This window comes from Somniosus microcephalus, unplaced genomic scaffold, assembly GCF_052327205.1.
Source record: "Somniosus microcephalus isolate GS21.2 unplaced genomic scaffold, FLI_Smic_1.0 scaffold84, whole genome shotgun sequence".
NCBI lineage: Eukaryota > Metazoa > Chordata > Chondrichthyes > Squaliformes > Somniosidae > Somniosus > Somniosus microcephalus.
The window spans coordinates 100,322-172,410 of record NW_028225271.1 but is presented as its reverse complement, the minus strand read 5'-3'; the positions used below and the strand labels follow the sequence as shown (position 1 = coordinate 172,410).

Here is a 72,089-nt window from a genome sequence, read left to right as displayed (position 1 = left end):
TGAGCCACTACTCCCTCACTGTCCGGCCAACGCGCAACCAGATCTCGATGGCATCGAGGTCCCACGCCACAGACATCAGCGGCTACTGTGTCGTGACCCTGTCGGTTAAGGGCACGGAGTATAAAAATTTTAAACTCCTCGTCCTCCCCCAGCTCTGCACTGCCGTCCTACTAGGGCTGGACTTCCAATCCCACCTCCAAAGCATCACTATAGCATACGGCGGACCTCTCCCCGCACTCACAGTCGACAACCAGCAGCCTTTAAACCGCCCACCGCGTAACACCTGCGGCCTATCCACCCTCAAGGTCCCGCCACCTTCCCTGTTCGCTAACCTCACCCCCGACTGCAAACCCGTCGCTACCAAGAGCAGGCGGTACAGCGCCGGGGACAGAGCCTTCATTAGCTCTGAGGTGCAGCGTCTCCTGAAGGAGGGCATCATCGAGGGGAGCAGCAGCCCCTGGCGTGCCCAGGTCGTGGTCGTTAAGACCGGCAATAAAAACCGTCTGGTCATCGACTACAGCCAGACCATAAACCGGTACACCCAGCTGGACGCATACCCCCTTCCCCGCATATCTGATATGGTCAATCAGATTGCACAATACCGAGTATTCTCTACCATCGACCTTAAGTCGGCCTACCACCAACTCCCTATCCGCCCTGAGGACCGCCAGTATACCGCCTTCGAGGCGAATGGCCGCCTCTACCACTTCCTTAGGGTTCCCTTCGGCGTCACCAACGGGGTTTCGGTCTTCCAAAGGGAGATGGACCGGATGGTTGACCAGAATGGGCTGCAAGCCACGTTCCCCTATCTAGATAACGTCACCATCTGTGGCCGCGACCAGCAGGACCACGATGCTAATCTGGAGAGATTCCTCCGTACGGCCCAACGGCTGAACCTCACCTACAATAAGGAGAAATGTGTGTTTAACACCTCACGCCTTGCCATCCTCGGCTGCGTAGTAGAGGACGGACTCATCGGCCCCGACCCCGAAAGAATGCGCCCCCTCATGGAGTTACCCCTCCCCCACTGCCCAAAGGCGCTGAAGAGAACCCTGGGGCTCTTCGCCTACTATGCCCAATGGGTGCCCAATTATGCGGACAAAGCCAGACCCCTCATGAAGTCCACATCCTTCCCCCTTACGGAGGAAGCGTGCGCTGCCTTCTCCCTCATTAAGGGAGACATTGCTAAGGCCACAATGCACGCGGTGGATGAGTCCATCCCCTTCCAAGTGGAGAATGATGCATCCGACTTCGCCCTAGCCGCTACCCTTAACCAGGAGGGGAGACCGGTGGCCTTCTTCTCAAAGACCCTACAGGGCCCTGAGATCCGACACTCGTCGGTCGAGAAGGAGGCCCAGGCGATTGTGGAGGCTGTACGACGCTGGAGGCACTACCTGGCAGGCAAACGATTTACCCTCCTCACCGACCAGCGTTCGGTCGCTTTTATGTTTAATAACAAGCTGAGGGGCAAAATCAAGAACGACAAGATCTTGAGGTGGAGAATCGAACTCTCCACCTATGATTATGATATCTTGTACCGGCCAGGTAAGCTGAACGAACCCCCTGATGCTCTATCACGAATTACATGCGCCAACGCGCAAATTGATAGACTTCAGACCCTCCACAACGACCTCTGCCACCCCGGAGTCACCAGACTTTACCACTTCATTAAGGCCCACAACCTGCCCTACTCCATCGAGGAGGTCAGGACCATGACCAGGAACTGCCAGACCTGTGCCGAGTGCAAACCGCATTTCTTTAGGCCGGACAGAGCAAGCCTGATCAAGGCCACCCGCCCCTTCGAGCACTTGAGCATCGATTTTAAGGGGCCCCTCCCGTCCTCTGACCGTAATGTGTACTTCCTCAACATTGTTGATGAGTACTCCCGTTTCCCCTTCCCCTGCCCAGACATGACCAGTACCACGGTCATTAAATGCCTGAACGACCTCTTCGCCTTGTTCGGGTTCCCAAACTATATACATAGTGACCGGGGCTCCTCCTTCATGAGCGAGGAACTCCGCCAGTTCCTACTAGCAAGAGGTATTGCTGCAAGCAGGACCACCAGCTACAACCCTCGAGGGAACGGCCAGGTGGAAAGAGAGAATGCGACTGTATGGAAGGCCGTCCTCTTAGCCTTAAAGCCTAAGGGCCTCCCAACCTCCCGCTGGCAGGAAGTCCTCCCGGCAGCGCTGCATTCCATCCGGTCACTACTTTGCACTGCCATTAACGCCACCCCCCATGAACGAATGTTTGTTTTCCCCAGGAAGTCGACTACGGGAACCACACTACCAACCTGGCTGACCTCTCCGGGGCCCGTCCTGCTGCGAAAGCACGTGAGGGCCCATAAAACGGACCCCCTGGTCGAGAGGGTGAACCTCCTGCACGCCAACCCTCAGTACGCCTATGTGGCATACACAGACGGGCGGGAGGACACAGTCTCCTTGCGAGACCTCGCACCCTCGGGCATTCCGGAGACACCACCTTTACCCCTCCCACCCCCCCCCGATTCCAGCTCAGGTAGACGGCATGCCGGAACCCCACGAGCCCTCGCCGACCACGCAGACACCAGCATCACCACCGGAGAATGCAACACCGCCGCTGCGACGATCGGAAAGGCTTACGAGGCCTCCGGACAGACTGACATACCAGAACTGGTAGTACACTTCACCCCGCCGGACTCAAATCTAAACAAGGGGTGAATGTGGTAAACCACTTTTGTCGTTCACTATCGTTACACTATAGTTATCACTGTTATATCGTTACTCTATGGTTATCACTGTTCACACTGTTGTATCACTATACGAGGTCGCCTCTTGTCACGCTGTTATACCTGGGCTGACCACTGCTGACTCCGCCCATGGCTCCACCTACCTGCCCAGGTATAAAGGTGGTCGATTGGCTGGTATTCCTCCTTGTTGGATCCGATCACCCACGAGGGTGGGCTCTGTTATTTAGCCAATAAAAACCTATAGTTACTTTCTTAACTCATCGCTTTTCATTGGATGAATTGATAGGTATATCATATATCCAACTCTTTCTTGAATATATTTAATGAACTGGCCTCCACCGCCCTCTGTGGCAGAGAATTCCACAGGTTCACTGTGGTGTATGTGCCTTTAAGAGCCCCTGTGTACTGTAATGCCGGTAGTGGCCACTCGGGCTATATAAGCCTGTATAATGTCTTGTATCTGTTAGTTCACCTCCAGACTTTGTCCAGTAAAACACCTGTAAACCAACTCCTGCATTCAGTGTCTTCATTAACACACGGATACAACAGTGGCGACGAATTGGAAACGGACTTACCTGCAATTCGGCAGCACCTCAAGGAGATCGATTCCTGGTGGCAGGTACTGCAATAATCCTTCCTGGGCGGCGGGCTGGGGCTCGATCGGCTGGCTCTACAGCGGGGCCAAGCAGTGAAGGCGCAGGCAAACAGAGACGAAGGGTGGAGCACTCGGGAGACGTCCAGCTCTGCAAAACAGGTCGGCGTTCGGACCACGCAGAGGGAGGGGGAAGTCCCAGAGAGTCCGGCGGGAACAAGTCTCCGACTATTAAAAATATTTGTATAATTAAAAACCGCGGAGAACAGCGTTGTCAGCAGCAACAGCAGCGGGAAAGCGCGGGAGGCGCCATTTTTTTTCAGCGAGGAAGAAAGGAAAGCGCGGGAGGCGCCATTTTTTTTTCAGGATGCCTAAGACTGGCAATATTACTGCTTTCGATGGTGATGTAGAGGATTGGACCACATATGTAGAAAGAGTAGAGGTATATTGCACAGCAAATGAAATAGAGGATGATAAAAAAGCATCGATACTCCTAAATCTAATGGGCGCAAAGACATACCAGCTGTTATGAAACTTAATCACTCCAGCCAAACCGATGGACAAGAATTTTAAGGAAATTGTTGATACCCGACAGGAGCACTTAAACCCAACACCGCTGCTGATAGCGGAACGGTTCAAATTCTTCAGGAGGAATCAGCACAAGAATGAAAGTAACGCTGATTACCTCACCGAATTAAGGAAGCTATCAAAGCACTGCCAATTCGGGGCAGGACTGGCAGATTCTCTTCGAGACAAATTCGTCTGCGGTCTCCTAAGTGAAGGAACACAGAAAAGGCTACTTTCTGAGAAAGATTTAACACTGGACAAGGCTTTCAGTATGGCTGTATCATACGAAGCAGCAGCGAGAGGAGCTGCAGAGATACAGCACAAGCCACAGGATTTCGGCACCCATGAAATGACACAGGGTTTCAAGAGATGTTATCGGTGTGGCAGATCCACCCATGACCAGAGGGACTGCTGGTACAAGGACAAAGCATGCAGGCAATGCGGAAAGATGGGACACATTGCACGTGTATGCCGATCTGGAAACAAAAAATCCACTGACAAAAAAAAAATCAATAAAGTACAAAAAGGTACAAATGATGACGGACAGTAGCTCCGAAGACCAGAAGAGCAATAGCGACTCCGGAAACAAGAGACTAAGCTATCTCAAATTACATAATGTAATTGCCAAAGAAGATTACCAGACCATTTGGGTTACCCTCACGATAGCAGGGTCCCCAGTTAAAATGGAGCTAGATACAGGATCAGCTCTGACCATCATAAGTCGACAGGATTACGAGTGGCTATTTCCGCATATACCCTTGAAAGACACATCCATGATCTTAAAAACATATACGGGGCAGAAAGTATACCCCAGAGGGAAAATAAGGGTGCCTGTTGTATACAATGGCAAGGAAATACAGAAGGTGTATTTATACGTTCTGCAACATGGTGGTCCACCGCTGTTGGGACGTGAATGGATCAGAAAGATACGTTTAGACTGGCACTCCATTCAGGCACTGACGGTGACCAGTAAGAAAAAGAAATGATGACGTCATACCTGAACGATTGAAAGACATCTTGGCCAACGCCAAAGAAGTGTTCCACAGGAACTAGGAACCTTGAAAGGCATCACCGCCTCAATAAAGGTGGAAGATGCGGCAATTCCCAAGTATTTTAAGGCAAGGCCGGTGCCATACGCAATTCGTCCAGCAGTCGAGGCAGAGCTGGAGAATTTGGAAAGGACAGGCGTGTTATCCAAGATAGATTGGAGCGAGTGGGCAACACCCATCGTCCCGGCCATGAAGAAAACTTTGAATAATGATAAATCTGAAGAACAGAGAAAAATTCGCATCTGTGGGGACTTCAAGGTGACTGTAAACCCGGTCCTTCACACGGTACAGTATCCTCTTCCGAGGATAGAAGATATTTTCGCCTCACTATCCGGAGGGAAACGTTTCACCAAAATTGACTTGGCACAGGCATACCTACAGATGGAGGTTGAGGAGGCCTCTAAAAAGTATCTCACAATAAACACACACAAAGGCCTGTACCAGTACAATCGACTGGTTTTCGGAGGAGCATCCGCTCCAGCTATCTGGCAAAGGGCTATGGAACAAGTCCTGCAAGGGATTCCTGGGACTCAATGCTACCTAGACGACATCCTTGTAACAGGAGAAAACGACAACGAGCACCTTGCCAACTTGGAGCAGGTGCTCACTAGGCTGAGAGAACGGGGCCTACGAGCAAACCGCCCCAAGTGTGAATTTTTCCAGAAACAAATATCATATTGTGGCCACATAATTAACGAAGAAGGGTTGCATAAGTCCCCAGAAAAAATTGAAGCAGTCATAAAAGCCCCAGCACCTGAAAATGTCTCACAATTAAGGTCGTTCCTGGGATTGATAAATTACTATCATAAATTTTTACCGAACTTGTCAACTGTTCTGCACCCTCTTAACAAACTGCTACAAACGGGAGTAATTTGGGAATGGAGCGAGGACTGTAAACGTGCCTTCCATAAATGTAAAGGCTTGATCACGTCCAAGGAAGTTTTGGCTCATTACAACCCATCACTGCCAATCAGACTGGCGTAGTAGCGGTATTATCGCATAGATTCCCTGATGGCTCGGAGCGGCCGATAGCTTTTGCGTCACGCTCATTGAACTCAGCTGAGCGTAACTATGCCCAGATCGACAGGGAAGCACTCAGCCTGGTGTGGGGGGTGAAGAAATTCAACCATTACCTACACGGACAAAAATTTACCTTGTTGACTGACCATCAACCCCTCGTCTCCATATTCAACCCTAAAAAGGGCGTTCCAATTATGACAGCGCAAAGGCTACAGAGGTGGTCCCTTTTCCTAGGGGCACACCAATATGACATAGAATACAAAGGAACAAAACAGCATGGGAATGCTGATGGGTTATCGCGCCTACCGTTGCCAACGGTAGAAGAGGCGCCTACAGTGGACCCAGTGGAGATGTTCCACTCGACCATAGTGGAATGTCTACCGGTGACAAATTCTACCATTGAAAAGGAAACGAGAAATGACCCGACTCTCTCACGAGTCTACGATTTAATGGTGAAGGGATGTCCAGCACATGGCGAACCACTGTTGCCAGCATTCTCGCAAAGAAGAGAACAGCTGTCAGTGTGCCGAGGAACCTTGATGTGTGGATCCAGAGTGGTGATTCCACCCAAACTCAAGGATAAAGTGCTAAAGGAGCTTCACGAGGGGCATCTGGGTGGAGTGAAAATGAAGAACTTAGCCAGAGCGTTTGTGTGGTGGCCAGGTATCGATGGAGACATCGAAGAAATGACCAAGAGCTGTCTAGGATGCCAGAAGGTCCAAAACGCCCCACCACAAGCCCCTCTACATCCATGGGAGTGGCCATCATCTCCATGGCAAAGGGTACATATCGACTTTGCTGGTCCATTTATGGACTCAATGTTCTTAATCGCGGTGGATGCACACTCCAAGTGGCCGGAGGTAATAAAGATGTCCTCCACCACCACGGAAAAAACCATCACAGTATTAAGGACCATATTCACCAGGAATGGGCTGCCTGAACAGATCTGTTCTGATAATGGACCACAATTTGTATCCGAAGAATTCAGGAAGTTCTTGAAAAACAATGGGGTTAAGCACTACACGTCCGCCCCATACCATCCCGCCACCAATGGATTAGCTGAAAGGTTTGTCCAGACCTTCAAGAAGGCCATAAAGGCCATGGGTAATGAAGACATAAATCTACAACATAAGGTAGATAACTTCTTGTTTGCGTACAGGAATGCAACACATGTGGTTACAAACCAAACCCCCGCCATGATGTTTTTCAATAGAAGACTAAGATGCCGGCTGGATTTGGTCAAGCCAAACGTCAGAAGGGACGTAGAGAACCGGCAATTTCAAAGCATGAATGAAAGGCCAACTAGAACCTTCCAGATAGGTCAACCAGTTTTGGCCCGGGACTACCGTACCGAGGAATGGCAGTCTGGAACTATTTGCACACGACTAGGACCGCTGATGTATACCGTGGACATTGGAGAAAACATAATAAGGCGCCATGCTGACCAGATCATAGAGTCATCCGAAAAAGGACAACCTACACCACAACTCTATACGCCTAGTGATGAAGCAGAGATACCCATAGTATCTACCTCCGATCCGGTGATACTGGAACCAGATGAACCTGACACTGGCATTGAATCCGAATCGACCTTGCCAAAAGAACCTACTACACCACCGAAACCTACTACACCACCGAGGCGTTATCCGGACCGAGTCAGGAAGCCTTCAGAGAGACTGAATTTGTAATTGAGTAACTTCAGCAAATGTGTAGATTATTGTTCTTGCAATAATGTTATTTAATGATTACTTAAAATGTTATGTACTAATAATTATCTAAAAGGGGAGGAATTGTAGTGTATGTACCTTAAAGAGGAACTATGTTTTTGAAGCCCTTGTGTGCTGTAGTACCAGTAGTGACCACTCGGGTATATAAGCCTGTATAGCGTCTTGTGTAGTTCGTTCACCTCCAGACTTTGTTCAGTAAACACTTGTTAAATCAACTCCTGCATTCTGTGCCTCCATTAACACACGGATCTAACACATAACATGGTTGAATTCCAAATTCAGTTGGCGGGTGAGAGAGTTGGATCGCAAACCAGTGTACTAAGCTTAAATAAAGGAGACTATGGAGGTATGAGAGCAGAGTTGACTAAAGTGGACTGGGAAAATAGATTAAGGTGTAAGACGGTACATGAGCAGTGGTGTACATTCAAGGAGATATTTCACAACTTTCAAGAAAAATATATTCCACAGAGGAAAAAGGGGCGTAAAAGAAAAGACAGCCATCCGTGGCTAAGTAAAGTAATAAAGGATAGTATCCGACTGAAAACAAGGGCATATAAAGTAGCCAAATCTAGTGGGAGGATAGAAGATTGGGAAACATTTAACAGCCAGCAAAGAATAACTAAAAGATTAATTAAGAAAGGGAAGATAGATTATGAAAGTAAACTAGCAAAAAACATAAAAACAGACAGCAAGAGTTTCTACAGTTACATAAAAAGAAAAAGGGTGGCTAAAGTGAATGTTGGCCCCTTAGAGGACGAGACTGGGAAATTAATAGTGGGGAACATGGAGATGGCAAAAACGCTGAACAAATATTTTGTATCAGTCTTTACAGTAGAGGACACTAAAAATATCCCAACACTGGACAAACAGGGGGCAATAGGGGGGGGGGGGGGAGGAGCTAAACACGATTAAAATCACTAAGGAGATGATACTCGGTAAGATAATGGGACTTAAGGCGGATAAATCCCCTGGTCTTGATGGCTTACATCCTAGGGTCTTGAGAGAGGTAGCGGTGGGGATTGCGGATGCATTGGTGGTAATTATCCAAAACTCCCTGGATTCAGGCAAGGTCCCAGCAGATTGGAAAACTGCTAATGTAACGCCCTTATTTAAAAAGGGAGGTAGACAAAAGGTTGGAAACTATAGACCAGTTCGCCTAACATCTGTGGTTGGTAAAATGTTGGAGTCCATTATTAAGGAAGCAGTAACAGGACATTTGGATAAGCATAATTTAATCGGACAGAGTCAGCATGGTTTTATAAAGGGGAAGTTATGTTTGACAAATTGCTCGAATTGTATGAGGTTGTAACAAACAGGGTGGATAAAGGGGAACCAGTGGATGTGGTGTATTTGGACTTCCAAAAGGCATTTGACAAGGTGCCACACAAAAGATTATTGTACAAGATAAAAAATCACGGGATTGGGGGTAATATACTGGCATGGGTGGAAGACTGGCTATCTAACAGAAAACAGAGAGTTGGGATAAATGGTTCATTCTCGGGTTGGCAATCAGTAACTAGTGGTGTTCCGCAGGGGTCAGTGCTGGGACCCCAACTCTTTACAATCTATATTAACGATTTGGAGGAGGGGACCGAGTGCAACATATCCAAGTTTGCCGATGATACAAAGATGGGAGGGAAAGCAGTGAGTGAGGAGGACATAAAAAACCTGCAAAAGGACATAGACAGGCTAAGTGAGTGGGCAGAAATTTGGCAGATGGAATATAATATTGGAAAGTGTGAGGTTATGCACTTTGGCAGAAAAAATCAAAGAGCAAGTTATTATCTAAATGGAGAGAAACTGCAAAGTGCTACAGTACAAAGGGATCTGGGGGTCCTGGTGCATAAAACGCAGAAGGTTAGTATGCAGGTACAGCAGATGATCAGGAAGGCCAATGGAATCTTGGCTTTTATTGCAAGGGGGATGGAGTATAAAAGCAGGGAAGTCTTGCTTCAGTTATACAGGGTACTGGTGAGGCCACACCTGGAATATTGCGTGCAGTTTTGGCTTCCATATTTAAGAAAAGATATACTTGCTCTCGAGGCGGTTCAGAGAAGGTTCACTCGGTTGATTCCAGAGATGAGGGGGTTGACTTATGAGGAAAGGTTGAGTAGGTTGGGCCTCTACTCATTGGAATTCAGAAGAATGAGAGGCGATCTTATCGAAACATATAAGATTGTGAGGGGGCTTGATCGGGTGGATGCGGGGAGAATGTTTCCACTGATGGGTGAGACTAGAACTAGGGGGCATAATCTTAGAATAAGGGGCTGCCGTTTCAAAACTGAGATGAGGAGAAACTTCTTCACTCAGAGGGTGGTAAATCCAGGGAATTTGCTACCTCAGATAGCTGTGGAAGCTGCGACATTAAATAAATTTAAAATGGAGATAGACAGTTTCCTAGCTGATAAGGGAATTAAGGGTTATGGGGAGCGGGCAGGGAAGTGGACGTGAGTCTAGGTTCGGATCAGCCATGATCCTATTGAATGGCGGAGCAGGCCCGAGGGGCCATATGGCCTACTTCTGCTCCAACTTATTATGTTCTTATGTGCTTTTTCTCTTCACATATCTACAAAAGCTTTTACAGTCAGTTTTTATGTTCCCTGCAAGCGTACTCTCATATTCTATTTTCCCCTTCTTAATTAATCCCTTTGTCCTCCTTTGTTGAATCCTAAACTGCTCCCAATCCTCAGGTTTACTGCTTTTTCTGGCCAATTTATATGTCCTCTCCTTGGATCTGATGCTATCCCTAATTTGCCTTGTTAGCCACGGTTGAGTCACCTTATTTGTTTTATTATTATGCCAAACTGGGATGAACAAATTCTGTAGTTCATCCATGCGGTCTTTGAATGTTTGCCATTGCCTATCCACCATCAACCCTTTGAGTGACATTCCCCAATCAATCCTACACAACTCGCTCCTCAGACCATCGTAGTTCCCTTTATTTAAATTTAGGACCCTAGTCTCTGAGTCAACAACTTCATTTTCCATCTTAATGAAGAATTCGATCATATTATGATCACTCTGACCTAAGGGGCCTCGTACAACAAGATTGCTAATTAATCCTTTCTCGTTACATAATACCCAGTCTAAGATGGCCTGATCTCTGGTTGGTTCCTCAACATATTGGTCCAGGAAACCATCCCGTAAACACACCAGGAATTCCTGCTCCACAGCAGAGGACATGAGACGGGGGGAGGGAGTTCCTTTAAATGTGGAGGAGGTAGGTGTCCCTTTAAATGTGGCGGGGGTGGGTGCCCCTTTAAATGTGGAGGGGGTGGGTGTCCCTTTAAATGTGGAGGGAGTGGGTGTCGCTTTAAATGTGGAGGGGGTGGGTGTCCCTTTAAATGTGGAGGGGGTGGGTGTCCCTTTAAATGTGCAGGGGGCGGGTGTCCCTTTAAATGTGGAGGGGGTGGGTGTCCCTTTAAATGTGGAGGGGGTGGGCGTCCCTTTAAATGTGCAGGGGGTGGGTGACCCTTTAAATGTGGAGAGGCGGGGCCGCGCATACTCATTCGGCCCCACCACAAAACGAGGCTGCCAGTGCGCCTGCGCGGGGCCTGTGCAGCGAAGACGGAAGGCCGAGCCCGGGAAAGAGGCGGAATCAGTGGCCGGGGTAAAGTCAAGTGTTGGGGAATCGATTTAAATCGAGGTGACCGGGGGGAGCGGAGAGCGAGGTTATAAAGTAAAAAATACGAGAAAAACCAAACCTGAGAGTCGGGCGGGCGGGACTTCCGCGGACGCCGAAAGGAGCGGATTGACCCGCGGGGGCTGGCGGAGTGAACCGGAGCAATGTGATTCTGACTGACGGGAGCGCTGACCAATAGGAAGAGGGCTGAGCTGGGAGGACTGAACTGGGCGGCCTGGTCCTCCAACCAATGGCGGCGCGGCAAGGGGGCGGGACCTTCCTCCCCGGCGCTGAGGCTGGGGCCCGATTGTGACGTCATCACAGGAAGAGGCCAAACAGGTCGATTGAGGCCTGACCCGGGCTTGTGACTGACGGGACCTCTGACCAATAGGAAGAGGGCTAAGGTGGGAGGACTGATCTGGGCGGCCTGGTCCTCCAACCAATGGCGGCGCGGCAAGGGGGCGGGGCCTCCTCTCCAGCTCCGGCGCGCTGGGGCCGATTGTGACGCGCTGTCCCCAGGTGAGAGCAGCTCAGTCAGCACAGAGCTGGGGCTGGAATCTGGGAGAGGGGCCGCAGGCAGCGGGCCTGGCAAAGGGGCACAAGCTTCACAATACAAGCTGCTTTCAAATGCACAATACAGACAGCCTTGGTCACTCTGCAAAAAAAACTGTTTAACAATTCATCATAACTCCCCTGCTTTAGGAGAGGCTGAGAGTGCAAAAGCAAGGAAGTTATGATGAAACTGTGTAAAAGACTGGAGTCAGCTGTGGCTCAGTGGATAGCAGAGTCAGAAGGTTGTGGGTTCAAATCCTGCTCCAGGGACTTGAGCATATAAAGCGAGGCTGACACTCCAGTGCGGGGCAGTGCTGAGGGAGCGCTGTTCTGTCGGAGGGGCAGTGCTGAGGGAGTGCCACACTGTCGGAGTGGCAGTGCTGAGGGAGTGCCACACTGTCAGAGGGTCAGTACTGAGGGAGCTCTCCGCTGCTCCATCGGAGGGGCAGTACTGAGGGAGCGCTGCTCCATCGGAGGGGCAGTACTGCGGGAGCGCCGCACTGTCAGGGGAAGCAATGTTGTGGGAGAGCCGCACTGTCGGAGGGGCAGTAATGAAGGAGCGCTGCAGTGTCGGAGGTGCCGTCCAACGGATGAGACGTTAAACCGAGGCCCCCGTCGGCCCCCTCAGGTGGATGTAAAAGATCCCGTGGTGCTATTTCGAAGAAGTTATTCCCGGTGTTTTGAGCCCAATATTTATCCCTCAATCAACATGACGAAAAAACAGATTATCTGGTCATTATCACATTGCTGGTTGTGGGAGCTTGCTGTGCACAAATTGGCTGCCGCGTTTCCCACATTACAACAGTGACTACACTTCAAAAATACTTCATTGGCTGTAAAGCGCTTTGGGACGTCCGGTGGTCATGAAAGGTAGTTAAGAAGGCAAATGGTATGCTGGCCTTCATTACAAGAGGATTTGAATACAGGAGTAAAGAAGTCTTACTCCAATTATATCTTCTTCTTCTTCTTAGGCAGTCGCTCGGAACCGAGGATGACTTGCTTCCACATTAAAAATGAGTTCTCAGGTGTAAGGGTAAACCAGGAGAGCTTCTTCTCCCCGAGACGGACCCTCTGATATAAAGGGTCGACTGGATCCATGTTTATCTGTAATTTAAACAGAGGTCTGGTTGTCTTCCGAGCTCTTTCCCCTAGAGGAGAGGGTAGAATGGGGGTCTTTAGTGTTAAATGGTTTCACCTGGGTCCATTGCTTCCATCGCATACCCATCGGTTCCTGTAGACAAACACACGTATCACTTGTCATTAATACAGTACATGGCCCCATCCAACGGGCCCCATTCCCTTTCTTCCGATAACTTGCGTCATTACTTGTTGACCTATTCTGGGCAACTCGTCTGGTTTAAGTCCAGCATTCTGCCTTTCTAGATCTTTAATCTGTTGTTGGTTCCTTACTTCTTTATTTAGTGCTTGTACCTCCTGATTTAGTTGTACTAAGTATCTCCTTAATCTATCTTGCACTGGTCCTGGTTCTCCCACCCCTCCAGCCAAATCCTCTGGTAGTCTCATAGCTCGTCCTGTCATTAGTTCATAGGGGGTCAGTCCGGTCATTCGTCCTGGGGTGGACCATGTGTTACACCATGGTATAGCGCCATCAGTTGTTGTCTACAACATTCCGGTGCCACCACCTGGTTACGTGAGGCCCATTTCCAAATTCCATCTTGTAATTGCGCGCCAGCTTGTCTCCATTTCTCCTTTTGCTCTTTACTAGTATTTTCTTGTAGCTCCATTATATTCACTTCCTGTACCCCACTGACTATCATGACCATATTTATTTCATTTTTGAACGCGTCCTCTGGTTGCATTTCTTCCGCAGCTAGTTTTGCGCCTAGATCTGCATACCTATTCCCCACAGGGGCCTGGTCCTGGGGTTCATAGAAACATAGAAGATAGGAGCAGGAGTAGGCCATTCGGCCCCTCGAGCCTGCTCCGCCATTCAATGCGATCATGGCTCATCATCCAAATTCAGTACCCGGTCCCTGCCTTCTCCCCATATCCCTTGATCCCTTCAGCCTTAAGAAATATATCCAACTCCTTCTTGAATATATTTAATGTATTGGCCTCTACTGCCTTCTGTTGTAGAGAATTCCACAGGTTCACCACTCTCTGGGTGAAGAAATTCCTCCTCATTTCTCTCCTAAATGGCTTACCCCTTATCTTTAGACTGTGACCCCTGTTTCTGGACTCCCCGACCATCGGGAACATCCTTCCTGCATCTAGTCTATCCAGTCCTGTCAGAATTTTATAAGTTTCAATATTCAATACTCAAGGTGTGGTCTCACCAAGGCCCTGTACAACTGCAGCAAGACATCCTTGTTCCTGTACTCGAACCCTCTCGCTATGAAGGCCAACATACCATTTGCCTTCTCAACCGCCTGCTGCACCTGCATGCTTCCCTTCAGCGACTGGTGCACAAGGACACTCAGGTCTCGTTGCACTTCCCCTTCTCCCAATCTATTGCCATTCAGATAATAATCTGCCTTCCTGTTTTTGCCACCAAAGTGGATAACCTCGCATTTATCCACATTATACTGCATCTGCCATGCTTCTGCCCAATCACCCAACCTGTCCAAATCATACTGGAGTTTCTCGGCATCCTCCTCACAGCACACACGCCCACCCAGCTTTGTGTCGTCTGCAAACTTGGAGATATTACATCTAGTTCTCTCGTCTAGATCATTTATATATATTGTGAATAGCTGGGGTCCTCGGACCGATCCCTGCGGTACCCCACTAGTCACTGCCTGCCGCTCGGAAAAACAGCCATTTATTCCAACTCTTTGCTTCCTGTCTGCCAACCAGTTCTTTATCCAAGTCAGTACCTTGCCCCCAATCCCATGTGCCTTAACTTTACACGCTAATCTCTTCTGCGTGACCTTATCGAAAGCCTTCTGAAATTCCAAATACACCACATCCACTGGTTCTCCCTTATCTATGCCCCAGAACTGGTCCCTCCTGCCCCAGGAATCTGAAGCCCTGCAATATTTCTCTTTCAGGTACTTATCCAATTCCCTTTTGAAAGAGGTGATTGAATCTGCCTCCACCACCCTTTCAGGCAGTGCATTCCAGATCCTAACCACTCGCTGCGTCAAAAAGTTTTTCCTCATGTCGCCTTTGGTTCTTTTGTCAATCACCTTAAATCTGTGTCCTCTGGTTCTCGACCCCTCTGCCAATTGGAAGAGTTTCTCTCTATCTACTCTGTCCAGTCCCCTCTTGATTTTGAACACCTCTATCAAATCTCCTCTCAATCTTCTCTGCTCCAAGGAGAACAACCCCAACTTCTCCAGTCTATCAATGTAACTGAAGTCCCTCATCCCCGGAATCATTCTCGTAAATCTTTTCTGCACCCTCTCTAAGGCCTTCACATCCTTCCTAAAGTGCGGTGCCCAGAATTGGACACAATACTCCAGTTGAGGCTGAACTAGTGTTTTATAAAGGTTCATCATAATTTCACACTTTTGTACTCTATACCTCTATTCATGAAGCCCAGGTTCCCATAAGCTTTTTTAACTGCTTTCTCAACCTGCCCTGCCACCTTCAATGATTTGTGCACATATACCCCCAGGTCTCTCTGTTCATGCACCCACTTTAGGATTGTACCCTTTAGTTTAGATTTCCTCTCCTCATTCTTTCTACCAAAATGTATCACTTCACATTTTTCTGCATTAAATTTAATCTGTCACGTGTCCGCCCATTCCACCAGCCTGTCTATGTCCACTTGAAGTCTATCACTATCTTCCTCACTGTTCACTATACTTCCAAGTTCTGTGTCATCTGCAAATTTTGAAATTATGCCCTGTACATAGAAACATAGAAACATAGAAGATAGGAGCAGGAGTAGGCCATTCAGCCCTTTGAGCCCGCTCCGCCATTCAATGAGATCATGGCTGATCATCCAAATTCAGTACCCTGTCCCTGCCTTCTCCCCATATCCCTTGATCCCTTTAGCCTTAAGAAATATATCCAACTCTTTCTTGAATATATTTAATGAACTGGCCTCCACCGCCCTCTGTGGCAGAGAATTCCACAGGTTCACCACTCTCTGGGTGAAGAAATTCCTCCTCATTTCAGTCCTAAATGCCTTACCCCTTATCCTTAGACTATGACCCCTGGTTCTGGACTCCCCGGCCATCATAAACATCCTTCCTGCATCTAGTCTGTCCAGGCCTGACAGAATTTTATAGGTTTCAATGAGATCCCCTCTCAATCTTCTAAACTCCAGTGAGTATAAGCCCAATCAACACAATCTCTCCTCATACGTCATTCCTGCCATCCCAGGTATCAGCCTGGTGAATCTTCGCTGCACTCCCTCCATGGCAAGAACGTCCTTCCTCAGGTAAGGCGACCAAAACTGCACACAATATTCAAGGTGTAGTCTCACCAAGGCCCTGTACAACTGCAGCAAGACATCCTTGTTCTTGTACTCGAACCCTCTTGCTGCGAAGGCCAACACACCATTTGCCTTCTTAACCGCCTGCTGCACCTGCATGCTTACCTTCAGCGACTGGTGCACAAGAACACCCAGGTCTCTTTGCACTTCCCCTTCTCCCAATCTATTGCCATTCAAATAATAATCTGCCTTCCTGTTTTTGCCACCAAAGTGGATAACCTCACATTTATCCACATTATCGTGCATTTGCCATGTTTCTGCCCAATCACCCAACCTGTCCAAATCATACTGGAGTTTCACGACATCCTCCTCACAGTATACCCTCCCACCCAGCTTTGTGTCGTCTGCAAATTTGGAGATATTACATCCAATTCCCTCGTCCAGATCATTAATATATATTGTGAACAGCTGGGGTCCAAGGACCGATCCTTGCGGTACCCCACTAGTCACTGCCTGCCACTCGGAAAATGACCCGTTTATTCCAACTCTTTGTTTTCTGTCCGCCAACCAGTTCTCTATCCAAGTCAATACCTTGCCCCCAATCCCATGTGCCTTAACTTTGCACGCTAATCTCTTAATTAATCCACACTGTTAATTTTGTCCCTGATTTTTGTTTCTAAAAGCTTCCCCACTACCGAGGTCAAACTGACTGGCCCGTGGTTGCTGGGTTTGTCCTTACACCCTTTTTTGAACAAGGGTGTGACATTTGCAATTCTCCAGTCCTCTGGCACCAACCCCAGTTTCTAATGAGGATTTGGAAGGTTATGGCCAGTACCTCTGCAATTTCTTCCTTCACTTCGCTCACCGTACTAGGATGCTTCCCATCCGGTCCTGGTGACTTATCTACTTTAAGTACAGCCAGCCTTTCTAGTACCTTGTCTTTATTAATTTTATCCCATCCAGTATCTCCTCTACCTCCTCCTTCACTATGTCTATGGCAGCATCTTCTTCCTTGGTGAAGACAGATGCAAAGTACTGATTTAGTACCTCGGCCATACCCTCTGCCTCCGTGCGTAGGTCTCCTTTTTGGTCCCTAATCGGCCCCACCTCTCCTCTTACTACCCGTTTACTATTTATATGCCTATAGAAGACTTTTGGATTACCTTTTATGTTAGCTGCCATTCTATTCTCATACCCTCTCTTTGCCCCTCGTATTTTCTTTTTCACTTCTCCTCTGAACTTTCTATATTTAGCCTGATTCTCAGATGTATTCTCGACCTGACATCTGTCATACGTGCTCTTTTTCTGCTTCATCTTACTCTCTATCTCTTTCGTCATCCAGGGAGCTCTGACTTTAGTTGCCCGACATTTCCCCTTAGTGGGAATGTACCTCGACTGTACCCGAATTATTTCCTCTTTAAAGGCAGCCCATTGTTCCTCTACAGTTTTTCCTGCCAATCTTTGATTCCAATTTACCCGGGCCAGATCCATTCTCACCCCACTGAAATTGGCCTTGCCCCACAGTGCAGTGGATGGGCTCTAGACTGCACTCTCCCCCTGAGGTGTCGTCACCCTTACCGGGATTCAGCAGTGAAAACCGGTTTGAGAGCGCCGCACTCCCGGGGGATTCCTGCACTGCCTTGCCTCCTCAAATCCTGCTGGCTGGCCACCCAGTTACAATTCCCACAAACTCTCTGTGGCTGCGGGGTGACCACCTCCTGGAACGTGCGCTCCAGGAAACTCTCAGCCTCCCGTCTGCCCAGCAGTGACTCCAGCCGCTCCCCAAGCTCAGAGACCCTGAGCTCGAGTTCCTGCCATGGGAGGTGCTTCCTGCACACGTGGTTCACCAGGACACGTGAAGCGTCCCGGAGTTCCCGCATGGCACAGGAATTGCAGCCATCGGTCCCATTGTTTGGCTTAAAATCTGTCTACTTAAGCTATAGATATATATCATGTGAGGCGAGTGTCCCCTTACCCCTGTTTATTATTCAATCAGTGATTGCCCCTTTGCCAGGCCCGCTGCCTGTGGCCCCTCTCCCAGATTCCAGCCCCAGCTCTCTGCTGACTGAGCTGCTCTCACCTGGGGACAGCGCGTCACAATCGGCCCCAGCGCGCCTGAGCTGGAGAGGAGGCCCCGCCCCCTTGCCACGCCGCCATTGGTTGGAGGACCCGCCACCAGTCAGCTCTGCCCGTGCTCTTCCTATTGGTCAGAGCTCCCGTCAGTCACAGGCCCTGCGATCACGTGCTGCAGTTCACTCCGCCCCCTCGCAAAACTCACTTTCCCTCACTGATTGCGGCTCTTCACCAACACCGACTTTACAAAGAAAGTCCCGCGCGGCAGCCTGGAGCTCAGGGGCCCAGTGCACAGGCGCGGGGGAGGATGATTGACAGGGGCCCAGGGTGTGTGCTGAGCATGCGCGGTGCGGGCCGGGCGCCTGTGGAGCACGAGAGGGCGGGGCCATGGGGCGCATGCGCGGGGTCAGCCACAACTCAGCACGGCGGCCGGAGCGCTTTCTGGAGCATGGGGGCTTGTGGGGATTGCAGCCGCCATTACTGTTGATACATTCAACCAACCTGTGCAGCAGCTGGGGCCTGAAAATCAGCTTCACTGCCCCTGGGCGGGGATAGGGGGACATGAGATGACATTCTCCCTCTTACCCCCTTTCTACACTCCTTTTACAGGGTTTTAGAAGTGGAGCATTTACAGACAGGAAGCTCAGACCATGATCTGACCGAGTCGCTCTATTCATCGGGACCTGAACATCATCAGCTTCTGCACGTGGAAGGAGAGAGCAGCGATCACAGCACAGCCGGTGTGTGTCCTGTGCAGGCGCAGTGTGGGCCGCCGGATAAATCCCCCTCAGAATCTTATATGTTTCAATCAGATCACCTCCCATTCTTCTAAACTCCAATGAGTATAGGCCCAACCTGTTCAACCTTTCCTCATACGTCAACCCCTTCATCCCAGGAATCAACCCAGTGAACCTTCTCTGAACTGCCTCCAATCCAAGTACATCCTTCCTTAAATATGGAGCCCACAACTGTGCGCAGTACTCCAGGTGTGGTCTCACCAGCGCCCTGTACAGTTGTAGCAAGACTTCCCTACTGTTATACTCCATCCCCCTTGCAATAAAGGCCAACATTCCATGAGCCTCCCTAATTCCTTGCTGTACCTACATGCTAACTTTTTGTGTTACTGTTGAATCTGTGTTGACTGCCCTATCAGGCAGTGCATTCCAAATCTGAACCACCCGTTGCAGAAGAAAAGTTTTTCCTCCCGTCGCCTCTGGCTCTTTGACCAATCACCTTCAATCTGAGCCCTCTTGTGATTGGACCTTCCGCCATTGGAAACAGTTTCTCTTTATTTACTATTTAAACCCTTCATGATTTTTACCGCCTATCAAATCTCATCTTGGCCTTCTCTGCTCTCAGGAGAACAACCCCAGCTTCTCCAGTCTATCCACAGAACTGTCATCCCTCATCCCTGGAACCATTCTAGTAAATATCTCTGCACCCTCTCCAAAGCCTTCACATCCTTCCTAAAGTGTGCTGCCCAGAATTGGACACAATATTGCCCTGGGGCTGAACTCGTGTTTTATAAAGGTTTAGCATAACTTCCTGGCTTTTGTACTCTCTGCCTCTATTTATAAAGCCCAGGACCCCATGAGCTTTATTAACTGCTTTGTTAACCTGTCCCGCCGCCTTTAAAGAATTGAGCACAAGCTCCCTTGTAGCACCCACTTTAAAATTGTACCATTTAGCAGGTATTTTCTCTCCTCATCCGAGCAAAATGTATCAGCTCACACTTTTCTGTATTGAATTTTACCTACACTCCTTTTACAGGGTTTTAGAAGTGGAGCATTTACAGACAGGAAGCTCAGACCAAACATCACGTCAAGAACAGACAGAGTCGCTCGATTCATCAGGACCTGATTCAGTCGCTCCTCCAATCTGCTGGCACCCCAGCGAGTTCACACTGATGAGAGGCCTTTTAAATGTTCTGAGTGTGGGAAGAGCTTCAAAATCTACAAGTACCCAAAGAGACACCAGTGGCTACACACTGGGGAGAGGCCGTTCACCGGCCCCGTGTGTGGAAGGGATTCACTCAGTCATCCGCTCCGATGATACACCAGCAAATTCACACTGGGGAGAGGCCGGTGAAACAGTCCGACTGTGGGAAAAGCTTTCAAATGTCCCAGGAGCTGAAGGGACACCAGCTGGAGAGAGCAGGAAAGAGGCCGTTCACCTGCTCTGTGTGTGGGAAGGGATTCGCTCAGTCATCCCACCTACTGACACACCAGCAAGTTCACACTGATGAGAGACCGTTTACATGTTCTGTCTGTGGGATGAGCTTTAAAAGCTCCAGGAATCTGAGCGGACACCAGCGAGTTCACACTGATGAGAGACCATTTAACTGTTCTGCCTGTGGGAAGAGCTTTAAAACCTCTGAGGATCTGAAGCAACACCAGCGAGTCCACTCCGATCAGAGGTCATTTACATGTTCTGTCTGTGGGATGAGCTTTAAAAGCTCCAGGAATCTGAGTGGACACCAGCAAGTTCACACTGGGGAGAGGCCATTCACCTGCTCTGTGTGTGGGAAGAGATTCACTCAGTCATCAAGCCTGGTGAGACACCAGGGAGTTCACACTGGGGAGAGGCCATTCACCTGCTCTGTGTGTGGGAAGGGATTCACTCAGTCATCAAGCCTGGTGAGACACCAGCGAGTTCACACTGGGGCGAGGCCATGCACCTGCTCCGTGTGTGGGAAGGGATTCACTCAGTCATCCCACCTACTGAAACACCAGCGATATCACACTGATGAGAGACTATTTAAATGTTCTGTCTGTGGGATGAGCTTTAAAACCTCTGAAGATCTGAAGCAACACCAGCGAGTTCACTCCGCTCAGAGACCATTTACATGTTCTGTCTGTGGGATGAGCTTTAAAAGCTCCAGTAATCTGAACGGACACCAGCGAGTTCACACTGGGGAGAGACCATTCACCTGCTGTGTGTGTGGGAAGGGATTCACTCGGTCCTTGAATCTGCGGAAACACCAGCGAGTTCACATTGTTCTGTAGCGCAGGGCCCTGGAGACAGCTGGGGTGACATGAACATGGAATGGATGAATGTTTTATCAATTCTTGTACTGCTGTTTAATCTTTAAGATTGTTGTGCTGATGATTCCCTTTGTTTCACTGTTCATAGAAACATAGAAGATAGGAGCAGGAGTAGGCCATTCGGCCCCTCGAGACTGCTCCGCCATTCAATGAGATCGTGACTGATCATCCAAATTCAGTACCCTGTCCCTGCTTTCTCCCCATATCCCTTGATCCCTTTAGCCTTAAGAAATATATCTAACTCCTTCTTGAATATATTTAATGAATTGACCTCTACTGCCTTCTGTGGTAGAGAATTCCACAGGTTCACCACTCTCTGGGTGAAGAAATTCCTCCTCATTTCAGTCCTAAATGGCTTACCCCTTATCCTTAGATGGTGTTACATAGAATGTACAGCACAGAAACAGGCCACTCGGCCCAACTGGTCCATGCCAGTGTTTATGCCCCACACCCACCCTATTTCAATTAACCCGATCAACATCTCCTCCCATTCCTTTCTCCCTTGTGTGACTTCCCCATAAATCCATCTATGCTGTTCACCTCAACTACTCCCTGTGGTAGTGAGTTCCCCATTCTCACCATTCTCTGGGTAAAAAAGTTTCTCCTGAATTCCCTCCTGGATTTATTAGTGACCTTTATATTTATAGCCCCATAAATATGATGAGATTCTGTTAAGCTGACCAGTATGTTGTTGCACTTTGTCTTTTTCTGATGAATGAAACATTACTGAGCCCCTGTACCCGTGTTATGGGATGAAGTGCCAGACAAGTGAAGGCACAACGTCTGGGTGTGATAACCAGACGGACTTGTGGTTATAGTCTGGTCACAGATGGACTAAATTCCCTGAATTAGCAGGAGTTCAGGAGGCGGTCAACAGACGGGTCCAAACAATCCCATTTCCTGAGCGGTAACCAAGCTTGTGTATAAGAACAGGCCACTTAAGCCGTTGTCAGTTGGAACAGACTCGAGAAGATCGTGCGCGAATCCACTGTACTTCTATTCTCCAGATTGAGGGAATTATCACCCGATCTGTGTTATGCAGCGCTCTTAATAAAGCCTGGAGAGACAATTTGTGTTCCTGTGAGCTTGATTATCTGGTATCCGAAACCCTGGGACTCCCGATCATTAGAGTCAACCTCAGTGTGTGGAAAGGGATTCCCTGGTGTATCCCACCCACTGACACACCAGAGTGTCCACAGTGTGACTGCGGTGGGTCGATTCCACTGTTTCCGATGCCTTTAATCACATCCAGGACTGAACCATGTTAATTCAGGCAACTGGGGCTTGTTAATGTTAAGAGCCCCCAATAACTGGGCTGGATGTAAAGATTATTCCCTGTTCTCTCAGTACTAGTGAGCAGAGTGAAGCTGATGTTATAGAATCATAGAGCACAGTAGGATGCCTTTCGGCCCATCGTGCTGCTGCTGACTCTCTGAAAGAGCGATGCAATTAGTCCCACTGCCCTGCTCTTTCCCCACAGCCCTGCAAATTTCTGCCTTTAGTATATATCCAATTCCCTTTTGAAAGTTACTATTGAATCTGCTTCCACCTCCCATTCAGGCAGTGCATTCCAGATCATCACAATTCGCTGTGTAAAAAAAGTCTCCTCATTTCCTCTCTAGATTCTTTTGCCAATGATCTGAAATCTGTCCTCTCGTTACCGACCCTCCTGCCAGTGACAACAGCTTCTCCTTGTTTGCTCAATCAAAACCCCTCATAATTTTGAGCACCTCGATCACAGCTCCACTTAACCGTCTGTGCTCCAAGTTATATTGCCATTGTTTTGTGAATTTTTGCTGTGATCGAGGTGCTGGATGTCCGTGCCTGGGGAATGGGACATTCTATCCTCGTGAGTACCGAGTGTCAGCATCCAGCAATCTCTGGTGAGGAACTGTCTTTTTAAACTGCCTCACCTGAGCTTTTTGACTCCCTGATTTCATTATTAAACATTTCAGAGTTTTTGCAGACTGACCAAGGCTGAACAGATAAACGTGAGATATTACATTTTGGTAGGAAGAATGGGGAGGTCACTTATCACTTGGAGGGTGCGAGTCTAGGTGGGGTAGAGGAACAAAGGGATCTCGGAGTACAAATACACAAATCACTAAAAGTTGCGACACAGGTTAGCAAGGCCATAAAAAAAGCAAACCAAGCACTAGGGTTTATTTCTAGAGGTATAGAATTGAAAAGTAGTGAAGTTATGCTAAACCTGTATCGGACCTTGGTTAGACCACACTTAGAGCACTGCGTACAGTTCTGGTCGCCATATTATAAAAAGGATATAGAGGCACTGGAGAGGGTGCAGAGAAGATTTACAAGGGTGATACCAGAAATGCGAGGGTATACATATCAGGAAAGGATGAACAGGCTGGGTCTCTTTTCTCTTGAAAACAGAAGGCTGAGGGGTGACCTAATAGAGGTCTTTAAAATTATGAAAAATGTTGATAGAGTGGATACAGAGAGAATGTTTCCACTTGTGGGGAAGAGCATAACTAGAGGCCTCAATATAAGATAGTCACCAAGAAATCCAATAGGGAATTCAGAAGAAACTTCTTTACCCAGAGAGTGGTGAGAATGTGGAACTCGCTGCCACAGGGAGTGGTTGAAGCGAATAGTATCGATGCATTTAAGGGGAGGCTAGACAAGCATATGAGGGAGAAGGGAATCGAGGGTTATGCTGATAGATTTAGATGAGGAAAGACGGGAGGAGGCTCGAGTGGAGCATAAACACCGGCATGGACTGGTTGAGCCGAATGGCCTGTTTCTGTGCCGTATATCCGATGTAATCCTATGTCAAGTATCCCAGCTGGCTTAGCTCCAGGCACTTTAGCTCAGTGGGCAGCACTCTCACCTCTGAGTCAGAAGGTCGTGGGTTCAAGTCCCAGTCCAGAGACTTGAGCATAAAAATCTACGCTGACACTCCAGTACTGAGAGAGTGCTGCGCTGTCAGAGGTGCCGTCTTTCGGATGAGATGTTAAACCGAGGCCCCCGTCTGCTCTTTCAGGTGGATGTAAAAGATCCCATGGCACTACATTGAAGAAGAGCAGGGGAGTTCTCCCCGGTGTCCTGGGGCCAATATTTATCCCTCAATCAACATCACTGAAATAGATTATCTGGTCATTGTCACATTGCTGTTTGTGGGAGCTTGCTGTGCACCAATTGGCTGCCACGTTTCCTACATTACAACAGTGACTACACTTCAGAAGTACTTCATTGGCTGTAAAGCGCTCTGGGACATCCTGAGGTTGTGAAAGGCGCTATATAAATGCAAGTCTTTCTTTCTCAGCAAGAGGGCGAGTGTCAGTGGTTGGAGGGAGGAGCTCAGTGTTGTCACTGGGTGGACACAGACAGATTGAAGCTAAAAGACAGAGAATGCTGAAGTTTGGAATGATAACACCCAAAGTCAGGAGATGAGCCCTTTGCCTAGATAAGGGAGGTGGTTGCTAAGAGACCCACAGACCTGATAACACTGCAAACTGCTCAGGCAGCAGACTTGTTGCAACATGTGAGGTCACGAGTGAGTTGGTGCCCAGACAACAGAGCCTTGGGCATTCCTGAGAGAGACAAACTGGTTCTGTAACCGGGAGAACAGGTTGAGGGATTCACTCTACGTGGGACGGCCCGTCTGAGGTGTTAACACAGAGTCAGCTTGGGAATGGGATGATCAATGAATCATAGAATCATAGAAATTTACAGCACAGAAGGAGGCCATTCGGCCCATCTTGTCCGTGCCGGCCGACAAAGAGCTATCCTCCCTAATCCCACTTTCCAGCACTTGGTCCGTAGCCTTGTAGGTTACGGCACTTCAAGTGCATATCCAAGTACTTTTTAAATGTGATGAGGGTTTCTGCCTCTACCACCCTTTCAGGCAGTGAGTTCCAGACCCCCACCACCCTCTGGGTGAAAGAATTTCTCCTCAATTCCCCTCTAAACTTCTGACCAATTACTTTAAATCTATGCCCTCTGGTTATTGACCTCTCTGCTAAGGGAAATACGTCCTTCCTATCCACTCTATCTAGGCCCCACATCATTTTATACACCTCATTTAGGTCTCCCCTCAGCCTCCTCTGTTCCAAAGAAAACAACCCCAGCCTATCCAATCTTTCCTCATAGCTAAAATTCCCCAGCCCAGGCAACATCCTCGTAAATCTCCTCTGCACCCCCTCTAGTGCAATCACATCCTTCCTGTAATGTGGTGACCAGAACTGCACGCAGTGTTCTAGCTGTGACCTAACTAGTGTTTTATACAGTTCAAGCATAACCTCCCTGCTCTTATATTCTATGCCTCGGCTAATAAAGGCAAGTATCCCGTGTGCCTTCTTAACCACCTTATCTACCTGTCCTGCTACCTTCAGGGATCTGTGGACATGCACTCCAAGGTCCCTCTGATCCTCTGCACTTCTCAGTGTCCTACCATTTATAGTCTATTCCCTTGCCTTGTTAGCCCTCCCCAAATGCATTACCTCACACTTCTCCAGATTGAATTCCATTTGCCACTGTTCTGCCCACCTGACCAGTCCATTGATATCTTCCTGCAGTCTGCAGCTTTCTTCTTCATTATCAACCACACGGCCAACTTTTGCATCATCTGCAAACTTCTTAATCATACTTCCTACATTCAAGTCCAAATCATTGATTTATACCACAGAAAGCAAAGGACCCAGTACTGAGCCCTGCGGAACCCCACTGGAAACAGCCTTCCAGTCACACAAACCCCCTTCGACCTTTACCCTTTGTTTCCTGCCTCTGAGCCAATTTTGGATCCAACTTGTCCCTTTGTCTTGGATCCCACGGGCTTTTACTTTCGTGACCAGTCTGTCATGTGGGACCTTATCAAAAGCCTTGCTAAAATCCATATAGACTACATCAAACACACTACCCTCATCGACCCTCCTTCTTACCTCCTCAAAAATGCAACCAGGTTAGTCAGACACAACCTTCCCTTAACAAATCTATGCTGACTGTCCCTGATTAATCTGCATCTTTCTAAATGAAGATTTATCCTGTCCCTCAGAATTTTTCCCAATAATTTTCCCACCACCGAGGTTAGGCTGACTGGCCTGTAATTACTCAGTCTATCCCTTTCTCCCTTTTTAATCAACGGTACCCCGTTAGCAGTCCTCCAGTCCTCCGGCACCACCCCTGTAGCCAGAGAGGATTGGAAAATGATGGTCAGAGCCTCTGCTATTTCCTCTCTTACTTCTCTTAACAGTCTGGGATACATTTCATCCGGGCCTGGGGATTTATCCACTTTCAAAGATGCTAAACCCCTTAATACTTCCTCTTACACTATGTTTATTTCATCTAATATTTCACAGTCCTCCCTGATTGCGATGTCTGCATCATCCCTCTCTTTTGTGAAAACAGATGTAAAGTATTCATTAATATATATATGATGTGAGGTTAGTGTGCCCTTACCCCTGTTTATTATTCAATCAGTAACTGTCCCTTTGCCAGGCCCACTGCCTGTGGCCCCTCTCCCAGATTCCAGCCCCAGCTCTGTGCTGCTTGCGGCCCCTCTCCCAGATTCCAGCCCCAGCTCTGTGCTGACTGAGCTGCTCTCACCTGGGGACAGCACGTCACAATCGGCCCCAGTGCACCTGAGCTGGAGAGGAGGTCCCGCCCCCTTGCCGTGCCGCCATTGGTTGGAGGACCCGCCGCCAGTCAGCTCCGCCCGCGCTCTTCCTTTTGGTCAGAGCTCCCGTCAGTCACAGGCCCCGCGATCACGTGCTGTGGTTCACTCCGCCCCCTTGCAAAACTCACTTTCCCTCATTGATTGCGGCTCTTCACCAACACCGTCTTTACAAAGAAAGCCCCGTGCGGCAGCCTGGTGCTCAGGGGCCCAGCGCGCAGGCGCGGGGGAGGATGATTGACAGGGGCCCAGGGTGTGTGCTGAGCATGCGCGGTGCGGGCCGGGCACCTGTGGAGCAGGAGAGGGCGGGGCCATGGGACGCATGCGCGGTGTCAGACACAACTCAGCGGCTGGAGCTGATGAGAGACACAAGAACATAAGGCGTAGGAGCAGGAGTAGGTCATTTGGCCCCTCGAGCCTGCTCCGCCATTCAATAAAATCATGGCTGATCTGATCTTGGCCTCAACTCCACTTCCCTGCCCGCTCCCCATAACCCTTGACTCCCTTATCGTTCAAAAATCTGTCTATCTCCACCTTAAACACACTCAATGACCCAGCCTCCACAGCTCTCTGGGGAAGAGAATTCCAAAGGTCAGAGGCTGGGTATCCTGTGGCAAGTGTCTCACCTCCTGACTCCCCAAAGCCTTTCCACCATTTACAAGGCACAAGTCAGGAGTGCGATGGAATACTCTCCACTTGCCTGGATGAGTGCAGCTCCAACAACACTCAAGAAGCTCGACACCATCCAGGACAAAGCAGCCCGCTTGATTGGCACCCCATCCACCACCTTAAACATTCACCCCATCCACCACCTTAAATAGTGACTCGCTGCACCACCAGTGCACTGTGGCTGCAGTGTGTTCCATCTACAAGATGCACTGCAGCAACTCACCAATACTTCTTCAGCAGCACCTCCCAAACCCACTTGGCTCCTGCAGAGATACCTGTACATCGAGAATCCTCCTCGATGGTGTGCGCTGGCGACGTATTTCTTCTGTCAGCTGCATGGCCTCAATTACGACACGCAGCTCCTGTTTGTGGAATTGGGTGGTACACATGCCTACCTGCGGGAGCTGCCTGTCTTCTACCAGGAACTGCTATGGGTCTGGAACAGCGTCGCCTCCAGGCGGAGTTCTCCCCCATCAGGAGTGGCGGTTCTCCTTCGGGAGCCGCTGCTCAGGAATCCGCACCTCCGTGACTGCTGGATCGGGTGGCTGGCGGAGAGCAGGGCTGTGCCTGGCAAGGTGACTAGAATCAGGGACCTGCTATGTGGTGGAGGAGTGGGCTGGATGGTGCCAGAAGAGCTGGCACAGCGCCTGTCCTTGGCCAACGTCTGGCGCACGGCCAAAGCCATCGAGTTGCTGAAAGCGGCAGTGGGCCCCGACTCCACTAGGTGTATCGAGGAGGCTCAAGCACATGGGGTGATCCCGTCCGAACTGACCCCCGTTCGGACAGAATTCCTCATTGGCGCACGACCCTGAAACCCCTCTCAGGAAATGGCGCCTCACAACTTGAGCCGCCTCGGGGAAATGTCCTCCGTGCCCTTGAGCTCTGCATGGAGGGGTTTCCTGTACGGGCTGCTGCTGCACACTCTCCACTTTGCCATCATCGTCTGCCATCCGTACATGCCTTGGCGTGCCATCTTGCCATCTGGTGGAGGCAGAGGTCCCCAATGGAGGGCTCTCTATGCGGGAGTCCTCCCTTGTTCTATTGGGGACTTGGCCTGGAGGGTGTTGCACGGAGCCGTCCCTTGCAATAAAATGTTAAGTAGGTTCACAGACTCCCAGGCCGCCTGCCTTTTCTGCAGCCTAGAGGAGTCCATGTTCCATGTTTATGTGGAATGTGAGAGGTTGCAGCCCCTGTTCCATTTTTTGAAGGGGCTGCTCCTCGATTTTTGGTTGCAATTCAGTCCCACGCTCCTGATCTATGGCCACCCGGTGCGAAGGGGAGCAGGCAGATCGGAGGACCTCCTTGTAGGACTGCTCCTGAGCCTGGCCAAAATGGCAATAAACAGGTCCAGGCAGCGGGCAGTCGAGGGGGTCGTTCGGCCCGATTGCCTGCCTCTCTTCCGCGGCCATGTTCATGCCCGGATGGCCCTGGAGATGGAGCACGCGGTGTCTGCCGGCACACTTGAGACCTTCCGAGACCGGTGGGTGCCGCGAGGACTGGAGTGCATTGTCACCCCGGCTGGGGTGAATTTAATTTAATTTGATAAGTTTCAAAAATGAATTTAAGTTTTTAAGTTTCATTACAGTCCACTTGTTCGGCCGGGAGAGCGAGAGGCTCCGCTCGGCGATGCAGAGAGCCCTGCAGATGGAGAAGAATGTCAACCAGAGTCTGCTGGATCTGCACAAACTCTCCACTGGGAGCACCGACCCTCAACTGTGTGAATTCCTGGAGACCCATTATCCAGATGAACAAGTGAAGATGACCAAGAAGCTTGTAGAGACTGGGACCCCTGCCTTGTAGGCATGAGGGCTTGTGACTTTGTACAAAGAGCTGAGACCTGAGCTCTGTAAATGTCATTCACTGTCAATAAAATGTTCAATTTTATATTAAATAATCTTTTTAAAAAAAATTTTAAAGACAAATTTCCTCCAGTTTCACAGACAGCCTTTGTCACTGCAATAATTTCTTAAATGTTTAATCATTAAATCAAAAGCATCAAAAAGGAAGAGAGTAGCAAAAGTAAAGAAAGACTTGCATTTCTATAGCGCCATTCACGACCACTGGACGTCTCAAAGCACTTTACTTTTTGAAGTGTAGTCACTGTTGTAATGTGGGAAGTGCAGCAGCCAATTTTCACTCAGCAAGCTCCCACAAACAGCAATGTGATAATGACCAGATAATCGGTTTTTGTTATGTTGGTTGCAGGATAAATATTGGCCAGGACAACGGGGATAACTCCCCTGCTCCTCTTCAAAATACTGCCATGGGATCTTTTACATCCACCCGAGAGAGCAGACGGGGCCTCGGTTTAACGTCTCATCCGAAAGACGGCCCCTCCGACAGTGCCGCACTCCCTCAGCACTGCACTGGAGTGTCAGCCTAGCTTTATGTGCTCGAGTCTCTGGAGTGGGACTTGAACCCACCACCCTTTGACCCAGAGGCGAGTGAGCTGCCCACTGAGCCACAGCTGACAACGTTGGTCCCTTAGCGGTAGACAGGAGAAATTATTATGGGGAATAAGGAAATAGCAGAAACGTTAAAACAAATATTTTGTATCTGTCTTCACAGTAGAAGACACAAAAGCGTACCAAAGATGGTGGGGAACTGAGGGTTTAATGAGGGTGAGGAACTTAATGTAAAGTACTAGAGAAACTAATGGGACTAAAAGCCGACAAATCCCCTGGACCTGACGGCCTACATCCTAGGGTTCTAAAAGAGGTGGCTGAAGAGATAGTGGATGCATTGGTTTTGATCTTCCAAAATTCCCGAGGTTCTAGAACGGTCCCAGCGGATTGGAAGGTCGCAAATGTAACACCGCTATTCAAGGAAGGAGGGAGAGAAAAAACAGGAAACGACAGGCCAGTTAGCCTGACATCAGTCGTTGGGAAAATGCTGGAATCCATTGTTACGGAAGTTGTATCAGGGCACTTAGAAAATCGTAACATGGGTAGGCAGAGTCAACATGGTTTTATGGAAGGGAAATCGTGTTTGACAAATTTATTAGAGTTATCTGAGGATGTAACTAGCAGGGTAGATAAAGGGGAACCAGTGGATGTAGTATATTTAGATTTCCAAAGGGCATTCGACAAGGTGCCACATAAAAGATTATTACACAAGGTTAGGGCTGACGGGGTTGGGGGTAATATAGTAACATGGATAGAGGATTGGTTAACAGACAGAAAACAGAGAGTAGGGATAAACGGATCTTTTTCAGGTTGGCAGGCTGTAACTAGTGGGGTGCCACAAGGATCAGTGTTGGGGCCTCAGCTATTTACAATCTATATTAATGACCCAGATGAAGGGACCGAGTGTCATGTATCCAAGTTTGCTGATGATACAAAGCTAGGTGGGACAGTAAGCTGTGAGGAGAACACAGAGAGTCTGCAAGGGGATATAGATAGACTGAGTGAGTGGGCAGTAAGGTGGCAGATGGAGTATAATGTGGGGAAATGTGAGGTTATTCACTTTGGTAGGAAGAATAGAAAAACAGAATATATTTTAAATGGTGAGAAACTTTCAAATGTTGGTGTTCAGAGAGATTTGGGTGTCCTCGTGCAAGAAACACAGAAAGCTAGCCTGCAGGTACAGCAAGTAATAAGGAAGGCAAATGGCATGTTGGCCTTTATTGCAAGGGGGTTGGAGTATAAGAGTAAGGAAGTCTTGCTCCAATTGTACAGGGCCTTGGTGAGACCACACCTGGAGTACTGTGCACAGTTTTGGTCTCCTTATCTAAGGAAGGATATACTTGCCTTGGAGGCGGTGCAACGAAGGTTCACTAGATTGATTCCTGGGATGAGAGGGCTGTCCGATGATGAGAGATTGTGTAGAATGGGCCGATACTCTCTGGAGTTTAGAAGAATGAGAGGTGATTGATATGCCTATCAATTAGTCCAATAAAAGGCGACGAGTTAAGAACGTAACTGAAGGTTTTTATTGGCTAAATAACAGAGCCCACCCTCGTGGGTGATCCGATCCAACAGGGAGGAATACTAGCCAGTCAGCTACCTTTATACCTGGGCAGGTAATGGGCGGAGTCGGAGGTGGTCAGCCCAGGTATAACAGTGCGACAAGAGGCGACCTCGTGTAGTGATGTGACAGTGAGAACAGTGAGAACAATATACAGTGATAACTATAACAGTGGTTTACCACATTCACCCCTTGTTTAGATTAGAGTCCGGCGGGGTGAAGTGTATTACCAGCTCTGGTATGTCAGTCTGTCCGGAGGCTTCGTTAGCCTCTCCGATCGTCGCAGCGGCGGTGTTACATTATCCGGTGTTAAAGCTGGTGTCTGCGTAGTCGGCAAAGGCTCGTGGGGTTCCGGCATGCCGTCTACCTCGGCTGGACTCGGGGGGTTGGGAGGGGGGGGTGAGGGTGCGAGGTCTCGTAAGGAGACAGTGTCCTCCCGTCCGTCTGGGTAAGCCACATAGGCGTACTGGGGGTTGGCGTGCAGGAGGTTCACCTTCTCGACCAGGGGGTCCGTTTTATGGGCCCTCACGTGCTTTCGCAGCAAGACGGGTCCCGGAGAGGTCAGCCAGGTTGGTAGGGTGGTTCCCGTAGTCGACTTCCTGGGGAAGACAAACATTCGGGCATGGGGGGTGGTGTTAATGGCAGTGCAAAGTAGTGACCGGATGGAGTGCAGCGCAATCGGGAGGACCTCTTGCCAGCGGGAGGTTGGGAGGCCCTTAGACTTTAAGGCTAAGAGGGTGGCCTTCCATACCGTCGCGTTCTCTCTTTCCACCTGGCCGTTCCCTCGGGGGTTGTAGCTGGTGGTCCTGCTTGCTGCAATACCCCTCTCCAATAGGAACTGACGGAGTTCCTCGCTCATGAAGGAGGCGCCCCGGTCACTATGTATATAGTTCGGGAACCCGAACAAGGCGAAGAGTTTGTTCAGGCATTTAATGACCGTGTTACTGGTCATGTCTGGGCAGGGGAAGGCAAAGGGGAAACGGGAGTACTCATCAACGATGTTGAGGAAGTACACATTACGGTCGGATGACGGTAGGGGCCCCTTGAAGTCGATGCTCAGACGCTCGAAGGGGCGGGTGGCCTTGATCAGGCTTGCTCTGTCCGGCTTATAGAAGTGCGGTTTGCACTCAGCACAGATCTGGCAGTTCCTGGTCATGGTCCTGACCTCCTCGATGGAGTATGGCAGGTTGCGGGCCTTAATGAAATGGTAGAGTCTGGTGACTCCGGGGTGGCAGAGGTCATTGTGGAGGGTCTGAAGTCTATCACTTTGCGCGCTGGCGCATGTAATGCGTGAAAGAGCATCAGGGGGGTCGTTCAGTTTACCGGGCCGGTACAAGATCTCATAATCATAGGTGGAAAGCTCGATTCTCCACCTCAAGATTTTGTCGTTCTTGATCTTGCCCCTCAGCTTGTTATTAAACATGAAGGCAACCGAGCGTTGGTCGGTGAGGAGGGTAAATCGTTTGCCTGCCAAGTAGTGCCTCCAGCGCCGTACTGCCTCCACAATTGCCTGGGCTTCCTTCTCGACCGACGAGTGTCGGGTCTCGGGGCCCTGTAGGAAGAAGGCTACCGGCCTACCCTCCTGGTTAAGGGTAGCGGCTAGGGCGAAGTCGGATGCATCGCTCTCCACTTGGAAGGGGATTGACTCATCCACTGCGTGCATTGTGGCCTTGGCTATGTCTCCCTTAATGAGGGAGAAGGCCGCGCACGCCTCTTCCGTGAGGGGGAAGGATGTGGTTTTCAGGAGGGGTCTGGCTTTGTCCGCATAATTGGGTACCCATTGGGCATAGTAGGCGAAAAGCCCCAGGGTTCTCCTAAGTGCTTTTGGACAGTGGGGGAGGGGTAGCTCCATGAGGGGGCGCATTCTTTCGGGGTCGGGGCCGATGACTCCGTTCTCTACTACACAGCCAAGGATGGCAAGGCGCGCTGTGTTAAACACGCATTTCTCCTTATTGTAGGTGAGGTTCAGCCGTTGGGCCGTACGGAGGAATTTCTCCAGATTCACGTCGTGGTCCTGCCGGTCGCGGCCGCAGATGGTGACGTTATCTAGGTAGGGGAATGTGGCCTGCAGTCCGTTCTGGTCAACCATCCGGTCCATCTCCCTTTGGAAGACCGAGACCCCGTTGGTGACACCGAAGGGGACCCTAAGGAAGTGGTATAGGCGCCCATTCGCCTCGAAGGCGGTGTACTGGCGGTCCTCGGGGTGGATAGGGAGTTGGTGGTAGGCCGACTTAAGGTCGATGGTCGAGAATACGCGGTATTGTGCAATCTGATTGACCATGTCAGATATGCGGGGAAGGGGGTATGCGTCCAGCTGGGTGTATCTGTTTATGGTCTGGCTGTAGTCGATGACCAGGCGATTTTTATCGCCGGTCTTAACGACCACGACCTGGGCACGCCAGGGGCTGTTGCTCCCCTCGATGATGCCCTCCTTCAGGAGACGCTGCACCTCAGAGCTAATGAAAGCTCTGTCCCCAGCGCTGTACCGCCTGCTCTTGGTAGCGACGGGTTTGCAGTCGGGGGTGAGGTTAGCGAACAGGGAAGGTGGCGGCACCTTGAGGGTGGATAGGCTGCAGGTGTTACGCGGTGGGCGGTTTAACCTTCGCTGGTTGTCGACTGTGAGTGGGGGGAGGGGTCCACCGTATGCTAGGGTTACACTTTGGAGGTGGGATTGGAAGTCCAGCCCTAGTAGGACGGCAGCGCAGAGCTGGGGGAGGACGAGGAGTTTAAAGTTTTTATACTCTGTACCCTTAACCGACAAGGTCACAGCACAGTAGCCGCTAATGTCCGTGGCGTGGGACCTCGATGCCATCGAGATTCGGTTGCGCGTTGGCAGGACAGGGAGGGAGTAGTGGCTCACCGTGTCTGGGTGGATGAAGCTCTCCGTGCTTCCGCTGTCGAACAGGCAGGTCGTGGCGTGGCCGTTTACTTTGATGTCCATCATCGACTTGGACAGGTGGTGTGGGCGGGCTTGATCCAGAGTGACGGAGGCTAGCGTGTAGGTAAGCGAGTCGTTGTCGTCTGCGGGCGAGGCGGTCGTCGGGTCCGGGGGCCCGGTGGCAGTCGGGCGTGGTGTGTAAAATGGCGTCTCCCACGAGGTAGGACAAAATGGCGGAGAAGATGGCTGCCCCCATAACTCACATGAGGCACTATTGGGGTCGGTTGCCTTGATCAAAGATGGCCGCCCCCATGACTCACGTGTGGGGATACTGGCCTCAGTTGCCGTGAAAGAAGATGGCCGCCCCCACAGTTCGCATGAGGCACTGCTGGCCTCTGAAGATCCGCTCCTGCAGGCCTTAGAGAAATGGCCTTTCTTCCTGCAGGTTGTGCAGGTAGAGTTCCTGGCTGGGCAGCGCGACCTCGGGTGCTTCTCCTGGCCGCAAAAGAAGCAGCCGGCGGCCCGATCGCGGGTGCCCGATGTCGGAGCCGGTACCGGGGGTGGCGGGCCCGGTCGGGTCCGGGACGCCGACGCTGAGGTAGGTCCCGGGGGCGGCGCTGCGAAGGGTATTGCGGTAGGGGTCGGGCCCGAGTCCCAGGGTCGCGAGCAGTACCTGGAAAACGCCTCCTGGTCCTGATGGGCCACCTCCAGGGAGAGAGCGAGGGCTTCAGCTTTGTCCAGGTCGAGGTCTTTAGCTTCAAGCAGTCTTTGCCGTGAGTAGTCGGACCGTAGGCCTTTCACAAAAGCATCGCGGATATTATCTTCCGTATTTTCAACAGCCGTCACCGCTTTAAAGTCACAGTTCCTGCCGAGTGCTCTTAGCGCCCGTAAAAATTCAGCTACAGACTCTCCTGGCTGTTGCGGGCGGGATCTTAGGAGGTGCCTGGTGTACATGTAATTTACCGGGCTGCGGTACTGCTGTTTCAGTAGGTTGATAGCGGCCTCGTACGTAGTCGTGTCCTGTATGAGTGCGTATACTCTCGGGCTCGCTTGGGCGTTCAGAAGTCTTAGTTTGGATCTCTGCGGGGCGCCGGATTCTTCCAGGTAGGATTCGAAGCAGTCCAGCCAGTGTTTGAAGTTGAGGGCTGCGTTTGGTGCCTGTGGGTTTAGATCCAGGTATGGTGGTTTCAAGGCTTGCAGCCAAGCCGGCTGGTGTGGCCCGTTGTCTGGAGGCTGCTGTTGCTGTGCTGCTGGGTGAGCTCCTTGCTGTTGCTGTTCATTATCAGACATCTTTAAAATTTAGCCAATAAAATTGATATGCCTATCAATTAGTCCAATAAAAGGCGACGAGTTAAGAACGTAACTGAAGGTTTTTATTGGCTAAATAACAGAGCCCACCCTCGTGGGTGATCCGATCCAACAGGGAGGAATACTAGCCAGTCAGCTACCTTTATACCTGGGCAGGTAATGGGCGGAGTCGGAGGTGGTCAGCCCAGGTATAACAGTGCGACAAGAGGCGACCTCGTGTAGTGATGTGACAGTGAGAACAGTGAGAACAATATACAGTGATAACTATAACAGTGGTTTACCACAGTGATCTCATTGAAACATACAAGATTCTGAAGGGGATTGACAGGGTAGATGCTGAGAGGTTGTTTCCCCTGGCTGGAGAGTCTAGAACTAGGGGGCATAGTCTCAGGATAAGGGGTCGGCCATTTAAGACCGAGATGAGGAGGAATTTCTTCACTCAGAGGGTTGTGAATCTTTGGAATTCTCTACCCCAGGGGGCTGTGAATGCTGAGTCTTTGAGTATATTCAAGGCTGAGATCGATAGATTGTTGGACTCTCGGGGAATCAAGGGATATGGGGATCGGGCGGGAAAGTGGAGTTGAGGTCGATGATCAGCCATGATCTTATTGAATGGCGGAGCAGGCTCGAGGGGCCGTATGGCCCACTCCTGCTCCTATTTCTTATGTTCTTATGGACTTTCAAAAGGCATTTGATAAAGTACCACACAAGAGACCTACTTGGAGAATAGAAGCACATGGTATTAAAGGGCTGATGGTAATTTGGGTATATAATTGGCTGAGGGATAGGAGACAGTGAGCAGTGCTGAGGGATGTTTTTCTGACTGGAGGGAAGTATGCAGTGGGTTCCCCAGGGGTCGGGATTAGGACCATTGCTTTTCTTGTTATATATAACTGACCTGGACTTGGGTATAGGTGAACAAGTTTGAAGTTTACAGATGATACAAAACTTGGCAACGTAGTAAATAGTGAGCATAGTAGTAGCAGACTTCAGGAGGACAGAGACAGACTGTGAAATGAGCAGACACAAGGCAGATGAAATTAAATGAGGATAAGTGTGAAGTGATGCACTTTGGGAGAAACAACAGGGAGAGGCCGTATAATCTAACTGGGACTATTTTGAGGGGGTGCAAGAGCAGAGGGACCTGGGGGTCCATATTCACAAATCTTTGAAAGTGCCACGGCAAGTTGGTGAGGCGGTTCAGAAAGTGTGTGGGATACTTGGCTTTGTAAATAGGGCCATTGAATACAAAAACAAGGAAGTTACACTAAACCTTTACAAAACACTAGTTAGGCCTCGGCTGGAGTATTGTGTACAGTTCTGGGCACCACACATTAGGAAGGATGTCAAGGCCTTGGACAGAGGAGGTTGACCAGGATGGTACCAGGGATGAGGGACTTCAGTTATGTGGAGAGATTGGAGAAGCTGGGGTTGTTCTCCTTGGAGCAGAAGGTTAAGAGGAGACCTAATAGAGGTGTTCAAAATTACGAGGGGTTTTGATCGAGCATCATAGGAACAAACTGTTCACTCTGGCAAGTGGGTCGGTAACCAGAGGTCTCAGATTTAAAATAGTTGCAAAAAGAACTAGAGGGGAATGAGGAGAATTGTTTTCACACAGAGGGTCGTTCAGATCTGGAACGCACCATCTGAAAGGATGCTGGAATCAGGTTGCACAGGAACTTTCAAACAGTGATTGGACATGTCCTTGAAGAGGACTAGTTTGCAGAGTTCTGGGGATAAAGCTAGGGTTTGGGACTAAATTGGACAGCTCTTTCAAAGAGCCGGCACAGACAGGATGGGCCGAATCACCTCCTCCTGTGCTGTTAGATTCGATGATCAGTGTGAACACGCTGGTGTCTCTTAAGGCTCGTAGAGCTTTTAAAGCTCTTCCCACAGTCAGAACATTTAAAGGGTCTCTCGTCAGTGTGAACTCGCTGGTGTGCCAGCAGGTTGGATGACTGAGTGAATCCCTTCCCACACACGGAGCAGGTGAATGGTCTCTCTCCAGTGTGTAGGTGTTGGTGTCTCTTCAGCTCCCTGGAGCTTTTAAAGATCTTCCCACAGTCAGAACATTTAAAGGGTCTCTCATCAGTGTGAGCTCGCTGGTGTTGCTTCAGATCCCCGGAGCTTTTAAAGCTCTTCCCACAGTCAGAACATTTAAACGGCCTCTCATCAGTGTGAGCTCGCTGGTGTTGCTTCAGATACTGGGGGCTTTTAAAGCTCTTCCCACAGTTAGGACACTGAAATGGTCTCTCATCTTTGTGAACAAACTGGTGTTCCTTCAGTTCCCTGGCACTTTTAAAGCTCTTCCCACAGTCAGAGCATTGACATGGTCTCTCATCTTTGTGAACAAACTGGTGTTCCTTCAGTTCCCCGGGGCTTTTAAAGCTCTTCCCACAGTCAGAACACTGAAATGGTCTCTCATCTTTGTGAACAAACTGGTGTCTCTTCAGTTCCCCGGGGCTTTTAAAGCTCTTCCCACAGTCAGAACATTGAAATGGTCTCTCATCAGTGTGAACAAGCTGGTGTTCCTTCAGCTCCCCGGAGCTTTTAAAGCTCTTCCCACAGTCAGAACATTGAAATGGTCTCTCATCAGTGTGAACAAGCTGGTGTCTCTTCAGCTCCCCGGGGCTTTTAAAGCTCTTCCCACAGTCAGAACACTGAAATGGTCTCTCCCCAGTGTGAACTCGCTGGTGTATTTGCAGGTGGGATGAACAAACAAATCCCTTTCCACACACGGAGCAGGTGAACGGACTGTCCCTGGTGCTACTGCGCCGTTGAACTTCCAACATAGACGGGGAACTGAATCCCTTCCCACCGTCCCCACCTTTACCCGGTTTCTCCCCGGTGTGATGGTGTATGTGTCTCGCCAGGTCAGGCGATCGGCTGAATCCGAGTCCACACACCGAACACATGTGCGGTTTGTCATCGCTGCGATCACTGCTTTCTCCTTCCATGTGCAAAGGCCGATGATATTCAGGTCCTGATGAATCCAGCGACCCTGTCAGATGTTGACGTGATGTTTGGTCTGAGCTTCCCGCCTGTAACTGCTCCACTTCTATAACCCTGTAAATTGAGATCAGAAAAGGATCAGAGGCAAACTGTTGTTTAATTTTCCCCTTTCCGAACCTAGGGGCAGTGAAGCTGATTTTCAGGCTCCAGCTGCTGCACAGGTTGGTTGAAAGGATCAGCAGTAATGGCGGCTGCAATACCCACAAGCCCCGGCACTGCAGAATGCGCTCTGTTGACTCTGAGTCCCGTGCATGTGCTCATGGCCCCCACACTCTCCCTCCTGCTCCATAATCGCCCGTCCCGATCGGTCCACAACGCGCATGCTCAGCGCACAAAACCCCGCGGTTGGAACATCGGGCGCGCATGTGGAGCCGCAACATCTGGTACGCGTGAGCGGCTCAGGTGGGGGCGAGTCGGTGTTTCGCCTCAGCCGCCAGGGAGGTGCGCATGCGCAGGACGACCCAACATTCCTCCTGTCAGCAATCACTCCCTCGTTTCTTTAATAAAAACAGAAAATGCTGGAAATACTCAGCAGGTCAGGCAGCATCTGTGGAGAGAGAAACAGAGTTAACGTTTCAGGTCAATGACCTTTCGTCAGAACTGCTTGTTCTTTAGTGTCAGCCAGTGACTCAGTGGGTCGCACTCTCGCCTCTGAGGCACAAAGTTGTGGGTTCAAGTCCCACTCCAGAAACTTGAACATTGAATGGCGGAGCAGGCTCGAGGGGCCAAATGGCCTACTCCTGCTCCTATCGTCTATGTTTCTATGTAAGTTTAGGGACCCTCCATGTTGACTTTATCCGATCCGGTCACTTTTTTCCAAGTGCTCTGCTATTACATCCTTTATAATGGACTCTAGCATTTTCCCCACTACCGATGTCAGGCTTACCGGTCTGTAATTCCCTGTTTTCTCTCTACCACCCTTTTTGAATAGTGGGGTAACATTAGCTACCCTCCAATCCATGGGTACTGTTCCAGAGTCTATCAAATTTTGGAAGAGGACCAGCAATGCATCTACTATTTCTAGGGCCACTTCCTTAAGTACCCTAGGATGTAGATTATCAGGCCCTGGGGATTTATCAGCCTTCAATCCCATCAATTTCCCGAACACCATTTCCCTACAAATACTGATTTCATTCAGTTCCTCCCTTTCATTAGACCCTATGTTCCCCGACATCTCTGGAAGGTTATTTGTGTCCTCCTTTGTGAAGACAGAACTAAAGTATGTATTTAGGACCAATGCAAGATAGATTAAGGCGATAATTAGTACAACTAAATCAGGAGGTACAAGCACTAAATAAAGTAGTAAGGAACCAACAACAGATTAAAGATCTAGAAAGGCAGAATGCTGGACTTAAACCAGACGAGTTGCCCAGAATAGGTCAACAAGTAATGACGCAAGTTATCGGAAGAAAGGGAATGGGGCCCGTTGGATGGGGCCATGTACTGTATTAATGACAAGTGATACGTGTGTTTGTCTACAGGAACCGATGGGTATGCGATGGAAGCAATGGACCCAGGTGAAACCATTTAACACTAAAGACCCCCATTCTACCCTCTCCTCTAGGGGAAAGAGCTCGGAAGACGACCAGACCTCTGTTTAAATTACAGATAAACATGGATCCAGTCGACCCTTTATATCAGAGGGTCCGTCTCGGGGAGAAGAAGCTCTCCCAGTTTACCCTTACGCCCGAGAACTCATTTTTAACGTGGAAGCAAGTCATCCTCGGTTCCAAAGGACTGCCTAAGAAGAAAGAAGAAGATATAATTGGAGTAAGACTTCTTTACTCCTGTACTCAAATCCTCTTGTAATGAAGGCCAGCATACCATTTGCCTTCTTAACTGCCTTTCACAACCACCGGGCGTCCCAAAGCACTTTACAGCCAATGAAGTACTTTTGAAGTGTAGTCACTGTTGTAATGTGGGAAATGCGGCAGCCAATTTGCGCACAGCAAGCTCCCACAAACAGCAATGTGATAATGACCAGATAATCTGTTTTTTCATCATGTTGATTGAGGAATAAATATTGGGCTCAAAACACCGGGGATAACTTCTTCGAAATAGCACCATGGGATCTTTTACATCCACCTGAGGGGGCAGACGGGGGCCTCGGTTTAACATCTCATCCGTAGGACGGCACCTCTGACAGTGCGGCTCTTCCGCAGCACTGCCCCTCTGACAGTGCGGCTCTCCCGCAGCACTGCCCCTCTGACAGTGCGGCGCTCCTTCATTACTGCCCCTCCAACAGTGCGGCACTCCCGCAGCACTGTCCCTCCGACAGTGCGGCGCTCCCTCAGTACTGCCCCTCCGACAGTGCGGCGCTCCCTCAGTACTGCCCCTCCGACAGTGCACATCTCCCTCAGCACTGCCCCTCCGACAGTGCGGCGCTCCCTCAGTACTGCCCCTCCGACAGTGCGGCGCTCCCTCAGTAATGCCCCTCCGATGGAGCAGCGCTCCCTCAGCACCGCCCCTCCGACAGTGCAGCGCTCCCTCAGTACTGCCCCTCCGACAGTGCGGCACTCCCTCAGTACTGCCCCTCCGACAGTGCGGCGCTCCCTCAGTACTGCCCCTCCGACAGTGCGGCGCTCCCTCAGTACTGCCTCGCCGACAGTGCAGTGCTCCCTCAGTACTGCCCCTCCGACAGTGCACATCTCCCTCAGTACTGACCCTCCAACAGTGCGGCGCTCCCTCAGTACTGCCCCTCCGACAGTGCGGCGCTCCCTCGGTACTGCCCCTCCGACAGTGCGGCGCTCCCTCGGTACTGCCCCTCCGACAGTGCGGCGCTCCCTCGGTACTGCCCCTCCGAAAGTGCGGCGCTCCCTCAGCACTGCCCCTCCGACAGTGCGGCGCTCCCTCAGTACTGCCTCTCCGACAGTGCAGCGCTCCCTCAGTACTGCCCCTCCGACAGTGCAGCGCTCCCTCAGTACTGCCCCTCCGACAGTGCGGCGCTCCCTCAGTACTGACCCTCCGAAAGTGCGGCGCTCCCTCAGTACTCCCCCTCCGACAGTGCGGCACTCCCTCAGTACTGCTCCGCCGACAGTGCAGCGCTCCCTCAGTACTGCCCCGCCGACAGTGCGGCGCTCCCTCAGTACTGCCCCGCCGAGAGTGCAGTGCTCCCTCTGCACTGGCACTCCCACAGTGCAGCACTCCCTCAGTACTGCCCCTCCGACAGTACACATCTCCCTCAGTACTGACCCTCCGACAGTGCGGCGCTCCCTCAGTACTGCTCCTCCGACAGTGCGGCGCTCCCTCAGTACTGCCCCTCCGACAGTGCAACGCTCCCTCAGTACTGTCGCTCCGACAGTACGGCGCTCCCTCAGCACTGCCCCTCCGACAGTGCGGCGCTCCCTCAGTACTGCCCCTCCGACAGTGCGGCGCTCCCTCAGTACTGCCCCTCCGACAGTGCAGCGCTCCCTCAGCACTGCCCCTCCGACAGAGCGGTGCTCCCTCAGCACTGCCCCTCCGACAGTGCGGCGCTCCCTCAGTACTGCCCCTCCGACAGTGCGGCGCTCCCTCAGTACTGCCCCTCCGACGGTGCGGCGCTCCCTCAGTACTGCCCCTCCGACAGTGCGGCGCTCCCTCAGTACTGCCCCTCCGACAGTGCGGCGCTCCCTCAGTACTGCCCCTCCGACAGTGCGGCGCTCCCTCAGTACTGCCCCTCCGACAGTGCGGCGCTCCCTCAGTATTCACCCTCCGACAGTGCAGCGCTCCCTCAGCACTGCCCCTCCGACAGTGCGGCGCTCCCTCTGTACTGACCCTCCGGCAGTGCAGCGCTCCCTCAGTACTGACCCTCCGACAGTGCAGCGCTCCCTCAGCACTGCCCCTCTGACAGTGCGGCGCTCCCTCAGTACTGCCCCTCCGACAGTGCGGCGCTCCCTCAGCACTGCCCCTCCGACAGTACGGCGCTCCCTCAGTACTGACCCTCCGACAGTACGGCGCTCCCTCAGTATTCCCCCTCCGACAGTGCAGCGCTCCCTCAGCACTGCCCCTCCGACAGTGCGGCACTCCCTCAGTACTGCCCCTCCAACAGTGTGCTGCTCCATCAGTATTCCCCCTCCGACAGTGCGGCTCTCCCTCAGTACTGCCCCTCCGACAGTGCGGCACTCCCTCAGCACTGCCCCGCCGACAGTGCAGCGCTCCCTCAGCACTGCCCCTCCGACAGTGCAGCGCTCCCTCGGTACTGCCGCCCCGACAGTGCGGTGCTCCCTCAGCACTGCCCTCCGACAGTGCGGCGCTCCCTCAGTACTGCCCCTCCGACGGTGCAGCGCTCCCTCAGTACTGCCCCTCCGACAGTGCGGCGCTCCCTCAGTACTGACCCTCCGAAAGTGCGGCGCTCCCTCAGTACTCCCCCTCCGACAGTGCGGCACTCCCTCAGTACTGCTCCGCCGACAGTGCAGCGCTCCCTCAGTACTGCCCCGCCGACAGTGCGGCGCTCCCTCAGTACTGCCCCGCCGAGAGTGCAGTGCTCCCTCTGCACTGGCACTCCCACAGTGCAGCACTCCCTCAGTACTGCCCCTCCGACAGTACACATCTCCCTCAGTACTGACCCTCCGACAGTGCGGCGCTCCCTCAGTACTGCTCCTCCGACAGTGCGGCGCTCCCTCAGTACTGCCCCTCCGACAGTGCAACGCTCCCTCAGTACTGTCGCTCCGACAGTACGGCGCTCCCTCAGCACTGCCCCTCCGACAGTGCGGCGCTCCCTCAGTACTGCCCCTCCGACAGTGCGGCGCTCCCTCAGTACTGCCCCTCCGACAGTGCAGCGCTCCCTCAGCACTGCCCCTCCGACAGAGCGGCGCTCCCTCAGCACTGCCCCTCCGACAGTGCGGCGCTCCCTCAGTACTGCCCCTCCGACAGTGCGGCGCTCCCTCAGTACTGCCCCTCCGACGGTGCGGCGCTCCCTCAGTACTGCCCCTCCGACAGTGCGGCGCTCCCTCAGTACTGCCCCTCCGACAGTGCGGCGCTCCCTCAGTACTGCCCCTCCGACAGTGCGGCGCTCCCTCAGTACTGCCCCTCCGACAGTGCGGCGCTCCCTCAGTATTCACCCTCCGACAGTGCAGCGCTCCCTCAGCACTGCCCCTCCGACAGTGCGGCGCTCCCTCTGTACTGACCCTCCGGCAGTGCAGCGCTCCCTCAGTACTGACCCTCCGACAGTGCAGCGCTCCCTCAGCACTGCCCCTCTGACAGTGCGGCGCTCCCTCAGTACTGCCCCTCCGACAGTGCGGCGCTCCCTCAGCACTGCCCCTCCGACAGTACGGCGCTCCCTCAGTACTGACCCTCCGACAGTACGGCGCTCCCTCAGTATTCCCCCTCCGACAGTGCAGCGCTCCCTCAGCACTGCCCCTCCGACAGTGCGGCACTCCCTCAGTACTGCCCCTCCAACAGTGTGCTGCTCCATCAGTATTCCCCCTCCGACAGTGCGGCTCTCCCTCAGTACTGCCCCTCCGACAGTGCGGCACTCCCTCAGCACTGCCCCGCCGACAGTGCAGCGCTCCCTCAGCACTGCCCCTCCGACAGTGCAGCGCTCCCTCGGTACTGCCGCCCCGACAGTGCGGTGCTCCCTCAGCACTGCCCTCCGACAGTGCGGCGCTCCCTCAGTACTGCCCCTCCGACGGTGCAGCGCTCCCTCAGTACTGCCCCTCCGACAGTGCGGCGCTCCCTCAGTACTGCCCCTCCGACAGTGCAGCGCTCCCTCAGGAGTCCCCCTCCGACAGTACGGCGCTCCCTCAGTATTCCCCCTCCGACAGTGCAGCGCTCCCTCAGCACTGCCCCTCCGACAGAGCGGCGCTCCCTCAGCAGTGCCCCTCCGACAGTGCGGAGCTCCCTCAGTACTGCTCCTCCGACAGTGCGGCGCTCCCTCAGTACTGCCCCTCCGACGGTGCAGCGCTCCCTCAGTACTGCCCCTCCGAAAGTGCGGCGCTCCATCAGTACTGCCCCTCCGACAGTGCAGCGCTCCCTCAGTACTGCCCCTCCGACAGTGCGGCACTCCCTCAGTACTGCCCCTCCAACAGTGCGGCGCTCCCTCAGTATTCCCCCTCCAACAGTGCAGTGCTCCCTCAGTACTGCCCCTCCGACAGAGCGGCGCTCCCTCAGCACTGCCCCTCCGACAGTGCGGCACTCCCTCAGTACTGCCCCTCCGACAGTGCGGCGCTCCCTCAGTACTGCCCCTCCCACAGTGCGGTGCTCCCTCAGTACTGCCCCTCTGACAGTGCGGCGTTCCCTCAGTACTGCCCCTCCGACAGTGCGGCACTCCCTCAGTACTGCCCCTCCGACAGTGCGGCGCTCCCTTAGTACTGCCTCTCCGACAGTGCGGCGCTCCCTCAGTACTGCCCCTCCGACAGTGCGGCGCTCCCTCAGTACTGCCCCTCCGACAGTTCAGTGCTCCCTCAGTACTGCCCCTCCGACAGTGCAGCGCTCCCTCAGTACCGCCCCTCCGACAGTGCGGCGCTCCCTCAGTACTGCCCCTCTGACAGTGCGGCGCTCCCACTGCCCCTCCGACACTGCGGCGCTCCCTCAGTACTGCCCCTCCGACAGTGCTGCACTCCCTCAGCACTGCCCCGCCGACAGTGCAGCGCTCCCTCAGCACTGCCCCTCCGACAGTGCAGCGCTCCCTCGGTACTGCCGCCCCGACTGTGCGGTGCTCCCTCAGCACTGCCCTCCGACAGTGCGGCGCTCCCTCAGTACTGCCCCTCCGACAGTGCGGCACTCCCTCAGTACTGCCCCTCCGACAGTGTGCTGCTCCCTCAGTACTCCCCCTCCGACAGTGCGGCACTCCCTCAGTACTGCTCCGCCGACAGTGCAGCGCTCCCTCAGCACTGCCCCTCCGACAGTGCAGCGCTCCCTCGGTACTGCCGCCCCGACAGTGCGGTGCTCCCTCAGCACTGCCCCTCCGACAGTGCGGCGCTCCCTCTGTACTGACCCTCCGGCAGTGCAGCGCTCCCTCAGTACTGACCCTCCGACAGTGCAGCGCTCCCTCAGCACTGCCGCTCCAACAGTGCGGCACTCCCTCAGCACTGCCTCTCCGACAGTGCGGCACTCCCTCAGTACTGCCCCTCCGACAGTGCGGCGCTCCCTCAGTACTGCCACTCCGACAGTGCAGCGCCCCCTCAGTACCGCCCCTCCTACAGTGCGGCGCTCCCTCAGTACCGCCCCTCCGACAGTGCGGAGCTCCCTCAGTACTGCCCCTCCGACAGTGCGGCGCTCCCTCAGCACTGCCCCTCCGACAGTGCGGCGCTCCCACTGCCCCTCCGACACTGCGGCGCTCCCTCAGTACTGCCCCTCCGACAGTGCTGCGCTCCCTCAGCACTGCCCCTCCGACAGTGCGGCGCTCCCTCAGCACCGCACTGGAGTGTCAGCCTCGCTTTATATGCTCAAGTCCCTGGAGCGGGACTTGAACCCACAACCTTCTGACTCTGCTATCCACTGAGCCACAGCTGACTCCAGCCTTTTACACAGTTTCATCATAACTTCCTTGCTTTTGCACTCTACGCCTCTCCTAAAGCAGGGGAGTTATGATGAATTGTTAAACAGTTTTTTTTGCAGAGTGACCCAGGCTGTCTGTTGGAAACAATTGTGCATTTGAAAGCAGCTTGTGTTGTGAAGCTTGTGCCCCTTTGCCAGGCCCGCTGCCTGCGGCCCCTCTCCCAGATTCCAGCCCCAGCTCTGTGCTGACTGAGCTGCTCTCACCTGGGGACAGCGCGTCACAATCGGCCGCAGCGCACCTGAGCTGGAGAGGAGGCCCCGCCCCCTTGCCGCGCCGCCATTGGTTGGAGGACCAGGCCGCCCAGTTCAGTCCTCCCAGTTCAGCCCTCTTCCTATTGGTCAGAGCTCCCGTCAGTCACAGGCCCGGGCCGGCCTCCAGCCACCTGACAGGCCTCTTCCTATGAAGACGTCACAATCGGGCCCCAGCCTCAGCGCCGGGGGAGGAAGGTCCCGCCCCCTTGCCGCGCCGCCATTGGTTGGCGGACCAGGCCGCCCAGTTCAGTCCTTCCAGCTGAACCCTCTTCCTATTGGTCAGCGCTCCCGTCAGTCAGAATCACATTGCTCCGGCTCACTCCGCCACCCCGCGCAACTCAATCCGCTCCGTTCGATGTCCGCGGAGGTCCCGCCCGCCCGACTCTCAAGTTTGGTTTTTCTCGTATTTTACTTTATAATCTCGCTCTCCGCTACCCCCTGACCTCGATTTAAATCGATTCCCCAACACTTTACCCCGGCCGCTGATTCCGCCTCTTCGCCGAACCCGGCCTTCCGTCTGCTGCTAGGAGGCCCTGGTCCCACCCCTTCCTGCACCTCATTGGCTGACACCGCTGTCAATCGACACCACGAGGGGGAAGGGAGGGTGATTGACAGGTGGCGATTGATAGAAGCGCCTGCCCGCGCTGTGATTGGTGCAGGGGAAGGCAAGTGGGCGTGTCCGGCCCCACGTGGGGAGTCAAAGGCTGGCTGGAGCGCATGCGCAACCCGCCTCGCACCGTTGGGCAGCTTTTCAAATATTTTTTTTTGCGAAACAAATTGAAAACACTCATTAATTCCCCGAACCTCCTCCCCTCTAAAGTGCGATTATTATTATTATTGCTTTTCCTCATTTGTGTGGGGTGTCTTTTTTTTACCTTGCGGTGGCGTGCGCCGATCCAACCGACCCCTGGGCGTTGCGTGCTGGCGTCAGCGCGTAATCGGAGGGAGGGGTGATTGACGCGAGGCGCCCGCCAATCAGGAGCGCGGAAAACGCTGGGAGGACCGGGTGGGCTGACGGTCCTCCAACCAATGGCGGCGCGGGAGGGAGGGGGACCGGGACCTCGGTGGGCTGCGGGCCGCTTTCCTGCTTTCATTGTCTGCAGGAGCTGTTAAAGGGAAGAGGAGGGGGTGGAAAAAAACCAGCTTGTGAGTGTTTATTCCTTTGCATTACCTTTATTGCAAGGCTATTCATCAACTGCATTCATTGAAAAATAAGTGAACCTTTTCTCTTTTCGACTTTTATCCAGAACAAAGAGCCCTGGTGCTGTGAACATTTTGGTGGGCAGACACTTTTAAAGGGACAAAGACCAGCATTCTTCCTCCTCTCTTGTGAGTATTTGTGGTGGGTGAGAGAGGGGGGGGGGTGAGTCAAAGGGGACTGCGGCCCCTTTTCAACAAAAAAAATTGCTTGGCCATTTAAAGGGGAATGGGTGCCCCCCAGGTATTTAAAGGGGCAGTGTCTCTCTCTGTATCATGTCAGAGCAGGGAGGTTCTGCTTCAACTGTACAAAACACCAGTTGGGCCACCGGCTAGTCCAAATCATCCTGTAGTTTCTCGGCATCCTCCTCACAGCACACACGCCCACCCAGCTTTGTGTCGTCTGCAAATTTGGAGATATTACATCTAGTTCCCTTGTCTAGATCATTAATATATATTGTGAATAGCTGGGGTCCAAGGACCGATCCCTGCGGTACCCCACTAGTCACTGCCCGCCACTTGGAAAAAGACCCGTTTATTCCAACTCTTTGCTTTCTATCTGCCAACCAGTTCTCTATCCAAGTCAATACCTTGCCCCCCAATCCCATGTGCCTTAACTTTACACGCTAATCTCTTATGCGAGACCTTATCGAAAGCCTTCTAAAAGTCCAAATACACCACATCCACTGGTTCGCCCTTATCTATTTTACTCGTTACATCCTCAAAAAATTCCAGTAGATTAGTCAAGCACGATTTACCTTTTGTAAATCCATGTTGACTTTGTCCGATCCTGTCACTGTTTTCCAAGTGCTCTGCTATTACATCTTTTATAATGGACTCTAGCAGTTTCCCCACTACCGATGTCAGGCTTACTGGTCTGTAATTCCCCGTTTTCTCTCTACCACCTTTTTTGAATAGTGGGGTAACATTAGCAACCCTCCAATTCATGGGTACTGTTCCAGATTCCATCGAAAACCCAGCAGCTTCTCCTCCATCTCCATTCCAGCTCAAACTGCTGCAACAAAAAGACCTACACAGGCGGCCAGGGACCGACTTCCGTCACCTGCAATAAAACTCTTCCCGACAGCCGCTAACTAATGGCGGCCGCAGCACCCACAATTCCCCGCGCCCCAGAAACTGCTCTATCCAACGCGCTGATTTACCTGCTGAGAGTGCGCATGCTCCCCGGGGCCGCGGGCCATTCTGGGAGCCTGGCTCCTGTCCTTTGTGCCGAGTCTGACTCAGTGGAACCGGCTGAAGAAACCGGGAAGCGACGGCTCGGTTGGGGGAGGCGCTGCACCCTGGGTTTCCTGGTGCCGGGGCTCTGGCTGCACGTCCGCTGGGCCCGGCCGCTCTGATTCTGATTGAGGTTTTTGATGAGGTAACAGAGAGGGTTGATGAGGGCAATGCGGTTAATGTGGAGTACCTGGATTTCCAAAAGGCGTTCGACAGCGTGTAAAGTTAAGACACATGGGATTGGGGGCAAGGTACTGACTTGGATAGAGAACTGGTTGGCAGACAGAAAGCCAAGAGTTGGAATAAATGGGTCTTTTTCCAAATGGCAGGCAGTGACTAGTGGGGTACCGCAGGGATCGGTCCTTGGACCCCAGCTATTCACAATATATATTAATGATCTGGATGAGGGAACTAGATGTAATATCTCCAAGTTTGCAGACGACACAAAGCTGGGTGGGCGTGTGTGCTGTGAGGAGGATGCCGAGAAACTCCAGTATGATTTGGACAGGTTGGGTGATTGGGCAGAAGCATGGCAGATGCAATATAACATGGATAAATGCGAGGTTATCCACTTTGGTGTCAAAAACAGGAAGGCAGATTATTATCTGAATGGCAATAGATTGGGAGATGGGGAAGTGCAACGAAACCTGGGTGTCCTTGTGCACCAGTCGCTGAAGGTAAGCATGCAGGTGCAGCAGGCGGTTCAGAAGGCAAATGGTATATTGGCCTTCGTAGCGAGAGGTTTTGAGTACAGGAACAAGGATGTCTTCCTGCAGTTGTACAGGGCCTTGGTGAGACCACATCTTGAGTAGTGTGTGCCGTTTTGGTCGCCTTATCTGAGGAAGGATGTTCTTGCCATGGAAGGAGTGCAGCGAAGATTCACCAGGCTGATACCTGGGATGGCAGGAATGATGTATGAGGAGAGATTGGGTCGATTGGGCTTGTACTTGCTGGAGTTTAGAAGAATGAGAGGGGATCTCATTGAAACTTATAAAATTCTAACAGGACTACACAGACTAGATGCAGGAAGGATGTTCCCGATGGCCGGGGAGTCCAGAAACAGGGGTCACAGTCTAAGGATAAGGGGTAAGCCATTTAGGACAGAGATGAGGAGGAATTTCTTCACCCAGAGAGTGGTGAACCTGTGGAATTCTCTACCACAGAAGGCAGTAGAGGCCAATTCATTAAATATATTCAAGAAGGAGTTAGATATATTTCTTAAGGCTAAAGGGATCAAGGGATATGGGGAGAAGGCAGGGACAGGGTACTGAATTTGGATGATCAGCCATGATCTCATTGAATGGCGGAGCAGGCTCGAGGGGCCGAATGCTGCTATCTTCTATGTTTCTATGTTCAGCCTCAGACAAATGTTAGGGAGAGGGATGGAGTCAGTGGCTAGGGAACGGAGTTTGTGGGGTGTCTGTCCCTTTAACTACAATTCATAGAATTATAGAAATTTACAGCACAGAAGGAGGCCATTCTGCCCATCTTGTCCGTGCCGGCTGACCAAGAGCTCTCCTCCCTAATCCCACTTTCCAGCACTTGGTCCGTAGCCTTGTAGGTTACGGCACTTCAAGTACTTTTTAAATGTGATGAGAGTTTCTGCCTCTACCACCAGTTATGGCAGTGAGTTCCAGACCCCACCACCCTCTGGGTGAAGAAAGTTCCCCTCAACGCCCCTCTAAACCTCCGACCAATTACTTTAAATCTATGCCCCCTGGTTATTGATCTGTCTGCTAAGGGAAATACGTCCTTTGTATCCACTCTCTGCCCCTCATAATGTTATACACCCCAATCAGGTCTCCCCTCAGCCTCCTCTGTTCCAAAGAAAACAACCCCAGCCTCTCCAATCTTTCCTGGTAGCTAAAATTCTCTAGTCCTGGCAACATCCTCGTAAATCTCCCCTCTCGAGCAGTCACATCTTTCCTGCAATGGGGCGACCAGAACTGCACGCAGCACTCTAGCCGGTGGCCTAACTGGTGTTTTGTACAGTTCAAGCAGAACCTCCCTGCTCTTACATGATACAGAAAGAGAGAGGCACTGACATATGAGGAGAGATTGGGTCGATTGGGCTTATACTCGCTGGAGTTTAGAAGAATGAGAGGGGATCTCATTGAAACTTATAAAATTCTGACAGGACTAGACAGACTAGATGCAGGAAGGATGTTCCCGATGGCTGGGGAGTCCAGAACCAGGGGTCACAGTCTAAGGATAAGGGGTAAGCCATTTAGGACAGAAATGAGGAGGGATTTCTTCACCCAGAGAGTGGTGAACCTGTGGAATTCTCTACCACAGAAGGCAGTAGAGGCCAATTCATTAAATATATTCAAGAAGGAGTTGGATATATTTCTTAAGGCTATAGGGATATGGGGAGAAAGCAGGGACAGGTTACTGAATTTGGATGATCAGCCATGATCGCATTGAATGGCGGAGCAGGCTCGAGGGGCCGAATGACCTACTCCTGCTCCTATCTTCTATGTTTCCCTCACTGATCGTGGCTCTTCACCAACACCGACTTTACAAAGAAAGCCCCGTGCGGCAGCCTGGAGCTCAGGGGCCCAGCGCGCAGGTGCAGGGGAGGATGATTGACAGGGGCCCAGGGGGTGTGCTGAGCATGCGCAGAGCGGGCCGGGCGCCTGTGGAGCAGGAGAGGGCGGGGCCATGGGGCGCTGCGTGGTGTCAGCCACAACTCAGCGCGGCGGCTGGAGCACTTTCTGGAGCGCGGGGGCTTGTGGGAATTGCAGCCACCATTACTGTTGATCCTTTCAACCAACCTGTGCAGCAGCTGGGGCCTGAAAATCAGCTTCAGTGCCCCTGGGCTGGGAAAGGGGGACATGAGACAACATTTTCCCTCTTACCCCTTTCTACACTCCTTTTACAGGGTTTTAGAAATGGAGCATTTACAGACAGGAAGCTCAGACCAAACATCACGTCAGGATCTGACAGAGTCGCTCAATTCATCAGGACCTGAATATCATCGGCCTTTGCACATGGAAGGAGGGAGCAGCGATCGCAGCGCAGACAAACCGCACACGTGTTCCATGTGTGGACTCGGATTCAGCCGATCGCCTGACCTGGCGAGACACGTGCTCCGTCACACCGGGGAGAAACCGGGTAAAGGTGGGGACAGCGGGAAGGGATTCAGTTCCCCGTCTACATCAGAAGTTCATCCGCACAGTCACCCTGGGGACAGTCCGTTCACCTGCTCCGTGTGTGGGAAGGGATTCACTTGCACATCCCACCTGCTGAGACACCAGAGAGTTCACACTGATGAGAGACCGTTTCAATGTTCCGACTGTGAGAAGAGCTTCAAATTCTCCAGGGATCTGAAGGAACACCAGCTTGTCCACACTGATGAAAGACCGTTTACATGTTCCAACTGTGGGAAGAGTTTTAAAAGCTCCAGGGTTCTGACTAGTCACCAGCGAGTTCACACCGGGGAGAGGCCATTTCCTTGCTCTGTGTGTGGGAAGGGATTCACTGATTCATCGACCCTGCTGACACACCAGCTTGTTCACACTGATGAGAAACCATTTAAATGTTCTGACTGTGGGAAGAGCTTTAAATGCCCCAGGGATCTGAAGGATCACCAGCTTGTTCACACCGATGAGAGACCGTTTACATGTTCTGACTGTGGGAAGAGTTTTAAAAGCTCCGGGGCTCTGACCAAACACCAGCGAGTTCACACTGGGGAGAGGCCATTTCCCTGCTCTGTGTGTGGGAAGGGATTCACTGATTCATCTAACTTGCTGACACACCAGCTTGTTCACACTGATGAGAGACCCTTTAAATGTTCTGACTGTGGGAAGAGCTTTAAAAGATCCGGGGCTCTGACTACACACCAGCTTGTTCACACTGATGAGAGGCCGTTTACATGTTCTGACTGTGGGAAGAGCTTTAAATACTCCCGGGACCTGAAGCAACACCAGCTTGTTCACACAGATCAGAGACCGTTTACATGTTCTGACTGTGGTAAGAGTTTTAAACGCTCCAGGGCTCTGACCAGACACCAGCAAGTTCACACTGGGGAGAGGCCATTTCCCTGCTCTGTGTGTGGGAAGGGATTCTTGCAGTCCAACAACCTGCTGGCACACCAGCTTGTTCACACTGATGAGAGGCCGTTTACATGTTCTGACTGTGGGAAGAGCTTTAAAAGCTCCAGTGACCTGCTGAGACACCAGCGAGTTCACACTGTTCTGTAGCGCAGGGCCCTGTAGACAGCTGGGGTGACATGAACGTGGAATGGATGAATGTTTTATAAATTCTTGTACTGCTGTTTAATCTTTCAATCTGTTGTGCTGATGATTCCCTTGATTTGACTGTTAATGTTATTTTTGTTTTTCTCCTTATCACAGGCAATTGCCTATTAAAAGTCAACCATCTCAACCAATAAAACCTGTAACATAACAAAAAAAGTTTAAAGGAAACTTAAATGAAATTAAAATTCTATTTTCGGTGGTGATGATGCACGCCAGTCCCTTCGATACCCACCGGTCACGGAAGGCCTCGAGCGCGCCGGTGGACTGTTCATGTTATTACATCGAATGTACAGCACAGAAACAGGCCATTCGGCCCAACTGGTCCATGCCGGGGTTTATGCTCCACGCGAGCCTCCTCCGACATATCCTCCTATGTTTATCTGGCTTCTCCTTAAATACATCTATACCATTGGCCTCAACTACTCCTTGTGGGAGCGAGTTCCCCATTCTCATCACTCTCTGGGTAAAAAAGTTTCTCCTGAATTCCCTCCTGGATTTATTAGTGACTTTTATATTTATGGCCCCGTAACTATGATGAGATTCTGTTAATCTGACCAGTATGTTGTTGTACTTTGTCTTTTTCTGATGAATGAAACATTACTGAGTCCCTGTACCCGTGTTATGGGATGAAGTGCCAGACAAGTGAAGGCACAACGTCTGGGTGTGAATCTAATAATAACCTCACGGACCGTATAGGTGTGATAACCAGACGGGCTTGTGGTTATAGTCTGGTCACAGATGGACTAAATTCCCTGAATTAGCAGGAGTTCAGGAGGCGGTCAACAGACGGGTCCAAACAATCCCATTTCCTGAGCGGTAACCAAGCTTGTGCATAAGAACAGGCCACTTAAGCCGTTGTCAGTTGGAACAGACTCGAGAAGATTGCGCGTGAATCCACTGTACTTCTATTCTCCAGATTGAAGGAATTATCATCCGATCTGTGTTATGCAGCGCTCTTAATAAAGCCTGGAGAGACAATCTGTGTTCTTGTGAGCTTGATTATCTGGTATCTGAAACCCTGGGACTCCCGATCATTAGAGTCAACCTCAGTGTGTGGAAAGGGATTCCCTGGTGTATCCCACCCGCTGACACACCAGAGTGTCCACAGTGTGACTGTGGTGGGTCGATTCCACTGTTTCCGATGCCTTTAATCACATCCAGGTCCATGTTAATTCAGGCAACTGGGGCTTGTTAATGTTAAGAGCCCCCAATAACTGGGCTGGATTTAAAGATTATTCCCTGTTCTCTCAGTACTAGTGAGCAGAGTGAAGCTGATGTTATAGAATCATAGTGCACAGTAGGATGCCTTTCGGCCCATCGTGCTGCTGCTGGCTCTCTGAAAGAGCGATGCAATTAGTCCCACAGCCCTGCAAATTTCTGCTTTTAGTATATATCCAATTCCCTTTTGAATGTTACTATTGAATCTGCTTCCACCTCCCATTCAGGCAGTGCATTCCAGATCATCACAATTCGCTGTGTAAAAAAAGTCTCCTCATTTCCTCTCTTGATACTTTTGCCAATGATCTGAAATCTGTGTCCCCTCGTTACCGACCCTCCTGCCAGTGACAACAGCTTCTCCTTGTTTGCGCGATCAAAACCCCTCATAATTTTGAGCACCTCGATCACAGCTCCACTTAACCGTCTCTGCTCCAAGTTATATTGCCAGTGTTTTGTGAATTGTTGCTGTGATCGAGGTGCTGGATGTCCGTGCCTGGGGAATGGGACATTCTATCCTCGTGAGCACCGAGTGTCAGCATCCAGCAATCTCTGGTCAGGGACTGTCTTTTTAAACTGCCTCACCTGAGCTTTTTGACTCCCTGATTTCATTATTAAACATTTCAGAGTTTTTGCAGAGTGACCAAGGCTGAACAGATAAATGTGAGGTATTACATTTTGGTAGGAAGAATGGGGAGGTCACTTATCACTGGGAGGGTGCGAGTCTAGGTGGGGTAGAGGAACAAAGGGATCTCGGAGTACAAATACACAAATCACTAAAAGTTGCGACACAGGTTAGCAAGGCCATAAAAAAAGCAAACCAAGCACTAGGGTTTATTTCTAGAGGGATAGAATTGAAAAGTAGTGAAGTTATGCTAAACCTGTATCGAACCTTGGTTAGACCACACTTAGAGTACTGCATACAGTTCTGGTCGCCATATTATAAAAAGGATATAGAGGCACTGGAGAGGGTGCAGAGAAGATTTACAAGGATGATACCAGAAATGCGAGGGTATACATATCACAAAGGATGAACAGGCTGGGTCTCTTTTCTCTTGAAAACAGAAGGCTGAGGGGTGACCTAATAGAGGTCTTTAAAATTATGAAAAATGTTGATAGAGTGGATACAGAGAGAATGTTTCCACTTGTGGGGAAGAGCATAACTAGAGGCCTCAATATAAGATAGTCACCAAGAAATCCAATAGGGAATTCAGCAGAAACTTCTTTACCCAGAGAGTGGTGAGAATGTGGAACTCGCTGCCACAGGGAGTGGTTGAAGCGAATAGTATCGATGCATTTAAGGGGAGGCTAGACAAGCATATGAGGGAGAAGGGAATCGAGGGTTATGCTGATAGATTTAGATGAGGAAAGACAGGAGGAGGCTCGAGTGGAGCATAAACACCGGCATGGACTGGTTGGGCCGAATGGCCTGTTTCTCTGCCGTATATCCGATGTAATCCTATGTCAAGTATCCCAGCTGGCTTAGCTCCAGGCACTTTAGCTCAGTGGGCAGCACTCTCACCTCTGAGTCAGAAGGTCGTGGGTTCAAGTCCCAGTCCAGAGACTTGAGCATAAAAATCTAGGCTGACACTCCAGTACTGAGAGAGTGCTGCGCTGTCAGAGGTGCCGTCTTTCGGATGAGATGTTAAACCGAGGCCCCCGTCTGCTCTTTCAGGTGGATGTAAAAGATCCCATGGCACTACATTGAAGAAGAGCAGGGGAGTTCTCCCCGGTGTCCTGGGGCCAATATTTATCCCTCAATCAACATCACTGAAATAGATTATCTGGTCATTGTCACATTGTCTGTTTGTGGGAGCTTGCTGTGCGCCAATTGGCTGCTGCGTTTCCTACATTACAACAGTGACTACACTTCAGAAGTTCTTCATTGGCTGTAAAGCGCTCTGGGACATCCTGAGGTTGTGAAAGGCGCTATATAAATGCAAGTCTTTCTTTCTCAGCAAGAGGGCGAGTGTCAGTGGTTGGAGGGAGGGGCTCAGTGTTGTCACTGGGTGGACACAGACAGATTGAAGCTAAAAGACAGAGAATGCTGAAGTTTGGAATGAGATGAGCCGTTTGCCTCGATAAGGGAGGTGGTTGCTAAGAGACCTACAGCGCTAATAACACTGCAAACTGCTCAGGCAGCAGACTTGTTGCAACATGTGAGGTCACGAGTGAGTTGGTGGACAGACAACAGAGACTTCCGCATTCCTGAGAGACAAACTGGTTCTGTAACCGGGAGAACAGGTTGAGGGAGTCACTCTACGTGGGACGGCTCGTCTCAGGTGTTAACACAGAGTCAGCTTGGGAATGGGATGATCAATGAATCATAGAATCAAAGAAATTTACAGCACAGAAGGAGGCCATTCGGCCCATCTTGTCCGTGCCGGCCGACAAAGAGCTATCCACCCTAACCCCACTTTCCAGCACTTGGTCCGTAGCCTTGTAGGTTACGGCACTTCAAGTGCATATCCAAGTGCTTTTTAATGTGATGAGGGTCTCTGCCTCTACCACCCTTTCAGGCAGTGAGTTCCAGACCCCCACCACCCTCTGGGTGAAAACATTTCTCCTCAAATCCCCTCTAAACTTCTGACCAATTACTTTAAATCTGTGCCCCCTGGTTATTGACCCTTCTGCTAAGGGAAATAGGTCCTTCCTGTCCACTCTATCTAGGCCCCACATAATTTTATACACCTGTGGTAAACCACTGTTTGTATTCCTGTTTGTCCTGTTTGTATTCCACTGTGGACATGCCTCGGCTGACTCCTCCCACAGGTCCTAGTATAAAGGTGACTGCTCCCCAGCCCTTGGTATCCTGGACCGGTCGACCACTCGAGGCAGACCTCCATTCTGTTGTTAATAAAAGCCTTTGGTTACTCTTCTAACTCTCAGTCTTTTATGAGTAATTGATAGCGCATCAACACCTCAATTAGGTCTCCCCTCAGCCTCCTCTGTTCCAAAGAAAACAACCGCAGCCTATCCAATCTTTCCTCATAGCTAAAATTCCCCAGACCAGGCAACATCCTCGTAAATCTCCTCTGCACCCCCTCTAGTGCAATCACATCCTTCCTGTAATGTGGTGACCAGAACTGCACGCAGTGTTCTAGCTGTGGCCTAACTAGTGTTTTATACAGTTCAAGCATAACCTCCCTGCTCTTATATTCTATGCCTCGGCTAATAAAGGCAAGTATCCCGTGTGCCTTCTTAATCTCCTTATCTACCTGTCCTGCTACCTTCAGGGATCTGTGGACATGCACTCCAAGGTCCCTCTGATCCTCTGCACTTCTCAGTGTCCTACCATTTATAGTCTATTCTCTTGCCTTGTTAGCCCTCCCCAAATGTATTACCTCACACTTCTCCGGATTGAATTCCATTTGCCACTGTTCTGCCCACCTGACCAGTCCATTGATATCTTCCTGCAGTCTGCAGCTTTCTTCTTCATTATCAACCACACGGCCAACTTTTGCATCATCTGCAAACTTCTTAATTATACTTCCCACATTCAAGTCCAAATCATTGATTTATACCACAAAAAGCAAAGGACCCAGTACTGAGCCCTGTGGAACCCCACTGGAAACAGCCTTCCAGTCACAAACCCCCTTCGACCTTTACCCTTTGTTTCCTGCCTCTGAGCCAATTTTGGATCCAACTTGTCCCTTTGTCTTGGATCCCACGGGCTTTTACTTTTGTGACCAGTCTGTCATGTGGGACCTTATCAAAAGCCTTGCTAAAATCCATATAGACTGCATCAAATGCACTACCCTCATCGACCCTCCTTCTTACCTCCTCAAAAAATGCAATCAAGCTAACCAGACACGACCTTCCCTGAACAAATCCATGCTGTCTGTCCCTGATTAATCTAAATGAAGATTTATCCTGTTTCTTATAATTCCAATAATTTTCCCACCACTGAGGTTAGGCTGACTGGCCTGTAATTACTCAGTCTATCCCTTTCTCCCTTTTTAATCAATATTACCACGTTAGCAGTCCTCCGGCACCAACCCTGTAACCAGAGAGGATTGGAAAATGATGGTCAGAGCCTCTGCTATTTCCTCTCTTATCCCCGGAGCCCTGCAAGTTTATTTCCCTCAAGTGCCGATCCAGTCTCCCCTTGAAAACATTGAGTGTCTCCGCTTCCACCACTTCCGTCGGCAGCGAGTTCCAGGTCCTCACCACTGGCTGCGTAAAAAAGTTTTTCTTCACATCCCCCCTGTATCTCTTGCCCAAAACCTTAACTCTGTGTCCCCTAGTCCTTGTACCATCAACTATTGGGAACAGACTCTCCCCATCTAGCCTATCCAAACTAGTCATAATCCTGTACACCTCTATCAAATCACCCCTCAACCTCCTTTGCCCTAATGAAAACAAATCCAGCTTCTCCAAGCCGTCCTTGTAGCTAAGATCCCCATCCCTGGAACCATTCTGGTAAATCTCCTCTGCACCCTCTCAAGGGCCTTCACATCCTTCCTAAAGTGTGGCGACCAGAAGTGTCTCCAACTCGAGGAACTTGGGCTCAGAGTTGATGAGCTGGAGTCCGAGCTTCGGACACTGCGATACATCAGGGAGGGAGAAAGTTACCTGGACTCTTTGATCCAGGAGGCAGTCATACCCCTTAGGTTAAATCCTTCAGATTTGGTCTGTGGTCAGGGACAGGAGGGTGTGACTATGAGTGAGGCAGGTATGGGGATTCAGAAGTTAGCATTGGAGGAGCATCAGCCCTTGCACTTGTCAACAGGTACGAGGTTCTTGCAGCCTGGGTGGGCGAGAGCGGGGACTGCAGGGAGGATGGGCAAACTGACCACAACACCGTGGTACAGGGGTCATTCAAGTTGGGGGAATAAAAAGGAATGTAGTAGTGGTAGGGGACAGTATAGTTAGGGGGATAGATACTGTTCTCTGTAGCCGAGAGCGTGAGTCCCGAAGGCTATGTTGCTTGCCCGGTGCCAGGGTTAAGGACATCTCTAGGCTGGAGAGGAACTTGGAGTGGGAGGGGAAGGATCCAGTTGTCGTGGTCCACACAGGTACCAAGGACATAGGTAGGACTAAGAAAGAGGTTCTACTGAGGGAGTATGAGCAGCTAGGGGCTATATTAAAAAGCAGAACCACAAAGTCATCTCTGGATTACTACATGAGCCACGAGCAAATTGGCATACGGTCAATAAGATCAGAGATTTGAATGCGTGGCTCACGGATTGGTGTGGGAGAAATGTGTTTCAATTCATGGGGCACTGGCACCAGTACTGGGGAAAGAGGGAGCTGTTCCGTTGGGACGGGCTTCACTTGAAGTGTGCGGGGACCAGTGTCCTGGCGAATCGAATATCTAGGGCTGTAGATAGGGCTTTAAACTAAATAGTGGGTGGGGGGGGGTTCAGGTGAGGGAAAACCTAGAAAGTTAAAGAGAAAGGACAAGGCAATAGTGCAGGGTAGCGATAGGGGTAATGATAACCAGAGTGTGACAGGAAGGGACAGAGTGTACAAGCATAAGAGTGTACCTGCAAATAAGGTCAGAGTAGGAAAAATGGTAAAAAGACAAAATTAAAGGCTCTTTATCTGAATGCACGCAGCATTCGTAACAAGATAGATGAGTTGACGGCACAAATAGAAATAAATGGTTATGATCTGATCGCCATTACAGAGACGTGGTTACAAGGTGACCAAGGCTGGGAACTGAATATTCAGGAGTATTTGACATTTCGGAAGGATAGGCAGAAAGGAAAAGGAGGTGGGGTAGCTCTGTTAATAAAGGATGAGATCAGTACAGTGGTGAGAAATGATCTTGGCTCGGAAGATCAAGATGTAGAATCAGTTTGGGTGGAGATAAGAAATAATAAGGGAAAGAAGTCACTGGTGGGAGTGGTCTATAGGCCCCCTAACAGTAGCTACACTGTGGGACAGAGTATAAATCAAGAAATAATGGGGGCTTGTAAGAAAGGCCCTGCAATAATTGTGGGTGATTTTAATCTTCAAATCAAATTGGCAAAGGTAGCCTTAAGGACGAGTTCATGGAGTGTATTCAGGACAGATTCTTGGAACAATATGTTGTGGAACCCACCAGGGAACAGGCTATTTTAGATTTGGTAATGTGTAATGAGACAGGATTAGTGAATGATTTCATAGTAAAGGATCCTCTGGGGAACCTGCTCATTACATGATAGAATTTCAAATTCAAGTTGAGGGTCAGAAACTTGGGCCTGAAACTAGTGTCTTAAACTTAAAGGATATTACAAGGGTATGAAGACAGAGTTGGCTAAAGTGGACTGGGAAAATAGCTTAAAAGTTAAGATGGTAGATAAGCAGTGGCAGACTTTTAAGGAGATATTTCATAACTCTCAGCAAAGATATATTCCAGTGAGAAAGACTCTGAGGATGATGAACTGAGGAAGTTAAGGAGGGTATCAATTTGAATGAAAAGGCATACAATGTTGTGAAGATTAGTGGTAGGCCAGAAGATTGGGAAATTTTTTAGAGACTTGCAAAGGATGACTAAAAAAATAATGGAGGGAGAATAATAGAAGGAGAAAATTGATTGATTAAACTAGCAAGAAATATAAAAACAGACAGTAAGAGCTTCTACAAGTATATAAAAAGGAAGAGAGTAGCTAAAGTAAACGTTGGTCCCTTAGAGGATGAAACTGGGGAATTAATAATGGGAAACAAAGAAATGGCAGAGACTTTGAACAAATATTTTGTATCTGTCTTCACGGGAGAAGATAATAAAAGCATCCCAATAATAGTGGAAAATCAAGGGGCAAAAGGGAGGGAGTAACTTAAAACATTCACTATCACTAGAGAAAAAGTACTGGGCAAACTAATGGGACTACAGGCTGACAAGTCCCCTGGACCTGATGGCCTGCATCCTGGGGTCTTAAAAGAAGTGGCTGCAGAGATAGTGGATACATTGGTTGTAATCTTCCAAAATTCCCTAGACCCTGGAAAGGTTCCAGCAGATTGGAAAACTGCAAATGTAACGCCCATATTCAAGAAAGGAGGGAGACAGATAACAGGAAACTATAGGCCAGTTAGCCTAACATCTGTCATTGGGAAGATGCTGGAATCCATGATTCAGGAAGTAGTAGCAGGACATTTAGAAAATCATAATACAATCAAGCAGAGTCAACATGGTTTTATGAAAGGAGAATCGTGTTTGACAAATTTACTAGAGTTCTTTGAGGATGTAACGAGCAGGTTGGATGAAGAGGAACCAGTAGATGTAGTTTAGTCCGTTCTATTTCCCTCACTTCTGCTCTCACCCCTTCCCCTCCCTCCCAGAACCACGATAGGGTTCCCCTTGTGCTCACCTTTCACCCCACCAGCCTCCACATTCAACGGATCATCCTCCGCCATTTCCGCCACCTCCAGCTTGATCCCACCACCAAACACATCTTCCCCTCACCTCCCCTTTCAGCATTCCGAAGGGACCGCTCCCTCCGCGACACCCTGGTCCACTCCTCTATCACCCCCAACACCCCTTCCCCTTCGCCCGGCACCTTCCTGTGCAAGCGCAGGAGATGCAACACCTGCCCTTTTACCTCCTCCCTTCCCACTGTTCAGGGCCCCAAACACTCCTTCCAGGTGAAACAGTGATTTACTTGTACTTCTTGCAATTTAGTAAACTGTATTCTCCACTCATTATACGGCCTCATAGAGTCATAACGGCACAGTAGGAGGCCATTCGGCCCATCGAGTCTGTGCCGGCTCTCTGTAGAGCAATCCAGTCAGTCCCACTCCCCCGCTCTATCCCCGTAGCCCTGCAAGTTTATTTCCCTCAAGTGCCTATCCAGTCTCCCCTTGAAAACATTGAGTGTCTCTGCTTCCACCACTTCCGTCGGCACCGAGTTCCAGGTCATCACCACTCGCTGCGTAAAAAAGATTTTCCTCACGTCCCCCCCTGTATCTCTTGCCCAAAACCTTAAATCTGTGTCCCCTAGTCCTTGTACCATCAACTAGTGGGCACAGCCTTTCCCCGTCTAGCCTATCCAAACCCGTCATAATCTTGTACACCTCTATCAAATCATCCCTCAACCTCCTTTGCTCTAATGAAAACAAATCCAGCTTCTCCAACCTCTCCTTGTAGCTAAGATCCCCCATCCCCGGAACCATTCTGGTAAATCTCCTCTGCACCCTCTCAAGGGCCTTCACATCCTTCCTAAAGTGTGGTGACCAGAAGTGTCTGCAATACTCCAGTTGTGGCCTAACCAGCGCTTTATAAAGGTTCAGCATAACTTCTCTACTTTTGTATTCAATACCTCTATTTATGAAGCCCAAGATCCCATATGCTTTGCTAACCACTCTCTCAATATGTCCTGCCACCTTCAGGGACCTACGCACATTAACTCCCAGGTCCCTCTGTCCCTGCACACTCTTTAAAACTGTGCCATTAAGTGTATATTGCCTCTCCCTGTTCCTTCTGCCAAAATGCATCACCTCACACTTCTCTGTATTAAATTCCATCTGCCACTTGTCTGCCCATTCTATTAGCCTTTCTATGTCCTGTTGCAGTCGACTGGTACCATCCTCACTGTTTGCCACACCCCCAAGTTTGGTGTCATCGGCATATTTCGAAATTCTACTCTGTATTCCAATATCCAGGTCATTTATATATATCAAAAAAAAAAGTGGCCCCAGCACTGACCCTTGGGGAACACCACTGTCTACAATCCTCCAGTTTGAAAAACAGCCATTTACCACAACTCGCTGTTTTCTGTCCTTAAGCCAATTCCTTATCCAAGCTGCCACTGACCCACCTATTCCATGAGCCTCAATTTTGTTACCCAGCCTTCTATGTGGTACTTTGTCAAACACCGTCCGAAAATCCATGTAGACAACATCCACTGCATTCCCTTCATCAATCCTCTCTGTTACTGCATCAAAAAATTTCAATTTGGTTAGTCTGTCACTTTAATTCTCCTCTACATTGGGGAGACCAACCGCAGATTGGGCGACCGCTTTGCAGATCACCTCCGTTCAGTCGGTAAAGGTGACCCCGAGCTTCCGGTCGCCTGTCACTAATTCTCCGCTCTGCTCCCACTCTGACCTCTCTGTCCTCGGCCTCTTACACTGTTCCAATGAAGCTCAACGTAAGCTCGAGGAGCAGCACCTCATCTTTCGATTAGGCACTTTACAGCTTTCTGGACTCAACATCGAGTTCAACAATTTCAGACCATAACCTCAGCCCCGATCTCTTTGTTTTTTTTTCTCTCTCACACATGGCAGCTGCCATTTCCATTTACACTTCATTTAGCGTCATCTTTTGTTTCTTAACTTGTCCCATTAAGGAGGCGGTGGCGTAGTGGTTATGTCACTAGACCAGTAAGCCAGAGGCTCAGTCAAATGCTCTGAGAATATGGGTTCAAATCTCACCGCGGCAGCTGGTGGAATTTAAATTCAATTCAATTTAATTCTGGAATTAAATGTTAGTCTTCGTAATGGCGACCATGATACCATTGTCGATTGTTGCAAAAACCCATCTGGTTCACTAATGTCCTTTAGGAAAGGAAATCTGCCGTCCTTACCTGGTCTGGCCTACATGTGACTCCAGACCCACAGCAATGTGGTTGACTCTTAATGCCCTCTGAAATGGCCTAGCAAGCCACTCAGTTGTAAACAACCGCTACGAAAAACAATAAGAATAAAACCGGACGGACGACCTCGGCACCGGAAATGACAATGACAACGGCAAACCCAGCCCTGTCGACCCTGCAAAGTCCTTCTTACCAACATCTGGGGGCTTGTGCCAAAATTGGGAGAGCTGTCCCACAGACTAGTCAAGCAACAGCCTGACATAGTCATAATTACCAAATCATACCTTACAACCAATGTCCCAGACATCACCAGAGGTGGTGGCACCGTGGTATACAGTCGGGAGGGAGTAGCCCTGGGAGTCCTCAACATTGACTCAGGACCCCATGAGGTCTCATGGCATCAAGTCAAACATGGGCAAGGAAACCTCCTGCTAATTACCACCTACCACCCACCCTCAGCTGATGAATCAGTACTCCTTCATGTTGAACACCAATTGGAAGAAGCACTGAGAGTAGCAAGGGCACAAAATGCCCTCTGGGTGGGGGACTTCAATGTCCATCACCAAGAGTGGCTCGGTAGCACCACAACTGGCCGAGTCCTAAAGGACATAGCTGCCAGACTGGGTCTGCGACAGATGGTGAGGGAGCCAACAAGAGGGAAAAACCTACTTGGTCTTGTCCTCACCAATCTCCCTGTTGCAGATGTATCTGTCCATGACAGCATTGGTGGAAGTGACCACCGCACAGTCCTTGTGGAGACGAAGTCCCGTCTTCATGTTGAGGATACCCTCCACCGTGTTGTGTGGCACTACCACTGTGCTAAATGGGACAGATTTCGAACAGATCTGGCAACTCAAAACTGGGCATCCATGAGGCGCTGTGGGCCATCAGCAGCAGCAGAATTGTATTCAACCACAATCTGTAACCTCATGGCCCGGCATATCCCTCACTCTACCATTACCATCAAGCCGGGAGATCAACCTTGGTTTAACGAAGAGTGCAGGAGAGCATGCCGGGAACAGCACCAGGCATACCGAAAAATGAGGTGTCAACCTGGTGAGGCTACAACACAGGACTACTTGCATGCCAAACAACGGAAGCAACATAGACAGACAGAGCTAAGCGATCTCACAACCATCGGATCAAATCAAAGCTCTGCAGTCCTGCCACATCCAGTCGTGAGTGGTGGTGGACAATTAAACAGTTAACAGGAGGAGGAGGCTCCAAAAATATCCCCATCCTCAATGATGGTGGAGCCCAGCACGTGAGTGCAAAAGACAAGGCTGAAGCATTTGCAACTATCTTCAGCCAGAAGTGCCGAGTGGATGATCCATCTCAGCCTCCTCCTGAGGTCCCCAGCATCACAGATGCCAGTCTTCAGCCCATTCAATTCACTCCACGTGATGTCAAGAAATGGCTGAAGACACTGGATACTGCAACATTCCGGCAATAGTACTGAAGACTTGTGCTCCAGAACTAGCTGCGCCCCTAGCCAAGCTGTTCCAGTACAGCTACAACACTGGCATCTACCCAGCAATGTGGAAAATTGCCCAAGTATGTCCTGTCTACAAAAAGCAGGACAAATCCGACCCGGCCAATTACCGTCCTATCAGTCTACTCTCAATCATCAGCAAAGTGATGGAAGGTGTCATCGACAGTGCTATCAAGCGGCACTTACTCAGCAATAACCTGCTAACTGACGCCCAGTTTGGGTTCCGCCAGGGCCACCCAGCTCCTGACCTCATTACAGCCTTGGTCCAAACATGGACAAAAGAGCTGAACTCAAGAGATGAGGTGAGAGTGACTGCCCTTGACATCAAGGCAGCATTTGATCGAGTGTGGCATCAAGGAGCCCTAGCAAAACTGAAGTCAATGGGAATCCAGGGGAAAACTCTCCATTGGTTGGAATCATACCTAGCACAAAGGAAGTTGGCTGTGGTTGTTGGAGGTCATTCATCTCAATCACATGACATCACTGCAGGAGTTCCTCAGGACAGTGTCCTAGGCTCAACCATCTTCAGCTGTTTCATCAATGACCTTCCCTCCATCATAAGGTCAGAAGTGGGGATGTTCGCTGATGATTGCACACTGTTCAGCACCATTCGAGACTCGTCAGATACTGACGCAGTCCGTGTCCATATGCAGCAAGACCTGGACAACATTCAGACTTGGGCTGACAAGTGGCAAGTAACATTCGCACCACACAAGTGCCAGGCAATGACCATCTCCAACAAGCGAGACTCTAACCATCTCCCCTTGACATTCAATGGCATTACCATCGCTGAATCCCCCACTATCAACATCCTGGGGGTTACCATTGATCAGAAACTGAACTGGATCAGCCATATAAATACTGTGGCTACAAGAGCAGGCCAGAGGCTGGGAATTCTGCGGCGAGTGTCTCGCCTCCTGACTCCCCAAAGCCTTTCCACCATCTACAAGGCACAAGTCAGGAGTGTGATGGAATACTCTCCACTTGCCTGGATGAGTGCAGCTCCAACAACACTCAAGAAGCTCGACACCATTCAGGATAAAGCAGCCCGCTTGATTGGCACTCCATCCACCTTCAACATTCACTCCCTCCACCACCGGCGCACTGTGGCTGCAGTGTGTACCATCTACAAGATGCACTGCAGCAACTCGCCAAAGCTCCTTCCACAGTACCTTCCAAACCCGCGACCTCTACCACTTCGAAGGACAGGGCAGCAGACGCATGGGAACATCACCACCTACAAGTTCCCCTCCAAGCCACACACCATCCTGACTTGGACCTGTATCGCCGTTCCTTCACTGTCGCTGGGCCAAAATCCTGGAACTCCCTTCCTAACAGCATTGTGGGTGTACCTACACCATATGGACTGCAGCGGTTCAAGAAGGCGGCTCACCACCATCTTCTCAAGGGCAATTAGGGATGGGCACTAAGTGCAGGCCTAGCCAGCCAGCGACGCCCACATCCCATCAATGAATTTTTTAAAAATGTGGAGGGGGTGGGTGTCCCTTTAAATGTGGAGGGGGTGGGTGTCCCTTTAAATGTGGAGGGGGTGGGTGTTCCTTTAAATGTGGAGAGGCGGGGCCGCGCATGCTCATTCGGGCCTCACCGCAACACGAGGCTGCCAGTGCGCCTGCGCGGGGCCTCCGAGGAGCAGATGGAAGATGGGCCCGAGGAAGAGGCGGAATCAGCGGCCGGGGTAAAGTAAAGTGTTGGGGAATCGATTCAAATCAAGGTGAGGGGGGAATGGAGAGCAAAATTATAAAGTAAAATATGAGAAAAACCAAAACTGAGAGTCGGGCGGGCGGGACCTCCGCGGACGCCGAACGGAGCGAATTGAGCCTCGCGCGGTGGCGGAGTGAACCGGAGCAATGTGATTCTGACTGACGGGAGCGCTGACCAATAGGAAGAGGACTGAGGTGGGAGAACTGAACTGGGCGGCCTGGTCCTCCAACCAATGGCGGCGCGGCTAGGGGGCGGGACCTTCCTTCCCCCGGCGCTGGTAGGCTGGGGCCCGATTGTGACGTCATCACAGGAAGAGGCCATTCAGGGATGGAGGCCAGCCCGTGCCTGTGACTGACGGGAGCTCTGACCAATAGGAAGAGGGCGGGCCCGGGTCCTCCAACCAATGGCGGCGCGGCAGGGGGCGGGGCCTCCTCTCCAGCTCAGGTGCGCTGGGGCCGATTGTGACGCGCTGTCCCCAGGTGAGAGCAGCTCAGTCAGCACAGAGCTGGGGCTGGAATCTGGGAGAGGGGCCGCAGGCAGCGGGCCTGGCAAAGGGGCACAAGCTTCACAATACAAGCTGCTTTCAAATGCACAATTGTTTCCTACACACAGCCTTGGTCACTCTGCAAAAAAAAACTGTTTAACAATTCATCATAACTCCCCTGCTTTAGGAGAGGGGTAGAGTGCAAAAGCAAGGAAGTTATGATGAAACTGTGTAAAAGACTGGAGTCAGCTGTGGCTCAGTGGATAGCAGAGTCAGTAGGTTGTGGGTTCAAATCCCGCTCCAGGGAGTTGAGCACATAAAGCGAGGCTGACACTCCAGTGCAGTGCTGAGGGAGCGCCGCACTGTCAGAGGGGCAGTAGTGAGGGAGCGCCGCACTTTCGGAGGGGCAGTACTGAGGGAGCGCCGCAGTGTCAGAGGTGCCATCCTACGGATGAGATGTTAAACCGAGGCCCCCGTCTGCCCCCTCAGGTGGATGTAAAAGATCCCGTGGTGCTATTTCGAAGAAGTTATCCCCGGTGTTTTGAGCCCAATATTTATCCCTCAATCAACATGACGAAAAAACATTATCTGGTCATTATCACATTGCTGTTTGTGGGAGCTTGCTCTGCGCAAATTGGCTGCCGCGTTTCCCACATTACAACAGTGACTACACTTCAAAAGTAATTAATTGGCTGTAAAGCGCTTTGGGACATCCGTTGGTCGTGAAAGGCAGTTAAGAAGGCAAATGGTATGCTGGCCTTCATTACAAGAGGATTTGAGTACAGGAGTAAAGAAGTCTTACTCCAATTATATCTTCTTCTTCTTAGGCAGTCCCTCGGAACCGAGGATGACTTGCTTCCACATTAAAAATGAGTTCTCAGGTGTAAGGGTAAACCGGGAGAGCTTCTTCTCCCCGAGACAGACCCTCTGATATAAAGGGTCGATTGGATCCATGTTTATCTGTAATTTAAACAGAGGTCTGGTCGTCTTCCGAGCTCTTTCCCCTAGAGGAGAGGGTAGAATGGGGGTCTTTAGTGTTAAATGGTTTCACCTGGGTCCATTGCTTCCAACGCATACCCATCGGTTCCTGTAGACAATCACACGTATCACTTGCCATTAATACAGTACATGGCCCCATCCAACGGGCCCCATTCCCTTTCTTCCGATAACTTGCGTCATTATTTGTTGACCTATTCTGGGCAACTCGTCTGGTTTAAGTCTAGCATTCTGCCTTTCTAGATCTTTAATCTGTTGTTGGTTCCTTACTTCTTTATTTAGTGCCTGTACCTCCTGATTTAGTTAGCATAGAAGATAGGAGCAGGAGTAGGCCATTCGGCCCCTCGAGCCTGCTCCGCCATTCAATGAGATCATGGCTGATCATCCAAATTCAGTACCCTGTCCCTGCCTTCTCCCCATATCCCTTGATCCCTTTAGCCTCAAGAAATATATCCAACTCTTTCTTGAATATATTTAATGAATTGGCCTCCACCGCCCTCTGTGGCAGAGAATTCCACAGGTTCACCACTCTCTGGGTGAAGAAATTCCTCCTCATTTCAGTCCTAAATGGCTTACCCCTTATCCTTAGACTATGACTATGGGTTCTGGACTCCCCGGCCATCAGAAACCTCCTTCCTGCATCTAGTCTGTCCAGGCCTGACAGAATTTTATAGGTTTCGATGAGATCCCCTCTCAATCTTCTAAATTCCAGTGAGTATAAGCCCAATCGACACAATCTCTCCTCATACGTCATTCCTGCTATCCCAGGTATCAGCCTGGTGAATCTTCGCTGCACTCCTTCCATGGCAAGAACATCCTTCCTCAGGTAAGGCGACCAAAACTGCACACAATACTCAAGGTACGGTCTCACCAAGGCCCTGTAGAACTGTAGCAAGACAACCTTGTTCCTGTACTCGAACCCTCTTGCTACGAAGGCCAACATACCATTTGTCTTCTTAATCGCCTGCTGCACCTGCATGCTTACCTTCAGCGACTGGTGCACAAGAACACCCAGGTCTCTTTGCACTTCCCCTTCTCCCAATCTATTGCCATTTAAATAATAATCTGCCTTCCTGTTTTTGCCACCAAAGTGGATAACCTCACATTTATCCACATTATAGTGCATTTGCCATGTTTCTGCCCAATTACCCAACCTGTCCAAATCGTACTGGAGTTTCACGACATCCTCCTCACAGCATACCCTCCCACCCAGCTTTGTGTCGTCTGCAAATTTGGAGATATTACATCCAATTCCCTCGTCCAGATCATTAATATATATTGTGAACAGCTGGGGTCCTAGGACCGATCCTTGCGGTACCCCACTAGTCACTGCCTGGCACTCAGAAAACGACCCGTTTATTCCAATTCTTTGCTTTCTGTCTGCCAACCAGTTCTCTATCCAAGTCAATACCTTGCCCCCAATCCCATGTGCCTTAATTCTCCATCTTAATGAAGAATTCGATCATATTATGATCGCTCCAACCCAAGGGGCCTCGTACAACAATATTTCTCATTACATAATACCCAGTCTAAGATGGCCTGATCTCTAGTTGGTTCCTCGACATATTGGTCCAGGAAACCATCCCGTAAACACTCCAGGAATTCCTCCTCCATAGTATTGTTACTAATTTGGTTGGCCCAATCTATATGTAGATTAAAGTCACCCATGATGACTGCTGTGCCCTTATTGCACGCTTCTTTAATTTCCCTTTTAATGCCATCCCCAACCTCCGCCTTATTGTTTGGAGGTCGATATACCACTCCCACTAACGTTTTTTTCCCCATAGTATTTCTCAATTCTACCCATACAGATTCCACATCATCAAAGCTAATATCCTTCATTACAATTGTGTTAATCCCTTCTTTAACCAGTAATGCTACCCCACCTCCCTTTCCTTTTTGCCTGTCTTTCCTGAATATCGAATACCCCTGGATGTTGAGTTCCCAGTCTTGGCCATCCTTGAGCCACATTTCCATAATCCAAACCAAATCATATTCCTTTACCTCTATTTGCACAGCCAATTCATGCATCTTATTACAAATGTTCCTCGCATTAAGACACAAAGCCTTCAGGCTTGTTTTTTTAATGCTCTTAGACCTATTAGAATTATTATTTACTGTGGCCATGTTTGATTTAAACCGTTGATTTATCTGACTGCCACTTTTGTTTTTCTCCTTCCTATCTTTTGCTTTTTTCCTTGTTTCCCTTTCCTCTGTCTCCCTGCTCAGGTTCCCAACCCCCTGCCATTTTAGTTTAAACCCTCCCCCACAGCACCAGCAAACACTCCCCCTAGGACATCGGTTCCAGCCCTGCCCAGGTGCAAACCATCCGGTTTGAACTGGTCCCACCTCCCCCAGAACCGGTTCCAATCTCCCAGGAACTTGAATCCCTCCCCCTGGCACCATTCCTCTAGCCACGTATTCATCTGAAGTATCCTTCTATTTCTACTCTGACTAGCATGTGGCACTGGTAGCAATCCTGAGATTACTACTTTTGAGGTCCTGTTTTTAAATTTATCTCCTAACTCCCTATATTTCGCTTTTAGGACCTCATCCCGCTTTTTACCTATATCGTTGGTGCCTATATGCACCACGACAACTGGCTGTTCACCTTCCCCTTCCAAGATGTTCTGCAGCCGCTCGGAGACATCCTTGACCCTTGCACCAGGGAGGCAACACACCATCCTGGAGTCTCGTTTGTGGCCGCAGAAATGCCTATCGATTCCCCTTACAATAGAATCCCCTATTACTATAGCTCTACCCTTTTTCCTCCCGTGCTGTGCAGCAGAGCCACCCCTGGTGCCAGGAAGTTGGCTGCTGCTGCCTTCCTCTGATAAGCCATCCCCCCCAACAGTACTCAATGTGGTGTATCTGTTTGAGAGGGGGATGTCCACAGGGGACCCCTGCACTACCTGCCTGTGCCTAGTACTCTGTCTGTTGGTCACCCAGTCCCTTTCTGCCTGTCCAACCTTTACTTGCGGTGTGACCAACTGATCAAACATGCTAGTCACGACGTCCTCAGCATTGCGAATGGTCCAGTGTGCATCCAATCGCCACTCCAGCGCCGCAATGCGGTCTGCCAGTAGCTGCAGCTGGATACACTTCCTGCACACATGGTTGTCAGGGACACAGGAAGTGTCCCTGAGTTCCCACATATCGCAGGAGGAGCATACCACGGCACCGGGCTGTCCTGCCATGACTTACCCTTTAGTTAATTGCAATTAAATTAAATCAAATCAATCCCACCAATTACACTGCAGTTAAATGGGATATTTAAGGGCCCTGGTTTTACAAACAGTCCCCCGCTACACCACAGAGAGCTTAGAAACTATAAACCACAGAGTTAAAGTTTAAAAAGAGAGAAATACTCACCAACCAATCACTTACCTGCTTTCTGGTGACGTCACACGTCGATTACTTTTTACTTCTCTTCCCTCTCTGTGAGATTGGAGATTAGT

General features: G+C 50.6%; 1 protein-coding gene across 1 annotated transcript; it reads left to right on the top strand.

Annotated features, from left to right (window-relative positions):
* The first annotated feature begins 47,756 nt into the window (after positions 1 to 47,756).
* On the top strand, positions 47,757 to 53,169 carry LOC147083108 (uncharacterized). Its single transcript, XM_085980264.1, has 2 exons — positions 47,757 to 47,841; positions 51,827 to 53,169. Exon 2 carries the CDS (start codon positions 51,837 to 51,839, stop codon positions 53,145 to 53,147), a length of 1,311 nt encoding a protein of 436 aa, XP_085836390.1. The 5' UTR covers positions 47,757 to 47,841; positions 51,827 to 51,836; the 3' UTR covers positions 53,148 to 53,169.
* Positions 53,170 to 72,089: the final 18,920 nt, after the last annotated feature.

What these genes read in the sequence shown, in the direction of transcription:
- LOC147083108 (XM_085980264.1), top strand. Translation starts at nt 51,837, where the DNA reads ATGGAGCATTTACAGACAGGAAGCTCAGACCAAACATCACGTCAGGAT.